The 71,265-nt window shown below is 33.9% G+C and overlaps 6 protein-coding genes across 10 annotated transcripts in view; 4 read left to right on the top strand and 2 right to left on the bottom strand.

Annotated features, from left to right (window-relative positions):
- Window positions 1-11,833: 11,833 nt before the first annotated feature.
- LOC144566310 (uncharacterized) lies at window positions 11,834-14,850 on the top strand. The gene is made up of 3 exons (XM_078316307.1): window positions 11,834-12,039; window positions 12,129-13,364; window positions 13,784-14,850. Exons 1-3 carry the CDS (start codon window positions 11,899-11,901, stop codon window positions 14,579-14,581), a joined length of 2,175 nt encoding a protein of 724 aa, XP_078172433.1. The 5' UTR covers window positions 11,834-11,898; the 3' UTR covers window positions 14,582-14,850.
- Window positions 14,851-27,532: 12,682 nt separating this feature from the next.
- D27 (beta-carotene isomerase D27-like protein) lies at window positions 27,533-31,614 on the bottom strand. The gene is made up of 7 exons (XM_078315792.1): window positions 31,337-31,614; window positions 30,934-31,073; window positions 30,402-30,494; window positions 30,009-30,070; window positions 29,495-29,601; window positions 27,836-27,925; window positions 27,533-27,731 (listed from the first exon to the last, which is right to left on the bottom strand). The coding sequence occupies exons 1-7, from the start codon at window positions 31,587-31,589 to the stop codon at window positions 27,706-27,708; spliced, it is 771 nt and encodes a 256-aa protein (XP_078171918.1). The 5' UTR covers window positions 31,590-31,614; the 3' UTR covers window positions 27,533-27,705.
- A 9,023-nt stretch (window positions 31,615-40,637) lies between these two features.
- On the top strand, window positions 40,638-45,125 carry LOC144566881 (protein LIKE EARLY STARVATION, chloroplastic). Its single transcript, XM_078316923.1, has 5 exons — window positions 40,638-41,266; window positions 42,168-42,260; window positions 42,871-43,457; window positions 43,611-43,807; window positions 44,605-45,125. The coding sequence occupies exons 1-5, from the start codon at window positions 40,819-40,821 to the stop codon at window positions 44,972-44,974; spliced, it is 1,695 nt and encodes a 564-aa protein (XP_078173049.1). The 5' UTR covers window positions 40,638-40,818; the 3' UTR covers window positions 44,975-45,125.
- A 6,473-nt stretch (window positions 45,126-51,598) lies between these two features.
- LOC144566882 (calmodulin-like) lies at window positions 51,599-54,559 on the top strand. The gene is made up of 4 exons (XM_078316924.1): window positions 51,599-51,767; window positions 52,954-53,111; window positions 53,320-53,400; window positions 54,238-54,559. Exons 1-4 carry the CDS (start codon window positions 51,695-51,697, stop codon window positions 54,370-54,372), a joined length of 447 nt encoding a protein of 148 aa, XP_078173050.1. The 5' UTR covers window positions 51,599-51,694; the 3' UTR covers window positions 54,373-54,559.
- A 1,611-nt stretch (window positions 54,560-56,170) lies between these two features.
- Window positions 56,171-59,907, top strand: DMC1 (DNA repair (Rad51) family protein). The gene is made up of 15 exons (XM_078316356.1): window positions 56,171-56,216; window positions 56,309-56,388; window positions 56,956-57,047; window positions 57,124-57,195; window positions 57,308-57,346; window positions 57,483-57,540; window positions 57,656-57,701; window positions 57,826-57,871; window positions 57,956-58,017; window positions 58,120-58,186; window positions 58,482-58,574; window positions 58,753-58,821; window positions 58,926-59,004; window positions 59,297-59,463; window positions 59,637-59,907. Exons 1-15 carry the CDS (start codon window positions 56,203-56,205, stop codon window positions 59,679-59,681), a joined length of 1,029 nt encoding a protein of 342 aa, XP_078172482.1. The 5' UTR covers window positions 56,171-56,202; the 3' UTR covers window positions 59,682-59,907.
- Window positions 59,908-60,079: 172 nt separating this feature from the next.
- Window positions 60,080-71,265, bottom strand: part of LOC144566879 (kinase superfamily protein) — an 11,672-nt gene continuing 486 nt past the window's right edge. Inside the window, exons 2-19 of one of the 5 annotated variants that reach the window (XM_078316920.1) lie at window positions 70,579-70,816; window positions 70,161-70,269; window positions 69,954-70,068; window positions 69,136-69,400; window positions 67,843-68,251; window positions 67,585-67,735; window positions 66,797-66,980; window positions 66,271-66,469; window positions 64,203-64,646; window positions 64,033-64,090; window positions 63,841-63,928; window positions 63,450-63,521; window positions 63,279-63,362; window positions 63,015-63,158; window positions 61,663-61,744; window positions 60,865-60,965; window positions 60,436-60,490; window positions 60,080-60,325 (exon numbers count right to left, since the gene is read on the bottom strand). In XM_078316920.1, coding sequence (XP_078173046.1) covers window positions 60,272-60,325; window positions 60,436-60,490; window positions 60,865-60,965; window positions 61,663-61,744; window positions 63,015-63,158; window positions 63,279-63,362; window positions 63,450-63,521; window positions 63,841-63,928; window positions 64,033-64,090; window positions 64,203-64,646; window positions 66,271-66,469; window positions 66,797-66,980; window positions 67,585-67,735; window positions 67,843-68,251; window positions 69,136-69,400; window positions 69,954-70,068; window positions 70,161-70,269; window positions 70,579-70,816 — 2,852 coding nt within the window. In that variant the 3' untranslated portion in view covers window positions 60,080-60,271. Of the gene's footprint in view, window positions 60,326-60,435; window positions 60,491-60,864; window positions 60,966-61,662; window positions 61,745-61,897; window positions 62,080-63,014; window positions 63,159-63,278; window positions 63,363-63,449; window positions 63,522-63,840; window positions 63,929-64,032; window positions 64,091-64,202; window positions 64,647-66,270; window positions 66,470-66,796; window positions 66,981-67,584; window positions 67,736-67,842; window positions 68,252-69,135; window positions 69,401-69,941; window positions 70,069-70,160; window positions 70,270-70,578; window positions 70,817-71,265 lie in introns of those variants that run through there. The other 4 variants (XM_078316919.1, XM_078316922.1, XM_078316921.1 and 1 more) reach the window with 4 other exon arrangements.

The raw sequence follows: 71,265 nt of genomic DNA on the forward strand, positions 1-71,265 counted from the left end.
AACACATTAATCTTTTGTGCATGATGCTATGTTCCAAAAGCTATGGAGTTATCCATATAATAATTTTACGGACATTAGTTTAGTGTATATTTTTGAAAGATAGTGGTGATACCACCGATTTCATTACGAAATCAAAATAATACTTGTATATGTATCCAAAATTGAGACCATTAACAAGCACTATCATGTTCTGTTCACATATTACAAATTAAACTATGAACTAAAAGAAGTAAACTTTCCATTCAATATAAAAGGATGCACTTGATGATTAATGAATGTCTTGATTGAATTATGAACAATAGAAGAATTGATTCAACAGAAAGAAATAATTAAGGGTTTGGTTCAACAATTGAGGTGTGTGACTCTCATTTTTTTCCTAAAAAGACCTTTAACTATAAATTAATTTATCCAACAACCGTAGCATTCCTGCAAATGTCTACAAGGATGCATGTGCCAACAGCAACACACACACTTTTCATTCAGTTAACAAAATCCAATATATTAAGAAAAGTTTGTAAGCATGTATCATTGGCATCAACTATTAAGATCCAAATCTCTCCATCTCTCCATCCAAAATCCCACCAAATCCTGAAACCAAATTAAAAGGGACGTGGCTCAATTTCCATTTCACATAAAAAGTTATCTTGTGGCGTATTTTTATTGTAATCGTCCTTTCATATCTAGACATAAAAAAAAAAAAATGCATGTACAGCTCATTTCTACAGAGTTGAAGCACACTAGCTAGCTCGGTCAAACCACGGAGCAAATTGCGATTGACATTCAAATGGTTTGTTGGTTTGGTTTGGTTTGGTTTGTTCGGTTTTCAACCTGATCGAATTTTTTTGGTCTAAATAGAATGGTTCGGTTGAATTTTTTAATTATTTTATTTAAATTAATCGGGTTGGATTTAGACTTTTCAAAACTTATTAAAATAAATCAACTGAATTACAATAGTTCGAGTATGATTTAATCATTACTTGTTTTTATTTTTATTTTATTTTGATTTAAATATTTAAAAACATCTATATATTTCGATCGAACAATTTGTATACGATGGTGTATACTTTTCGTTAATAATGATTAAAATTCCTTAAGCATGAGAGAGGGAGTCATGTGTAGGGCTGCTCATGAGCCTAGTTGAGTCTGAATTGAGGACAACTTGGATTCAACTCGCAAACTCATGAGCCGAGTTTAGTCCGAATTGCTAATCCGATTTCATTACGTTGATCTAGATCCAACAACATAGATTAAAAGGTCTATCAGTTAGGGGTGCAAACGGATCGGATACGTACGGATCAGATAATGGTAAAACCATATCAATATCTATTTTTATTTTCCGGATACGAATACGAATACGGATCATATACGGATAAAGATCGGATATTGATCGGATACAAATACGAATATTCGCTTTTTATAATAGTAGATAACATAAATTTTTTTCATAATATATATCAAACTATATAGTATATATATACTATTTGGATACGAATAATTCAAATTTAAAATCATATCCGTATCCGCACAAATATTCAGATATCAGATATCTTTATCATAAAACAATCATATTCCCATTTTATATTATCTGAACATCCAATTTACATTCAAATTGCACATAAATATTATTTATCGTCGAAATTGCTGCAAAGTACCTATTTTTTCTTAAAAATATTTTTTTTAACCATTTTTAGCTTCGCAGCATTAAAATAACGGTTATATATGAAAGTGGCAATGAAAATCAATTTAACCATACTAAATATAATTTAACGGCTATTTTATTGATTTCTTTTTTGTCATGTCATCGAAATGGCTATTAATAACATTCCATATCTACTGTTTTGCTCATCCAAAATTAGTAAAAAAAAAAAAAGTCAATTTTCTCAAGAAAACTAAGCTTTAAAAATCTGCCATATTTATATTGTCATATCTCAATCTCCCATTTTAATTTTCTAATACAAAAATTTATTCATAAAATTTTTTATTGGAGATATAAATTTCGGTTTTTTTCTTTGAGAATTTTGCTAGTTGGATCTCCAAATTTAGATCCCAACTCTATTTGTTGTTTATTACATGTTTGCAAATTTTTATGCCAATTTTTTGAACTTTTTGTTTAGTTGTTATTTTGACTTAATGGTAACAACAACAATAAAGTTGTAAATTTCTGTTAAAAAAAAACAGAATATAATGTCTAATTAGTATAAATATTTAGTAACAATGATGATAATAGTGATGGTGAACCAATGTATTGGTATAAATTTGTGGGTCCCTCTGCAGTATAATTAGAAGAACTTTTTTCTATCTAAAGTAAATAATCTTCACAAGTTATTAAAAATGAACATTAACTCTGTTTTGTTTGCACTTATCTTTATGTTTTTTTATATTTGAGCCTTTTCTTATGAAGTAAAAAAAAAATTGAGTAGCTTTTGATTTAGTGGTAAAAGTCAATGACTTTTATGTGAGAGATTGCATGTTTAAAATTCAGATTGAAAACTTTTTTATAAACCATCATTTTTCTTTTAAAAAAAATATAAAATAAGAATTTTATTTCTCACCTGCACTCCAACTATGTATAAATTAAGAAATTTATTGTTGTGTTCCGACATTTTATTTCCACTAGCTTGGTCTAGAATTAACGAGTTCAAGCTTGGGCCTAACTTGCTCGCTAGCTCGGTTAGGCATCAATTTGTGAATTTATATGCATTTTATACTGTTCAGCTCGGTCTAGCTCAGTATAGCTCGATCCAAAATGTTTGTATAATTTATTTTCTTCTTAAAATAAGATCTAGCCAGATCCAGTGAGTCAACTCATCAGCTCGCGAGCTAGCTCGGGCTGGCTTGTCACGAGTTCAAGCTTAGGTTTTAGCTCGGATGTCCTAGGTCCAACTTGCTCGGCTGTTGCTCGGTCCAGAATTAAGAAGCCGAGCTAAGGCCTAGTTTGGACTAAGCGAGCTCGTTGCTACCCCTACATGTTATACATAGTGACAAATTAATTATTTGGGTTTAGTTCGGTGAGATAAAAAATTCATAATTCGGTAGTCCTGCAAGAGAGAAAAAAAAATGTTATGGAAAAATTTGCGAATAATTAATTGTGAATTATTCGGATTTAATTTGGTAAAAGTTCGGTCAATCAAATAATTCAGCATTCAGTTCGAAATCATACAAAAACGAATTATTCAGATTTAATTCGCGAAATTTGTGAGTACTTATACTTACTGGGGCGCTAGAAAAATTATGCATGGGAATTATTTTAGAGGAGGGTTCAAATGCCTCCATGTTTTTGTACCTCCATCATGCCTCCATCTCTCTCCATCATTTTCAAAGTTCAAACAGTCGATCCGAACCGCTCAACCTAACCTCCATACTAAAATATGTTTGGAGCCCAAATTTTATATTTTTAGAAATTTTTTTACTATTTTTTTAGATATGTACAAAAATACTGTTTTTAGATGGTTCAGATTTACTGATTTTATACCTATCTAAAAAAATAGTAAAAAAATTCCTAAAAATATAAAATTTGGTCTCCAAACATATTTTAGTATGGAGGTTAGGTTGAGCGGTTCGGATCGACTGTTTGAACTTTGAAAATGATGGAAAGAGATGGAGGCATGATGGAGGCACAAAAACATGGAGGCATTTGATCCCTCCTCATTATTTTATTCATTGCCACAGAAAATCCGGAAAAAACATAATCATTCCTCTGCTGCCTAGGCTCCAATATTTAGGTAAGACCCGAGTCACATCGCTCGGATCTATATATTCTATAGCATGGAAATTGATCCATCGCACTATTGCTGACGCAACCAAAATTCGGTACCGGTGCTGTTCATGGATTTATTGATCACATTTTTCGTACAAAATTGGTGGTCAGACGGTGCCATCGTGATGTCATTTTTTTTACAAACTTAGTTTTATTTTACAAAGTTCGGTTAAAAAAGGTGGATTTATAAATTACCTGCTTGATAGAGTGAGAAAATGTGTAGTGTCTTGCTATGTGTGATTAATATATCATAATTTTAATTACGTATTGTGTTGTGATCAAGTTAATTATTTATGTGTTGTGTTGTGTTGTACTGTGAATCATACCAAAATTCTTTAAGGCTTGCTACTCATGCGGGAACGTAAATGAATTTGAATTTAGATCTAATTTAAATGGCCGAAACACTGCGCGTGGAAAAATAATTTACTCTTAGTAAAAAATTTATTTTTCACGGACACAATAACGGCTAAACAGACCCTTGATAGTGTTTTCACTTTTTGAATACTGTAGCATGTGTTCTACAGGTGGGATTCCTGCTCAAATGAGAACATATATTAAGACAAAGCACCTTTTTTTTTTAATAATAATTAACAGGAATGAATCACGGTACTTTGAAACCAGACAACGCATGAGACTGTTTAGTTAGCACAGATCTTTTGGTACAATTTAAGTGACTAATACAATCATTTATTTATTATCCTGTTATCCTTTTCCTGGCCGACATTCAGCAGTTGAACCCATCTGTGATGTCACTGCTATGTAGCCAAGAATGTAACGAATCATATTTACAATGGAAATTCACCTTATTCATGGTTTGCAACATGGAATGATACATTTAGGCTAGCCCTGAATCTAATACGGAATATTCCTTGAAAACCTCTCCGTTTGAAGGGAATATTCCGTGACAAGTTATTTTGATAAAATTGGTAAAGCCAAACATTGTATTTGGATCAATATTTAATATATATATATATATATATAGAGTTAGGCTGGGGTGCTATGGATAGCATAGTGGCCTCTATGCTACGGCTCAATATTCGAGTTTTCAAAATCCAAACGGTCGATCCGAACCGTTCATCTTATTCTCCATATTAATATCTGCTTGGAGACCAATTTTTATAATTTTCTGAATTTTTTTACTATTTATTAAGCCACTTTGAAAATCGCTAATCCAACGGTTTTACTGTTTTGTGCAGCCACCGTTGGATCAACAATTTTGTAAAATACTTAATAAATAGTAAACAAATTCAGAAAAATGTAAAATTTGGTCTCCAAGCAGATATTAATATGGAGAATAAGATGAACGGTTCGGATCGACCGTTTGAATTTTGAAAACTCAAATATTGAACCGTAGCATAGAGGCCACTATGCTATCCATAGCACCCCAGCCTAACTCTATATATATATATATATATATATAGAGTACGGCTAACGCGCTTCCTCTAGCATATGGGCCGAAATGCTTCCGGTGGAAAGTTGAAATTTCAAAATCCAAAAAGTCGATCTGAACCGTTCATCTTCTTCTCCATATTAATATCTGCTTGGAGATCAAATTTTACATTTTTCTGAAATTTTTTACTATTTATTAAGCCATTTTGAAAATCGCTGATCCAACGGTAGCTTCTGATTTTTACTGTTTGGTAAGCCACCGTTGGATCAGTGATTTTCAAAATGGCTTAATAAATAATAAAAAAATTCAGAAAAATATAAAATTTGGTCTCCAAGCAGATATTAATATGGAGAAGAAGATGAACGGTTCAGATCGACTTTTTGGATTTTGAAATTTCAAATTTCCACCGGAAGCATTTCGGCCCATATGCTGGAGGAAGCACGTTAGCCGTACTCTATATATATATATATATATATATATGAAAAATTTGAACGGTAAGAGAATTTTATCCAAAAATTGATAAAAATAATTAACTCTTGTTTTATAACATGAAAATTGTCCCTCTAGTTTATCTTTATCTTTTGGAAAAATAGGCATAAGCCCTTCCATTAGAATAATATGCAAAATACAAATATTCAAAAACATACAACCATTTGCAAGTAAAAAGTAAAGTCTAGCTCAAATAAACTTCAGGAACTAATCTGCTCTGCTCTCTTTATCTTCATGGTAGAATAATTGAATTTATTATTTATTGATGTTTTTTTGGGAATGAAATCTACAGTTATTCAACTCTCTGCTCTGCTCTCTCTCTCTTCCTCTTTGAAGAGAGATAGAGAGAAAAAGGAATAGTAGAGTCCTGTTATTCCGCTGAGAATAACAGTAGATTTTGATTCGATTTTGTTATCTTTGATAGTTGAAAAGAGTAAATTGGAGTAACTGTGAAAAATAATGTCTATTATAGCAGCGTAGTACGATAAAGCGCCACGATATAAAAAATAATAATAAGAAGAAGAAGAATAACCTTGAGAGCTTCTGCCAAGTTAAAAAAATATATATAAAAAAAAAAACTAAAAGGCATCAAAGTGTCTTTAAATACTAAGTTGAACATCTAAGATGATTTAATTTGAAAATAATTGGGTCTCTTAAATTTGTACAATGAAGCACATTTATAAATAATTTTAATTTACATATTATTTATATATTTAATTAAAAATAAACACAAAAGAGTAATTGTGTTTGCTTGCTATTGAAGGAGAGAACTCATTTTGAATACAAAAGGGAAAAGATATCTTATCAATTATAATGCTTCATTGTTATTATAAAAAATGTAAAATAACAAACACAAATTCAGCTCAAATAGTGCATTTCTGCTAATTCATACCTGTTAGTTTTATTTTCGAAATAGTATAATTATTTTCTTGCTTGTATAATTGAAACTCCGGCCATTTTTATTAATAACCCAAAAAAAAAAGTTTTTTACAAAAATAACCTCAAAATCTAATTTTTTTCAAATATAACCAAACCGCCAGGGTTGCTGGCGGTCCACTTCTATAGCGGACCGCCACTATTCCTGGCGGTCCACTTTTTTTTTTTTTTTTTTTTTTTTTTTTTTTTTTTTTTTTTTTTTTTTTAGAGATCTGATTTTTTTTCTTAATATTTTCATTTGTGAAGTTTTAGTTTTTTTTTTTGTTTAGGGTATTTGTCAAAAAATTAAAGACTTGGTCTTTATTAAAATTTTAAATTTCAAGTTCTGACAGCTTGTTGGTCTTTTTTTTTCGGTTTTTATAATATATGTATAATATATACATATATACAAACATACATACATACATACATATATACATACATACATATACACATACACATACACATACATATATACATATACAGTTTTTTTATGATGTATTTATTATGATTGCAGTTTTTTTATGATGTATTTTGGACTGTAGCTCTTTATTATGATTGCAGTTTTATTTTATATTTCATGTTGGTTTTTATGTTTTTTCTGCTTTACATCGAAATGGTCTTCTGAAATTACAACGTATCTTTCACGACGTCGGAATAATAAGTTCACAAATACAATTAAAGTTCAACGATACAACTGAAGTTCACAAATATTCATAACTTAGTTCACCTAAGCAAAATAATAAGTTCATCTTTCACGACGTCGGAATAGACCCAATAGACGAGAAGATTTTCTGGTGTCAGCTGCAGGAGCAGCAGTACTTGTAGACCCTTGGCTACTAGATGATTGGGTCGCAAGAGGTGGTTGTGTTCTACCAGTTGCTTCAGCAACAACTCTCGCATTTTCTCTTTCATTGTGTTCGTTTATGGCATCTGAACATAACAACAGAATTCAGTTATTAATATAATAAAATCATAAATTAATTCCGAAAAATGCTACATACCTGCCCTGCGCCTGTCAGAAACGGAACGGCGAGCCTGATTTCCCGATGGCCTCCTACCACCCATCTCGTCCATGGTCATTATAGCACGTTTGTGTCTCCTCCTCCCCTTCCTTATCCATCCTTCTGAAGGGAGTATTCTATCACCGACATACGCAGGCCACTCATGCTGGTTAGGATAAGAATGGAAAGATCCACCCCAAGTAGAAGCAAGGTAATCGGTACGATACATGTCAGCGACATAGTGATCCTCGCAGAAGTTTCTCACTCGGCATACCGCCATCACGTGACTACAAGGAATTCCAGTTAGTTGGGGTCCTTGGCATGTACATGTCACCTCTCTTGCCTCTCGGAATTGCACTACGTACTTGAAAGCCCTCTTCACAAACTCCATAGTGCCATCTGCTCTACGGCTGGAAGGAACGTACTCATTTGGATTGTGCACTTCGAATTCTGTACCATCATTACCCATCGGGATCACGGTCATAGTTGCACCTTTGTTCCTGTGTTTTCTTAGTTTCTCCTCCACCCTTATTGAAAATGACTGGTTCATCCTTATTAATTCTGCGGCCTTAGCACGCCGTTCCTGAAACCAGGTATTTAACTTGTAGAAAGTGTCTTCTACAACTGCAGCCACAGGCAACGTCCGGCTCTCCTTGAAGACTGCATTCAGCGATTCAGAACCGTTGGTGGTCATAATTCCCCAACGGTAACCTCCATCACGTGCTTGAAATATTTTCTCGTATGCTGGTGGCTCTTCGACATCTCTGGGGTTATTTTTGCCCACCTTCATTAAGTAGAGATTTGCTTTCGGCATATACTACATATAAATAAGGAAATAAAATAATATAAGTAAACAATTAAAATAAAAATATGTTAACAAAGTACAATAAGACATGTAAACAATCAACAAACACATACCTTTGCAAATTCTCTACTCATCTCTTCCACCCTTCTCGGCTTCTTCTTTTTGCAATTACGTCTGAATGTTTCTAGGACCCAGCTATCGTTTCCGGTTGCCTTGCTAAGGTTCTCCGCAACGTGTTGCATACACAACCTGTGCACACACTCGCCAGTATGTGTTGACCAACCGTATTCTTCACGATCAAAAACATATTTTATTCCTTTGTGCTGGTCTGATATTACAGAGAAAAACTTTGTTGGCCCAACCACCCGTCTTCTTAAAAACTGCATAAAGAATCCCCAGTTCTCACCATCCTCTTTCCGAACAATTGCAAACGCCAAAGGCAACAACTGGTTCTCAGCATCATATGCACATGCTATCAGTAGCCTCCCCTCGTAACGGCCAGACATGAAGCATGCATCAATGCTGATAACGGGTCTGATGAATGGCACAGCTTGGATACAAGGACCAAAAGCCCATGCTATGCCCTTGAATTGTTGAACTCCCTCTATTAGTACTCCATTCTTGTCATAAATGGGGCCATGCCACCGCTGAAATACGGTGCCAGGATTTGTACTTGCCATAGCCTGGAGCAATGGTGTCAGATAGTTGTATGAATCCTTCCAACTACCGAATACTCTGCAAATCGCAAGTTCACGACCTCTCCACAACCTGTTATATTTTGGGATTACATGTATGTATTTGTGTCTGACGGCCATAGCCACCGCCTTGATGCTCATCGATGGATCCAACTTAATGTCTGCCTCAATTGCATCGGCAATTAGTGATGCTGTCAGGTTTGAATGGTCTGTCCTTGTGGACGCAGACTTGCATGTATGAGGTGGTTCACACTTTTTAATTATCCATGCTTCCCCCGAACCCGCAGGGGTTGCATAAAGGCGAAACTCGCAACAAGGGGCATTTTTGCATATCACAACCAATCTTTTTGATTCCCTTTTTTCTAATATACATTCCCAGTTGCCGTGAACGTGAGTCTCGTGAATTTTCTTTACAAGTTCATCTATGTTGGTATAGACTTGCCCTGGGGCAAGTTCACGATTGTATACAACACGAGGACCAAAGAAACTAATGTCAGCCTCTTCAAAAGCTGTGGTATCGTTGAATGTGGCGACAGGATGCCTATTCCCCCGACCCCTGATTGGGAATTTTTCTTCCCTGGACAAACCTGGTACATTTGCATCACCATCTGATAAGTCATCAGATTCCCAAATTCCTTGGTATTCATCTCCAGTTTCCATTTCTCTTTCCGGTATGGCATCAATAGCATCAACATCAATATTAGTATCATTTCGATTAACGGATAACTGTATCGGTACTGACTCTGGTATAGCTGGAAATGTAGGGATTATGGGTGCCTGTCTGGGTGGTGGTGGTGGTGGTACAACTTCAGTAAACTCACAGGAGTTTTGGTACCCCGGGTTGTCATAACAGGGACTGTGGTACCCCTGGTTGTCATGAGGGGAGTGGTGGTACCCCTGGCTGTCATGAGGGGAGTGGTGGTACCCCTGGCTGTCATAAGCCGAATTGTCATAACCTGAAGGTCCAACAGGGGGAGCCCTAGAAGGTCCAGCCCCAGCCGCACTAAAAGGTCTAGCCCCGGCCTGGGGAACCCTCCTGGAATATAAGTCTATCATCGCGACCCCCCTAGACTCAAATTGTTGGTACACAGCCTTCCACAACTCCTCATCTGTTATAGGAAAACTCACAAAGTAAGGTTTACCCGCCCCAGCCCGTTGTGTGTCAATTCGGGTAGCCAATTCTAAGTCATACCGGTTGGGGTTTACACCAGTCTTTTCGTATACTAGTTGCTTAAGTTCAATAAATGTGGTTCTTTCATTAACCTGCAAGCCGAATGAGGCATCTTTCGAGTAATACACGCCCTCTACACCCTTAGTTAGCTTACCGCCCACGTACAGTGCAACCAGCATTTTTTCCTTAACAAACTACATTTAAAAAAAAAATTCATAAGAATTACAGTATAATAGATTCATTATTTTTTGCAATTTAAAAGTTAATTATAATATTAATTAAAGACTAATTTATAGTATTTACATACTGCGGGTATAATAATTATTAATTAAAAATTAAACAGAAAATAATTAAATAAAAAATAAAATACCTGTAGCAATCGCCTCTAAATCGCCTAAAATCGCTTCAAAATCGCCAAAATCGTTCTCTCTTTCTTCTCTGTGGTTTAACAAATGAGACTGTGTGATGGAGAGAGAGAGAAAACGTGCTTATAAGACAGCTAGCGGACCGCCAGGGATACTGGCGGTCTGGTCCCTAGTGAACCGCCCAAGCTGTCAGAACTTGAAATTTAAAATTTTAATAAATGCCAAGTCCTTAATTTTTTGACAAATACCCTAAACAAAAAAAAACTAAAATTTCACAAATGAAAATATTAAGAAAAAAAATCAGATCTCTAAAATTTCACAAACTAAAATTTCACAAATGACAAATACCCTTAAGTTTAGGTCATATATTAAACGAACTAATATTTCTAAAACTAGTTAGTAGACCTTTATCCATATTTGCTAAGATTAAACTAAAATAGAAATATTACATAGACTTAGAGCATCTACATCCCTAAAACTCAAAAGGATTTCTAAATAACTGTTAACTATTTTTTAGAAATTATGGTCTTTAAAGTTTATAACTCTCACATCCCTGAAACTCATTTTAGAGTTTCTATTAAGCCACGTCAGTAACAAATTAAAAAGAAAAACAATTTGAGCCAATCATTTGGCCAACATAGAGTTTATAAACAGTTTCTTAATAAGAAATTTTCGTGCATAGTTTCTAAATAAGAAACTCTCCCACATCACTGAAACTGAATTAGAAACTACCACGTCAGATTAAAAACTCTAATAGTTTCAGAGATATAGATGCTCTTACATTGCTTATCGAACAATAAAACATTATCTTACTACTAGAAATTACAATAAAATTTAAGTGGGACTCTCCAGTTCAAAAAAACTGGAGAAAATATAAGTCAGAGGGATCTTACAGCGTCCCTATCTGGTCAAACTGCGCCATGGCTCGGAGGCCGTGTGGGTCTTCTGACTCGCCTCTCACAAAAGCGCGCGATCTCAGATTTTACCTCTCCCGCGCACAGAGCCCAAGAGCTTGTCAAATAATTAAATTTCAGAGGGTACATCTGAAAAAGGCCAAAACTTCAAAAAGATATGCAATTATGCTTCGTCCATCGGGCAGCGTAAAAAAGATGGTACGTCACGGACTCTCCATCTTGCGCAATAAACAAAACTTGGAGGCTGTTTCCGTAAATTTCCCCACCCCACCGCCGCTTTAAAAGCCTCCAAAGCGGGATTCCTCGAGCGAAAACTCAAGTCCCCTTGCTCGCATAAAAGCAAATCTCACCAAAAAAACACTAAAAAGGAAATAGATAGATCTTGCTTCTGAGATGAGAGAATTGAACGAAGAAGACGAAGAGAGGCAGTTCGCCAAGCAAATGGGATGTATGGCGACTCTGTTCCATTTCTTCGACCGACCTCACATCGTCTCTAATTCTCGTCGGGAGAAGTTCTCTTCCTCCTCATCACAGGTTAGTAATTAGTATCAGTATCCCCCACATTGTCTTCAATCTTAGCTCGATGCGTTTTGTTAATCTTTCTTATATTTCTATTAATTTAGATCACAGAATCAGTGTCTCCATCTGAGCGATCGGAGCAATCTGGACCATTGGTTTTACCTGAAAAAGATAATATGACGGAGAGACCACCTTCTCCTGAGCCAACACGTGCATCGTTATCAGCATTCAAAACCACCACCACGTGGAAGCTGAGGGAGGCGCCGCGCCTCTCCCTTGACAGCAGGCTCCGTCCCCGTCAGATCCGAACTACCGTGGACAAGGTCCAGGACTCCGATGACAATGACTATAACCGCCGGTCCCCGAGCGTGGTGGCCCGGTTAATGGGAGTTGATACTCTCCCTACTGAATCGGGTTTGGGTCCAGGTTCACCGGCTCAGCTCTGCCGATCTGCTTCTGAGTCCCGTGTCCCACGTGAGCCATCATATTACCGTTTCATTGACTCATCTATTTTTAACAACAACATAGATTACAACAACACTAACAAAAAGAGGGTAGTACCAGAGCCGAAGCCGGATCTGTGTGTGAGGGTCACAAACCCAAACCCAAACCTTAGCGCTCATCCGCCTTTCCAAAGGAGGAGTTGCTTCGAGCCTGTCGATTGCTACCCCGAACCGAAGCGATTGAACAGTGGAGAGATAACATTATACGGTGAGATTGAGCGCCGGCTTAGAAAACGCGGCATTGATGAGCCGTGCAAGGATCTAGAAACTCTGAAACAAATACTCGAGGCATTACAACTTAAAGGTTTATTACATTCACAGCCACCAGATCACCAATCGGATGGGCGTCGTAGCTTTTCTGATGACCACATATCAAAACCCCAACCGCCAATTGTTTTAATGAAGCCTAGTCCAAGGCCACCTCGGTCTCCCAAGAATGAACGGGTACTTGGCCGGGGTGGCAGTCATGGGTCCCAGCATTGTGGGGTCCATCCGAGAAGGGAACAGGTAGAGTTAGATCGAATGGTGAGGCGATCACGGTCTCCTGATCGGAGTGGGGTGGTGAAAAGCCCCAGTTCACCGACCAGGAGGCGTCCTGAGTGCAATGTGATGTCCCCTAAAAGGGTTGGGCAATATGGTAGCAATGTGGAGTCACCTAGGAGCCCTCAGATGCAAAAACAGAGTATCTCAGCCATACGATGTGGTAAGCTGAGGCCGGAGCCCGTGACTGTTCGATCGGGGAAGGGACGCAGGGAGGTGAGATCATCAGTGATGGATGATACCTCACCTTCTGTGTCTGATAGCAGTGTCAGCACCTCTTCTGTCCTTGATTTTGAGGTATTATCTCATGCTTTCTTTTGTATTGTTTTATATTCTCGAATTTGAATACCGATGTTACTGGTGTATTCCATATTTGTTTACTGGCATTTTGTTTTACATTACTAATATAAATTTCTTGTGTTGTAAACTGTCCCCATTTTGTACGAACCAAAATCATTTAAGTTGTGAGGATTTGTAAGGTACTATGTACAGTTATGATTTTAATTTATTTTGTACTACACTGGACACTGGTACTCTTGCGTTTGCCCCTTCCTAATTGCCACGTGGCCTGTTCACAGGGCTACTCTGCTTTTACTAGTTAATGCTAGGTAAATCTTTTCAAGTGGACTTTGATTTAAAAATAATAGACTGGATGCACACCAATATAATTTATTGGAGAGTTGAGTTACTAAAATTAATCTTGTGTTTTAATGCAGAGATCAAAATTAGAAGAAGAGAATAGTAAATCAGGACGCCACCTCCTGGAGCGCTGTGACAAATTACTGAGCAGCATTGCGGCTTTTACTTCGACTGATATGGGAGACTCACAACCCAGTCCGGTATCTGTACTGGATGCCTCCTTTTTGAATGATGAGAGCTCTCCTTCTCCCTCAGGCAAGCGCCTGGTAATGGCTCCCGATAACACCAATGCTAACATGTGGCATATAGAACCCAGCGCGGCCCATTTCTTTGACTCAGATTCTGATGAACCATGCACAGTTGGATCAGAACTAGATGATCAGGATTATCTCTACCTATGTGAGTTTTTACGTGCGTCCAGTCGTCCATGTGATTTATCTAAGGCGAGTGATTTGTTAAAGAAACGGTACCAATCTTCTGATGCCACATGGCAACAACAAAGTCTTGTTTATGATGCCGTGAAGGAAATTGTGGAGAATAGTCGGCAAGTGTCGACATGGGAGGCATTCACAGGACATTTGGGGCCAGCACCGCACACGCTTAAACAACATGTATGGAGTGAGTTACAGAAGATCCGAGAACCTGCTGTGAATTTTGGCGAGCTAGTCGACTTGAATGAAGCTACGTGTCGGGCCATAGAGAAGGATTTCTCAGCTGATCATAGGTGGAACAAACCATCAATAGAAATTTCTGATGCTGTGTTGCAGATTGAACGGTTAATATTCAAGGATCTCGTTGCCGATACAATCAAAGAACTTGCTGATGTTGGCCCCACAGATCACTACATGGTTCCTCGCCGCAAGCTTGTGTTTTGACTCCCGAGCTTGCACAACTTCTAGTGAAGAAGAATTAGTTGTGTTGTCTAATTTTGATTATGGTGTGTTAATATTTTTGTTTTTGTTTAGTATAAAGTTATTTTCCTAGTTAATGTATTTCTATTAGCTGTTAACAGAGTCCTAGCATGAAGCCTTGAATTCATTGGGCTAGAATATAACCTACTTATTTTTGCCAATGTATTGTATGGAAGGGATTGGCTACATTTGCAAATTTGATAGTTTCACAAAATATTAGACTTCTTTCTGTGTACGGTGTACCATTGTAAATTGTAAAACCAGGTAGATTTTTGTTGTTAGGTGGCATGCATGTGAAATCCTGATCTGCTCTGATTTCTGAACGGTGAGAGACTATAAAAGTGAAATGCTCTAAATTTGGTGCGCCAGTCAAAAACTAAACAGGGAGTTGGTCAATCGATGACATGCTCCAGAGTCCAGAGACAGTGGCAGCAAGCAATGGTGACGGTTATTATGTAATAAGAGAAGTCTCTCTGTAATAAGAAAAGAGTCAGAAGTAGTCACGGGAAAGAGATCAGGTTGAATTAAGTTAATGGGGTCCACTTGGCAGATGTTGTGTGTGCGTGGGACCCGTAATCCTATGATTGGGGGTCTCTGTCTGAAGTCATTGGAAGAGACTAGAGAGTTACAGTAGGATCTACTATCTACTGTAGATACTAACTAGTACATACATGATTGTTGACAACAGCGAGATCAGAAAATGATGGATGGATACTTGGATAGGTATTTGAATGAATGGGGTTTTGAGTCAGGTACTGAGGTGGGCTCGCCGTACTTTGAAAGGGAACATGAGGGACACCTTGCATCTGCATAGATTGTGCTCTCTTCTCTTCATCTCTTGGTGGGGTATTCAGTAGAGTAGGTGTATGCCAAGTTCGGAATCTGGATTATCTGTTCCATTTTTTTATTCATGGAATATGTTTTCTTAGCCACTGATTCACCAGCTTAATTTTATTTATTCGGAGAGCACTATTAATCACCATATCTTTCACGCTAAACTTTCATTAAGGACCATTTGTACGGGGTAAAACTTCATTAGAAATGTAATTAGTACAACAAGATCCTAAAGCTATACAAACAACAACACAATTGCTATCCCTTACAAGTATACATCAATTATGTGTTGCCACCCTCCCCCTCATAGCACATCTCAACCATAGCTCGGTTTCCTCCCTGATCGGATGTATGGTAGAGGTATCCAGGAGCCGACCCAAGATTTTTATTAAGGAGGCAAAAAAATATCGAATCGGATTTAAATAGCTTATGGGTATTTCAATCTATTAACTAATTGAATACTCGATAAAAAAATAATATTTTAACTTATATTATCTAATGCCCTGACTTATAATTTATGATTCTTAAACTTATAATTCTAATTACCAATCATAATTTAAAAAAAATATTTTGATTTTAACACTATATTTAACCAGAATTACAAATCAAACATTCATAGTGGGGCAAAAAAAATTTCAGGGAGGAGCAAAATCAATCGGTACCGATAAATCACTACTAAAACTCGAAATTCATGAGAAACGGCTGCCCCGTAGTCTACTCTGAGTCTGCCCCTGAAAATATCCTCTGATTTATTAGGATTTTTATTTGTAGGTGGCTTCGCATTGGAGAAAGGTTGGGATATGTATAGCCATCGTTGATGTTTGTGAATCAAAACATATTATTAAAAAACTAGGTTTTAACAATATAGGAATTAACGGATTTTAAAACTTTTTAAATATATTCTGACTTTATTCGGCAAATTCGAACAGGTCCAATTACAAAAATAGTAAAAATATATGTAATTTCATCCACTTGATTTTTATACAATGATTCAATTCTACCACTGACAACAACTGCCAAGATTCCTCAAAAAAGATTCAGTTCCACCACCACATATAATATGATTTTGAATATTTGGTTATTGTCTTTTATTTTATCCCACACTATTTTATGTTATTTCAATTTTTTTATAAAATCATATTATTTTATTTTTTTCATTATATTCCACAATGCCTAACGTTACAAGTGAATAGTTTGCCTATATAATAAAATTTAATCCCTTATCCTCTAGAAATTGTACAAGATCCAATATTTCATCGGGCAGCATCCGAAAATTTTATTTATATCATATTTAAAAAAAATAAACCAAAAAACTACATTTTATGTAGAATGTCAAAAATACCAGGGCCGTCAATTCAATCTGCGGCTCCATTATTGGAGTCCGCATATTGAATTAAAAGTCTCCACAAAAATAAAAAATGCACTATAATATACTGATATTTAGATTTTTTTTTTCTTTGGGGGGGAGCTCCAATTCGATCTGTACCTCCCCAAGAATGGGGTTGCAAATTGAATTGGAGGCCCTGGTATTTTTCAAATTTTCCAATTTCAGAGGTGTTTTGGTTTATTTTTTTTTTAAATGATACTAATAAGAATTTCGGGGGCAGCATTGAAGTATGCAATTTGAAGACAAAACGTAATTTTATTTTTTTATGGGTATACCTAAAACTCATTTACCACCTGAGTGTTAAGTTTGGAATTTTCTACGTTAACTTTTGGAAGTTTTAAATATTGTTGTGTTATTGATTTTTTTTTTTCGTCCAAGAAAATAACAATGTAAATGCCATTATTTAAGCCACCGAAAAAGTGGAAAAATTACTCTACTAATATTTATAATAATTTTAACAGAATAAATTGAGTGAGAAATATTTTTATTCCCACTTCTTGCCTACGCGCTTTATTGTGAATTTTTTTTAACACTTGTACCGACCGGGGTCTTTTGTTTGGAGACGCGAGTTAATTCCTCAAACAGGCGTACAGTGCGACAATTGGAGGCAGCCACCTTTAGCAGGAACTGAATCTCCTGCCACCAGAGTCACTACAGGTGAAACCAGTTACTGTTAAAGAGTTTAATTACTATTACTGTTTTTAAATTTGGACCCACCTGCAGTGACTCTGGGGCAGGAATTTCCTGCCCCCAGGGGGGCAGACGATTCGGTCCCCCTTTAGCAGGCTAATAACAGGTAACAGAAATAAAAGGACCGCTTGGTATGATTATCAAAACAGAGAAAATTATAATGGAGAAATGGACCATATATCTCTTAGAAATGATTGTGTTTGGATGGTCTCACAATAGTGTTATTCTTAGAATAACATTGCTATTTTAAATTAGAGTCATTCAAACAATTTTAGTTGCTATTTGGAATAAGTAGAATAGCGCAATTTTATTGTTCCAACAAAAAATAGGAAAAATTTCAAATCCTCTACTTTATTCATTTTCTCCAAACTCTATTACAAAAAGTACATTCCAACAACTTTTTTCACTATTCCGAATAACTTGGAGTTAGCACTATTATCTTATCATCAAGGTTAGTCTTATTAATTATTATCTACTATTCTCAAATGGTAGCTATTCTAATTATTCTAGAGTGCATCCTAATGTACTTTAGAATATGTTTGGTTGAAAAGTAAGAATAGCTAGAATAGCTAAAATAGCTAAATCTCAAAACTCTTAGGAATAACTTATTCTAATAAGATAAAAAAATTGAATTCACTGTTCTAATTATTTTAACCCAACCAAATACCGAATAAGCTATTCCGAATAGCTTAATTTAAAAAATTACCTATTCTCAATCCAACCAAATATATCCTTATTTTGCTGTTGTGTATGGAAAACAGGCAACAACCAGCTGCAAATAGTGCCATTTTTAGAAAATTATGCTCTCTACACAGAAGTGCTTACTGAAATTTTTTTTTTTTCAATAATAAAAATCTTAATTTAGTTGAAACTTTTAGCAAAAATATTAATGTCACCAGGTATATTTCTGTGTGCTATTCAATAGTTAGGACCACTCACATGATTTGAGTGCTCATCTTGTTAAAAAAATTTCTATCAACTATTTTAATTAATGATTGTATAACAAAAGATGTAGTCACCTAAGTTGGTAAATAATTAATTATACTAATACATAATAGAAAGTGAAAAACAATTTGAACGGTAACATGCATGTTTACATCTTTTAAGAGGAATTAAAGGGAAACAACTACCCATTTTTATTGTAGTACTATGTGGGACATAATTCTTAATTTTGAATAGGTGCAGACAATTGTGTCAGTAAAGTAGAAAAAAGTAGCTTTACTATTTTGCTAAGAAAGGAAAAAATCACATTACTCACCACCTTTTTCTTATTTTGCTTTTGATCAGATTTATTTCCCCTTAGACAACTTATTTGGTTACAACTCGGAAGAAACAACGAGATGTGAAACTTCGAAAATTAATGTTTGTCTTGTTATAATTGCACACTTTAAAAACATTGAAATGTCAGTCAATTTTTTATTTGTTGTTTCGGTCGCTTCTCTCAAAAAAATTTCCTTTCTTAGAAAAATAGAGGGAAGATGAATAGACAGTCGAAAGAGTGAGCCTATGGTACTATGTGTATCACTATTTGGTCCGTAATATGAATAAATATTTACGTTTTTAAAATTCTAATGGTCGATCCAAACCGTTTAGAATGATTTTTGTATGAATATGTACTTGCAGATTGAATTTCATATTTTTAGAATTCTTTTACTATTTTTGAAGATAGATAGAAAATCACTATTTTTGGACGGTCCAGAATTTTCAAATCAAGTGATTTTCTACCAATCTTAAAAAATATTACAAAAATTCTAAAAATAATATAAAATTCAGTTAACAAGTACATATTCATATAGAGATCATGTTAAACAGTTCGGATCGACAATTAGAATTTTGAAAACGGAAATATTGATCCGTATTACGGACCAACCCGTGATATGCATAGTGCCATAGACTCACTCTCGTCATAATATAAAATGTTGAAAAATTCATTGCAAACCATCAATTCTATCATCACGATGGCAACACATTACCAATCGCAACATATAAGTCTACATTTTTGTTAAATTTATTCAATTAGTTGATAAAAAAGAAGAGCATTTGCGTCAATTGTATCATTCATTCATTCACCAGGTTACTATTAAGAGGAGGGTTCAAATGCCTCCATGTTTTTGTGCCTCCATCATGCCTCCATCTCTCTTCATCATTTTCAAAGTTCAAACAGTCGATCTGAACCGCTCAACCTAACCTCCATACTAAAATATGTTTGGAGACCAAATTTTATATTTTTAGGAATTTTTTTACTATTTTCTTAGATAGGTACAAAATCAGTAAATCTGAACCATCTAAAAATAGTATTTTTTTACCCATCTAAAAAATAGTAAAAAAATTCCTAAAAATATAATATTTGGTCTCCAAACATATTTTAGTATGGAGGTTAGGTTAAGCGGTTCGGATCGACTGTTTGAAATTTAAAAATGATGAAGAGAGATGGAGACATGACGGAGGCACAAAAACATGGAGGCATTTGAACCCTCCTCTACTATTAAAATCAGAAAGTACCTGCTATAACATACATTTTATATTATATTCTTACAAAACCACGAACCCTTCACAAATCATTGGGTTTAAGTCTAACAAATTAAAAAAAGATGGATATCTTTTGACTGAATCTCTCTAAGTCTAATCTAACATTTGCATATTTATTTGGGTCTATCATGTTGAATTAGGGATAAAAGTTATTCTCTGTTTTCTTTTTCTTTTGAGATTCGTACTATTCACCTTTCATTAGTAGAGACCAGAGAATCTCACCTAAACGGAAATAAATCTGCTGTGATTCTCAAAAGAATCACAGGACCCTGCCTTTTAAAATCCATCCCTCTATTTGTTCAAATGCACACATCTCAAAATCTATTATTTTATATGCACAAATCTCAAAACAAATTAATGGATAGATTTGGAAAAGCAGGATCCTGTTATTCTCAAGAATCACAGCAGATTTGTTTCCCACCTAAACAAGTCATTGGCGCTAGAATTTAAAATCCACTAAGGATTGGAGCAGGAGATCTGAACTTTTATCAGAGTGGCACAGAAATCAAGGTGGATAATTATTTAACCATGATATCAGCATTGCATCACTGATGGTTAAAAAATTATCAGGCATCCAGTCTGACAAACTTCGAGCTATATCCTTCCTCCAGTAAAAACAAAACTGGAGATATCCTTATCAAATCAAATCGAACTTTTGAGTTTGAATAAGATTCGAACCGAATTGGTTTGATTTATTTAAGAACGAACTAATTTCAAATTGAATTAATTGCGAACTATAGATTTTTGGAATCAAAGTTAATTGAATTACGAACTACAATTTTTTTGGTAGCCCTAGTAATACCGGTAGATTATGCATTAGTTTTCTTCTCGCAGAACAAAATTCACACGGTTTTCTTTTATCTTTCACGAAATCACATTAATGGATTATGAACCAGCTCAAGATTTTCTTACCTTTTATGCTGAAACATTTTCTTATTATAAGTTACTATTGAATTAACAATTTTGAGCTCTGATATAAGTTTGGTTCCTGCATTATTAAAGATTGATGGTTGAATCCACTAGTTATATTATTTGAGATTCGAACCTAAATAGTATGCGAATCAATTTCGAACGAACTATATCCAGTTTGAGTTTGAGATTGAATAAGATTTGAACCGAACTATTTTGATTTGTTTCAGAATGAACTAATTTCGAATCAAATTAATTGTAAACTTTTTTTAAATCAAACTCAAATCAAATCGAACTATAAACTTTTTGTCCAACCCTATCTCTGTATCAATTTATTTATATTTTCATATTTACTTATTATAGGGCAAAAATGGAGGGAAGTGATCTCACTCAGGCCCTGTTCGGCTGCACAGTGGGAATGGGAATAGGAACGGAAATAGAAAAAGTTTGAACTAAAATTTACTGTTCACGTGAAAAAAAAAAAATTCAATCTGAGTGAATTTTTATTTTCCCACTTGAACAGTAAACTTTAGTTTGCAGCCGAACAGGCCCTCATTCTGAGACTCTGAGTCTCTGAGATGAGATGAAGTTTATTAAAAATGGATGAGAGAGAGAGAGAGAGAGGGAATTTTTTGATAAATCATAATTAAGAAAATCATTTTTACTAATCCAGCATGATTGCTTTTTTTTTTTTTCAAAAACCAGAAGGACCGGAGGAGCCCTCAGGTCTCAATTTTTTCCTTTCCTCAAGACCGGAGGAGCCATCTGGTCTCAATATTTTTTTTTCAAAATTTAACGGAAGCCACAGAAAAGCCACAGAAGATCCCATGCATATATGCCAACAAAATTTTTCAAGACCAGACCAAGGCTCCGGTCCCTTTTTTTTTTTTTTTACTTTTTTCACTTTTTTCTGTGCGGCTATCTGTGTAGCATCTCTTATTTTATGTATATATAATATATGTATATGTGTATGTATAATATATGTATATATAATATATGTATAATGAGTAGGGTTTTAATGCCTCATCTTTTTTATACCTCATATTTTATATCTTCGCTTTCAAAGTTCAAATTGTCGATCCGAACCGTTCAACATAATATTTATGTTAAAATATGCATATAGATAAAATTTTATATTTTTTGAAATTTTGTTTACTATTTTTTAAGATGAGTACAAAATTCAACAATCTGGATATAGCGATTTTGATATATACACACATATATTATATATACATATATACATATATACTTATATACTTATATACTTATATACTTATATACTTATATACTTATATACTTATATACTTATATACTTATATACTTATATACATATATTGAGTCCGGCTAATTTGCTGCCGACAACATTTTAGCCGAAGGTGCTGCCGCCATTTTTTATTTTTGTGATGTCCAAACAACAAATTCAAACCGTTAGATGTTTAATCTATATTATAATCTACTTGAAGACCAAATTTTACATTTTTTGGAATTTTTTTACTATTTATTAAGCTGGTTTGAAAACCGCTGATTTCAGTAAATTTCTGCAGCATTGAAATCAGCGGTTTTCAAACCAGCTTAATAAATAGTAAAAAAATTTCCAAAAAATGTAAAATTTGGTCTCCAAGTAGATTATAATATAGATTAAACATTTAACGGTTTGGATTTGTTGTTTGGACATCACAAAAATAAAAAATGGCGGTAGCACCACCGGCAGAAAATTAGCCACAGCCTACATATATTATATTATATTATATTATATATACATATATATATACACACATACACATACACATACACATACACATACACATACACATACACATACACATACACATACACATACACATATAGATATATTATACATACACATATACATATATTATATATACATAAAAAATAGAGATGCTACACAGATCGCCGCACGGGAAAAAGTGGAAAAAGTTAAAAAAAAAAAAAAATTGAGACCGGATGGCTCCTCCGGTTTTGAGGAAAGGAAAAAACTGAGACCGGAGGGCTCCTCCGGTCCTTCTGGTTTTTGAAAAAAAAAAAAGCAATCATGCTGAATCGGTAAAAATGATTTTCTTAATTATGGTTTATCAAAAAATTCCGAGAGAGAGCACAGAAATTTAAACCTCAACAGAGTGAGCGGACAATCTGCCGGGAGGTGATTTAGCTGTGAAGTCACAAACAGCAGCCCACACAAAAACAGCCAATACATTGTTGAAACGTTGAGAAATACAATACAATTATCTTAACGACATAATTAAATTATAATCTATGGATGAGGAGGCAGGATCCCATCTCTGGGTCCACCCACACAAAACCAACATATACAAACGAAACCCTCGTATGGGTCTTGTATTTGGGACATGCGACAAAGTCGACATCGATAACTATAAATTGGTCCAATCAAATTCCAACCGTTTTTTTCAAATCAGATGGATCGGATCTGTCCAATAAGATTTGTTCAATTGGTTGATTAAGATTAATGGTAAGAGATGAAATAGACAGGTTCAACTTTTTTGGGACCCACTTGATGTAGTCTACGTACCCAAATGGTAGAGTTGCATTGATGGGTACATGGTAGGGTGACAACGGGCTGGCTCATTACGAGTCACAAATCAGCTGATATTAGAGCTTCAAGTTAAAATCTCAGTTTGAAATCGTCATGAATTGGACTGAACTAGTTTGCGAGCTGGTTTGTTGGATTTGGCTGGATCTTGTTTTAAGAAGAAAAAAATTTCTATAAATTTTTTGAACCGAGTTAGACAATATAAAATGCACACAAATTGATGCCTAGCCGAGCTAGCTCGCGAGCAATCTAGGCCCCAGCTTGAACTCGTTAATTTTGGATCGAGCTAGTGGCGAGCTGGCTCGTTAACAGTTCAGTCCAATAACGAACAAACTGTTAGCGATCAAGTTAGATGCCAGTCATGATCGAGCCATGAACTACGAGATTTTACATAGTATTGGCCAAAAAAAAAAAAATTAAATAAAAGATAAATATGAAACGGAATATAATAAACAAACGAACACATGTATAAGCATACAAAAGGAGAAGGGTGCATTACATGAGAGGGACAACTGGTAGCGATGCTAATTTCCAAGCAAATAACTGATGTTGTTTGGGCCCACACAGGCCTGGACCAGTTGTGCCAGTGTGGGGCCAGACCTCACTACTAAATGGATATGTATTGCACAAAGCAATGCATTTTATAGTTTTATTTTCTTTTATCCAATGCATTTGTATACTTTTCTTTTTATTTTTTTACCTGAGCAATGCATATCTTATATTATCTATAACAAGTTGTTTAATTTTTTTTTTTTTACCATTTCTGTAAGTTGGTTACAGGCATAAAATTTGATCCCGAAACAACATAAAAATTTGAGAATGTTTTAATTGCATATAACATTGGTGGTGGTTCTCAAAAACTGAAAATAACTTGGAGCTATGCAATACCAACATTAAAATAAGGGACACCTTCATTCAACAATAAGGCCCAAACTACATGGGCCGTTATATGTGAATTGACAGGGGTATTTTAGGCCCATAGCAGCTCTAGCCCAATAAATTATCAGTTTCTTCTAGCAATTAGCTCCATAGAACTGGTAACTGGGCCTCCGCTTTCCTTGCATTGTTATTCAAAATGTTTTGCCCACCTTTTCGTAAGCTCAGCCCGGTTTTCATTCCATTTTTTTTTGTTCTGTTTTTCTTCATTTCCATTATTTTTGTTTGTTGTGTGTGTGTGTCTAGAAATGTTGGTATTTCTCTGAAAAGAATCCATGTCATTTGTGATAGCCTGAAATGTAATAAATACAGATTCATACAAAAAGAACCTTTTTATATATGTTTCATTCTTTCATTTTAATTTTCTTCGTAGTAACAGGTACGATCTACAGTTGTATGCAGAAGTTGAGAAACTATGATATTTGTAAAAGTAACTTGAGGCGAGTATTGCACATAGGGGTGTAAATTCAGAGCGGATAATGTTGATATTATATCCGTATCCACATTTTAATGAGCAGATACGAATACAGTTAGTAAACGGATATTAAAATTCAATACCAAATTCTCCTTAAACGGATATGGATACATAGTAGATAATTCACGAATACGGATATGAAATGAATAATTGTCAAATTATTGAGTCATATGAACTTTAAAATAAAAAATACTAATTATTAGATATGAGATATGTAATTTGTAAATAAAAAATGGATGAAGTGTGATAGTTATATTTTTTTAATTAAATATAGAATGTTTAATTTGTAAAAAAAGTATGGATATGTATAAAAGTTTATAAAAATATGGGTATTTATAAAATTCCCTCCCTATAGGAATAATTTGTTTTGAGATAAAAGCCAGTTCAAATACGGATAATTAAAGATGGATTATGGTAAGCGGATATAGCGGATATCATCCGTATCCGGTTGTTTTCTTCATATCATATCAGATAATTATCCGTATCTGCTCAAAAGTTTTATTCTACTACAATTTGAACGATATTTTCATTGTATATAGATATAGTCATATAGATGTAGCCTTACATACTATTAATCATCATTACTTGGACGATTTACTTCATGCATCTTGACAGCGCTAGCTAAGCTAAGCTAATAGCAATTAATTACTTTGCTTGTCATTTGCTTTGCTATTGGTCGTAGTCTTCTAGGCTACTGGATAAGTACAATGTAATATTACAATCAGATTCTTATTTTGAGATGCATATTAAGCCACTTGTTTAGCTGAGTTTGCTCTGCGATCACATTATATTAATCTCTTCTGTATCACTTTTTCAGATTTTCACATTGACTAATTTCAAAAAACAGAAACGACAATCATGTTTGTATGAGATGAGGGTTCAAATGCCTCCATTTTTAAAAACTTTAATAACTCAAAATTTAAATCTTAAAATTGAAAATAAAACCGTTGGATATGAAATACATCATTTTATCTATGTACGTGTAAAAAATTATGATATTTCAACTTTGTTTTGGTTGTCATCTTAAACTTGTAAAAATGTATGCTAATATGGATAATTTCTAGACGTTGATTTTTCAATTTATTGATTCATATAAAAGCAAAATCAAAATGTGATAATTTTTAGAGAAAATAACATAGATCACATCTAACGGTTTTATTTTGACGTTTAAGTTTTAAATTTAAAGTTATTAAAAATTTAAAAAATAGAGACATGATGGAGGCATTTGATAATAATTAAAAAGAAATTATGTTGTTTCGACAGCTCAATGGTTGTGTGTGGAAGTTACTGGAAAAGAATCGTGTAATTAAATAAGTACTGATTTCATGCAAATCCATAGTTTGGCATATATGCAAATTTTATTTTCAATTGGAGTGTCTGTGCGGGACCTATGGGAGCATAGTATCTTATACTAGCTAGAATTGTATTTGAATCCGCGTGGAACTATTGAATGGAATCTAAAAAAGAAAAGTTTCTATGGATGTCGGTGCTTAGTGGATGATGCAAATATGCCTTTAATATTTTATTTTTATTAGCCTTTGACATGACAGGTGCCAGTGTAAAATTAAATGAACCATACACAAAGGAAAAATGAAAAGCAGGAATGTTGAAATATAGAAACAGATTCAAATTTATTTTGTATTGTACAAAGATAACGGTTAATTTGTAAGAAATAGTGTCATCGTTAATAAAATAAGAAATAATGCTTTGTAAATAAGTAAGATAGAAAATAATGTAACATTTAATTTGTTTATAGTCTTATACTATTAATAGGACACTTGTAATAAGAAAAACAAGATTGTAATCTAATTTGTTTTCTTAATCTCTTTTTTCTTGCCTTACAAAAATTAACATGGTATCAGAACCATAGAGTTCTGTGACCAAAAGAAAAACACAACAAAGTTCAGCAAAAAGAAAAATAGCTCAAGAAGGGCAACTAGAGACAACAAATTCCTCCAAGCTAACAAATACTTTGCTCAATGGCAAAAATTACTTGTCATGGGCAAGAGCAGTGTCGAGGGCCCTGAGTGGCCGTGAGATGTTAGAATACATCACTAGTGAAAACAACACATGAGTACTAGAAGACGCAGATCCAAATAAACTATCTGCTGATGAAAATAAGGCAACAAAACTGTGGAGAACCACAAACGATAGAATTATCACCTCACTTATGAACTCAATGGAGCCGGTTGAAAAGAAAAATAATTTCTCACATATTTATCAAGTTATGTAGGAACTTCAACAAGAAAAACAAGGGTCAATAAGCAATACTGAGTACCTTGGTGCTCTTGAAAAGAAACACAATGAGCTTCGATCCTACCAGTCAATAACAACAGATCTGGCCACACTCCAAAAGCAGGCTGAAGAGGATGATATTTTTCAATATCTTGCAGGACTAAACCCGAATTATGAAGCAGTAAGATATCAAATCATGTCCACAGTACCTCTTCCTTCTTATTCTCAAATTAAAAATTTAATTCAATAAGAGGAGAGTAGAAGACTTGTCATGAATGGTCCACAGATTACAAGTCACAAGGGACATGAGATCCATGGCTTAGCCGTAAAAAATTCAAATTTAAAAATAAATAAATAAAGACACTTGTAATAAGAAAAATAAGATTGTAATATAGTTTGTTTTCTTAAGATCCTCTCTCTTATCTTACAAAAATTAACAAGGAACAATCTACACCATGTTTTCTTAATGGCATAAAAGTAGCATTCCTTATATCATATCATATTTCTCATCGGCTTAGAACAATCTACACTATGCCTTGCTTTTTAATACCTGAAACATAGAAAAATATCAGAAGGCGTTACAAATATTCCCGTAAATAATTAAGTTTTGAATGTATAGGTGTTAAATTTGGAACTGTTGTAAACAAAACTTACATCGAGTGGCATAGCAAGGTTGGTTAAGTGTTGGGTCCTCCAGAGGAGGTTTCTCTCCAAATATAATCTCACAGCTCATATCTTCAAAATCTGAACAAAAGGAGGGTTAAAATAAAAATTGTAGAGCTATTGTTCTAGGAGAAATTAAGGACATTATTATTGTAGAGCTAGTTGTCCTTAATTTTTGTGCCATAAGACTTGATTATGTTCTAGGAGAAATTAAGCAACAAATCAATGACTAACACTGAATCTGATCACTTAAGTATGTTATATGTTGCACCAGAAGATTGGATCTAGAAAGTCTACAAATGATGTAAACTGAGGAAACATTCATTCCTTATTTTTCTTTTGAGTGAGGATATGGTACTATTACTATGCATATTGCGGATTGGTCCGTACTATGGATTAATATTTCCATTTTCAAACTCCAAAAAGTCGATTAGAACCGTTCAACATGATCTCCATATGAAAATATACTTATTGATCAAATATTATATTTTTTACAATTTTTACAATTTTTTTTTGTTATTGTTTAGATAGATAGAAAATCACTTGATTTAAAATTTTATACCATTTAATTTGCAAGTGATTTTCTACCTGTCTAAAATATGTAAAATTTAGTCTGCATACATTTTCATATGGACATGTTGAATGGTTCATATAGACTATTTGAACTTTTAAAAAAAAAATTCATCCATAGTCCAGGGCGGATCTACATTCACCTATACGGATGCTAAGCCACCCTATGATTTTAAAATTTTAGTTATGTATATTGAATTTAATTAAAATTTATTTTTTAAGAACTTTTTATATAATCTAGCTCTCCGCATAAACTATCACATATCTACTTGTAGCCTAGTGGTTGTGGAGAGTTTGGATTCAATTTTCAGCAACAACATATTGTTCATTTTAATTTTAGCACCCTCTATCATGAATGAATTTTTAGTTTCGCCTCTGTCCATATATAGTACGGGCCAATCTGTGCTATGCATAGTGCATAACATAACTCTTTTCTTTTCATATTTTTTTTCTTTTACATTTGAACTGCTTGTGTCAGATAAATAAGTAGGGACGGAATGATTGTTCATCCTTTCTATTTTTCAAAATTTAGCTTTCATTTCCTATTTAATTTCAAAACTAACTGTGATAATTATTTTAATTTTTTTGGGTATATATATAAGTGTATCTGTATGTGTATGTGTGAATCTAGCTATGAGCTATTGATGCCTTGCACTAACAATGGTTGGCAAAGTTTTGAGAAGTTCTCTGAATTTCATATGCATTCAGTCATGTCATAAGCAATGTATTGGGGCTTTTCATTTTCTCTCACATCCTGTCTCCTGTCTCAGTGCTTTATCTCGTCATCCACCATTTTTATTGCCTTAACATTTTTGTTTATTTAGGATTCTTGGTACTATTTTAGGAAATTTTGTCTTTTTTTATTTTGACAAGAAGGGAATATTACCTAGCAATTAGCATGAAACAAAAAGAGATAAAGCATTGGCAAGGTAATCAAACAGAGAACAAAAAACAAATTGCACTGGTACCAAACTGGCAACATAATGCATGCACTGATAACATGCTTCATGGTAGTGCAAAACATTTATTTAGTATATACTACAAGTGATAATTATTTGTCAAAATTCACAAATAGCTTACTGGGGAGCATGTAGACAGGCATGCCAAGAGAGTCATATATGAATTTCTGACAAGGTATCTTGCACAAGTTGGTGCACATCCCTACACACTGAGTGTTCTCCAGAAACCTACCATCACCACAGACAAAAGGTATTGTTCAACCATGCACTGTACCAGATTCCAAATAAAGAAATGAAAACCAAAGATACTATATTCTATTGGAAGCAATTTTAGTGTGAACAGTTGGTCTCTTTATCATGGTCAAGAAGCTAGTGTAGCTATCAATTATCAGTTGCCAGAATAAGCAGTTCATCTAGGTTCCTAGTTATCGTGCTAATCCAGCGTCACATCTACTGTAACAGGTGGCAAATAATAAGCGCTTTTTTTTAATTTTTTTCGAATACGTGATCATTATTGAATAGTATTGCCAACTATATGCCTTTGAATTATTTTAGTAATTGCTTAGGTTGCCTATGGACAACTGGAATATATAGCAGAGGTATAATTATCTAATTTTCTGATTACTGAAAGTTACCTGCATTTAGGGATGTAGACCACATTTTTCTCTCTCCTGCCTTCAATTTCTGATTCCCTCACCTTCAACCACAACAAAATTGTTTAGGAAAAAAAATAATCACCTTTTTGTACTTGTCTTTTTTTTTTTAGAAGCCTATTTAGAATCTAAGATCCTACGCATGCATATGAAATTTTATTAGAAAGAAAAATCAACTGAATCTCAGATTTCAGATCATTCTGAGTAGTTAATTTTTCCATTTTTGTTTTTGTAATTTTGATTTCTGTGAGAACTATTTTCTGAAAGAGTCCTTTATATATATATATATTTTTTTTTTATTTTACTGTTTAACAAAAGTTATATGCATCTTCAAATTTTGAAAGAATAAACATGATATAAGGTAGGTGTGATTACCTCAGATGGTCCCACCAGCCAAGCAAAAAACAGAACGGTGAACAGCGCAGACAATTCCCTCATGAACTTTGAAGGTGGAAACAACCCCTTGATCTGTCAAATTAATTGCAGAATTAGGTACTTAGTTAATTAGTGCTCATGATCCACTTTGTTAACATCTTAATTAACAGTGTCTTTAATTGCGAATTGCATATATTACATATACAAATGTTAAGTTCGATGTTAACGAAAGAAATGCTGACAAAAAAAAAGAATGTATACTATAACACATGTGCTTCACTATAGCTGTCAATATTAAGGGTTCATAATCAATGCATAAATCATTTAGTTTCATAATATGAATAAAAAAGATTAAATATATTTACTGAAAAGAATCTTTATGTTTGGTCAATAAAATATAAGTTACCATCAGTATGGTGACGGTTCATTAATTTTACAATTTATAAAATTTTCCGCGAACTGTTACCAGTCTCTGAAGAAAAGTATATGTATGTCATAGTTTAAACTGCAAGCAAAAGAATATATAGCTTACCATTTTAAGGAGAAGTTTTGGACACGTCTTCTCAAGCGACTTGATTACCAATTCCCGTTGCATTGCTGCACCGAAGGTTCTCGAAACCATTGTTGCCACTTCTGTTAAGCTTTCATAACCTTGTTTTTCATTCCTGAACCCTGTGGAATAAATATAGTTAATAATTGGTTTTTTTCTCAATATTTCGCGTACTATATATGCTTGCTTTCGTATTGAACAGAGGTACCAACTCGAAGTTATGTGCAAACAATATATTGTTGTGCTTGTTTTTTCTCTTTATTTTTTTATTTTTAATTTTCATGCATTTTGGCATGGCTGAACTGAGTTTTGGTGTATCATGTGAAGGAATCTATAACGAACACATGTTAGTTAAAAATTAATTTTATTTGATCGATAATCATACCGGTAGTATGTTGGAGGCTTTGAGAGAGATAATGAATAGCTAGGTGATCAAACCAGCTATCTTTGTAAACAGTCTTCTCTTTGCAAATGACTCCAAAAGTCTCTTTAAGAGGCAGCATGGATGTAACCACCTCAGAATTATAGCCTCGGTTACTAATTCGAGTTGTATTACCGAACTTTGAACAATGCGGTAATCGTTTGGTTTGAAGTGAATTTGTTTGGCTTACATGGAGTAGACTAAGAGAGGTATTCATGTGTTTAGAGAGAGAGAGAGAGGTGGGGGGGGGGGGGGGTGCCTGTGGTTGTGTGTCTCTTATTAATTGCAAACGAATGGTGTGTGTGCTTTGCCTTGGATGGTATATTAATAGGGAAATGGCAGCGCTACGATGTCAGGTCAGAGTCATCCTATCCACATCAAGATTCACGCGAACAACTTTAGGATTCATGCGAATCAAGTGAACACACATCTTGATGCTGATCAGAGGTTATAATGAGTGTAATTAAGCATCTTACCGTCATTAATTTTTGAATTTTCTGGCATTTTGTGAGATGCATAGTACAAATTTGCGCCAGCTAGAATCCTTGAAAGATCATACCCAAAAAGACATTTTATAAGTGTGATGTTTTGTATTCTATCAAATAAATTGTATTCCATAATTGAAATAATAGTTTTTCAAATCAACACAAAAAAATATCGAAATTGTGATCAAGTGATTTTCTACCTATCTAAAAAATAGTAATTTTTTTCTAAAAAATGTAAAATTTGGTTTACAAGTACATATTCATATGGAGATCATGTTGAACGGTTCGGATTTTAAAAACACAAATATTGAGCCATTGCACGGAGGTCCTCTATAGCATATTAACATTTTCCTGTATATATATAGAGGAGGGATCAAGTTACAACAATTTTTTGAGTTATAACAAGTTATCACAACCATTTTCTACATTTTCAAAGTTCAAATCGTCAATCCAAACCGTTAGATGTGATCTCTACAATAAAATGTGTTTGGAGACCAAATTTTACATTTTTTGGAATTTTTTTACTATTTATTAAGATGGGTACAAAAACTAGTCAAATTCAGACCATTGAATTATGTACCCATCTTAATAAATAGTAAAAAAATTCCAAAAAATATAAAATTTGGTCTCCAAGCACATTTTATCATAGATATCACATCTAACGGTTTGGATCGACGATTTAGACTTTGAAAATGTAAAAAATGATTGTGGTAACTTGCTGTAACTCGACGATCGAGGATTTGAACTTTGACTATATATATATATATATTGTGATTCTTTTAGAAAGAATTTCAAAGTTCAAATCGGACGGCTCGACTACAATTATAATACTGTTGCAATTATAACAGCGTTACAGCGGAGAGGTGAACTCTGAGAAAGTTCATAAATTTGATTATTTTAAATAAAAAATGCTTAAATCCGATTAATCGTGATTTTGCCAAACCAGGATCCGGCCCATCTACCCACAAATCGGCCCAACCTCAGACCTTAAGGGGCCTTTTTTTTACCTGCACTAATGTTTCGTTTTTTTTTTTCTTTTTTCTAAAATCTGCCAGCCCACAAATTTTAATAAATAAGAAATAATAGAAAAAAAAATTGGTAAGAAAAGATAAAGTGGTCCTTTTATTTTGTTACCTTGGTTTTAAACAATTCGATTTTTTAGCACTTTGGATACTGCAATATGAGCTTCGTATCCGTATGGGATACGTATCAGATACCAGTACGCATCCGATATGACACATATACTTGTCTAGTTAGTACGCTAAGATACGCCTCTGACACATCTAATCAATACGGATCGACTCGCTGGGACCGCACCAAAACCAAATTATTTTAACACTGAGGAGAATCAAACCCAGTTACTGTGGCTTCATATCCATATATACTGCATTATCACTACGCCAGATCGCTTTTGTTGCTAGAAGACAGGATCTTTTTTATATAATGTATTCTTAGCTATAGTTTTGTATTTTAATATTTAATCGATATAATACGAATTAATAATATAATTAAATAATAAAATATATATATATGATAGATGTATCATATTCTTAATTTTTAAAAATTACTGTATTATCGTATTCGTATTATATCTGATACGATATTCGTATCCATATCCATACAACATATGACATAATTATATTCGATACGATACCCGTATCCATATCCATGCAACATATGACATAATACAGATGAGACTTATCAGATGTAATTCATAATATAGATGAGACCATCTCTCTAAAAAGTAAAAAACAAATTAAAGAATTACATCAGACTAAATTTTGTCAAGCTAATTACGCTCCTTCTAACCTTCCTATCTATTTTTAAATAATCTGCTTATGTAAAAACCAATGGTTTAAATAGCGTTTATCGCGAAATAGCGTACGGGTTAAAAAAATCGCGCTATGCTCAAATAGCGGCGCTATAGCGCGGAATAGCGCGCTATAGCGGCGCTATTTGGGCATAGCGCCATAGCTTTTTTGGTCGGAAAACGCTATAGCGGCGCTATAGCGCGCTATTTAAAACACTGGTAAAAACAAACCATTACCTCAATTGTTTGTGGAATTTATTTAGAGCTTTGCATACAGGGGCGGACCCACATTGGTGGGGGATGGATTCCATTCTATTCTGCACCCCTGGAAATAAGTTTGTTTCTCTTTGGACTCACTGCGACGGGGTGGAGAAGAGAAAGGAAGAAAAAAACACAAATAAAAGAAGAAGAAGCGTCTGAAAGGTGAGGGTCAGAAGTTTAGACACAAAGAAACTATTGTTTTAACTCTTTTATTTTCACTTTATTTTGTTTTAATATTTTGGCTAGGCTTGAGCCATATGTTTGTAATTAAGAAACTTAGAATTATAGTAACAACCGTACAAATAGTCCCAAGCTTACGTCAGTAAAAAGAGACATAAAGAGAGGTAGAAACACAATTGAATATGATAAGCTATTTATATAGTACCAATTAGTTAATGGATTTGAATCTGATTTTTGTCCCTCCTGACAGAAATCTTACATTCGCCGCTATTTGCATATTCATATTTTTAATCAATTTAGGGTGTATTTCACATTTTTAAAATCGCCACAATATATGTGAAGAATGTGAAACATGAGTTGTCACGTTTCTACGATGCTACGGTCAATTACAATTAATTTCTACAATTTCGATGGATTTGTTTCATATTTGCATGACAAATTATTTAAAAATTTATTGACTAATAGTATTGACATATATCTTTCATTATGAAAACTTAATAACTCGATACTCAAGTCCACTAAAATTTTAATTTTAATTTTTTTTTTTAGAAGACAACAACATTCTATCTAAGAGTGTAAACAGATCTGAATTATCCGATTCGTATCCGCTTTGAATTCGTGAATTATCCGATTGGTATCCACTCATTAAAAAAAGGATACGTATCAAGTATCAGCATTATCTGCTCCAAATTTGCTCCGTTTACACCTAGTTCTATCCCTCATTTATATTAACACTAAAGTTTTAATTTGAAGATTATGGATATAATGTCGGTAACTGCGAGTTTGTACTTGAACAAAAATCATTCGAATAAATTATCATACTTGTTGGCTCTGCACAATTTTTGACCCGCAATAGAGAAGTTGACATCAAAGGGCTACATATCAACTCGTCTCCTCTCTGGGTAACATGAAAAGTAGAGTTAGTCCTCTCTCCGAGATTTTTATTTTTACTCAAAAAATAAATAATTTTATTATAAATAACCACGTTTTTCAAAAATATTTATTTCTACCCAAACCACATATATTTTGTGCGGCCCGAATTAAAAATTCGGACCATATAGAATATATGCGGTCCCAAATTTTTTTTTTTGGATTTAAAAATTCGGACCGCATAGAATATTTGCGGTCCGAATTTTTTTTTTTTTTTTTCAAATGGCCTAAGCAATTTTTGAGTGATAATATCTCACGATCTGTTTAGAGATTTTGGATGAAACTTCACAGTCTTGTTCTACGATGTCAAGACTACATGTCGGTCAATTTTCATGAATTTTGAAGATGTTTTCCTATGTTAACCAGGGATGCAAAGTTGGACTCAGAAGCACTCCTTTAGCAGTTCGGGCAATTTTTGAGTGATGATATCTCACGATCTGTTCAGAGATTTTAAATAAAACTTTACAGACTTGTTCTACGATGTCAAGACTAGATTTCGGTCAATTTTCATGAATTTTGAAGATGGTTTCCTATGTTAACCAGGGATGCAAAGTTGGACTCAGAAGCACTCCTTTAGCAGTTTGGGCAATTTTTGAGTGATGATATCTCACGATCTGTTCAGAGATTTTAAATAAAACTTCATAGACTTATTCTACGATGTCAAGAATACATGTCTGTCAATTTTCATGAATTTTGAAGATGGTTTCCTATGTTAACCAGGGATGCAAATTTGGACTCAGAAGCACTCCTTTAGCAGTTTAGGTAATTTTTGAGTGATGATATCTCACGATCTGTTCAGAGATTTTAAATAAAACTTCACATACTTGTTCTAAGATGTCAAGACTACATGTCGGTCAATTTTCATGAATTTTGAAGATGGTTTCCTATGTTAACCAGGGATGCAAATTTGGATTTAGAAACATTTCTTTAGCAGTTCGGGCAATTTTTGAGTGATGATATCTCACGATCTATTCAGAGATTTTAAATAAAACTTTATAGACTTGTTCTACGATGTCAAGACTGACAGGAAAGCAACTAGGAAAAACAATCCAAAAATATTTTGTTATTCAAATTTCACCAAATACATAAAAACAAGACCCGGTATATCTAATACTTGCAACAAATAAACCAACATTTGTTCTATATATATTTCCAAACAACAAAGATTTTGAGTAGCCCACAATGAAGATCTGTATCCAATTGAATTCTGACAGCTTTGCCACACCGTGATAACTGATAAGATATTCCAAAAATCAATTGAATAAAAAGGTATTAGCTTGCTTAATTAAAAATGTTTATGTGCAATTCACAGACACATTAACCAAATGAAAAAAAACTCTAGTGAATCAATTGAGAAAACCCAGAAACAAACTGGAGTTTTGTTGAAAGTACAAAATGCAGGGTTTAGTTTGCAATTACAAAATACCATGAAATTTTATAACTGCACATATGAAAGGAGAATAAATTAAGAACTTGGAGATCTTCGGGAAGGTACTCATGCTTCCATGTAGTCTTGACATCCTAGAACAAGTCTGTGAAGTTTTATTTAAAATCTCTGAACAGATCGTGAGATATCATCTCTCAAAAATTGCCCGAACTGCTAAAAGAGTGCTTCTGAGTCCAACTTTGCATCTGTAGTTAACATAGAAAAATATCTTCAAAATTCATGAAAATTGACCGACATGTAGTCTTGATATTGTAGAACAAGACTGTGAAGTTTCATCCAAAATCTCTAAACAGATCGTGAGATATTATCACTCAAAAATTGCCTAGGCCATTTGATAAAAAAGCAAAAAAAAAAAAAAAAATTCGGACCGCAAATATTCTAGGCGGTCCGAATTTTTAAATCCCAAAAAAAAAAAATTCGAACCGCATATATTCTATACGGTCCGAATTTTTAATTCGGGCTGCACAGAATATATGCGGTTTGGGTAGAAATAATTTTTTTTTGAAAAATGTGGTTATTTATAATAAAATTATTTATTTTTTGGATAAAAATAAAAATCTCGGGTCCTCTCTTTGTACTCTGGAGAGTTTCAGGGACGTATTTAGGATTCTGATCAAAAGTAGACAAAAATATTTACTGGTATAACTAATAGGTTGGGGACTATTATGAATTAACTGATTTAAACTATGGTTTTGGAGAAACAAAATTTTGTTCAAAAATAGATAACAATCCGATAGGTAATAATAAAAGTTGAGGGATACACAAATTGTCTATCCCTGATTAAATGTGGCTCTATCACTGGAGAGTCTGTATCATCTCAGATGCCGTACTCTCTTGTATGAAAAAGACCAGTATAAAGTTAATTCCAACCATATCAAAAGAAATTCAATATTATCTATTGTAGATGAGGAGGGTTCAAATGTCTCCATTTTTTGTGCCTCCACCATACCTCCATTTTTTAAAACTTTAATAACTCAAGATTTAAAACTTAAAAGTCAAAATAAAACCGTTAGATGTGATCTATGTTATTTTCTCTATGTTCTCATAAAAAATTATGACATTTCAATTTTGTTTTTATGTGAATCAATAAGTTCAAAAATCAACGTCTAGAAATTATCTAAATTAATGCATTTTTTACTAGCTCTTGATGACAATCAAAATAAAATTGAAATGTCATAATTTTTTACATGTTCATAGATAAAATGATGTAGATCATATCCAACGGTTTTATTTTAACTTTTAAGTTTTAAATTTTAAATTATTAAATTTTTAAAAAATGAAGGTATGGTAAATGCACAAAAAATGAAGGCATTTGAACCCTCCTCATCGTAGATATAGGGGTATGTTTTGAAATTCATGTCAGAGTTAAAAACAATCTGGATTTAATAATTATACCCTCCGGTATCTGGAGGGATCCGAATATGTGTTCTGAATCCTATGTTTTATCTCACTGTTTGAGTTTGAATTCAAATCCGATCAGAATTTAAACCAATTTAAGTATAATATACGGAGCTCCTTTAAATTTTGTGCTAATATATAACGAACGAATGGTGAGGTATCTTACTTGATATGAATTCCTCTCGTTGTCGGGTTATTCCCTTTAATTAATTAAGATGGTATTTTTTTCGGACTAGGGAATACATCATACATGACAGAGATACATATCTCTCCCGGGACGGGTCTAAAGCCATTCAAAATATGACTAAGTCACTCCTATAATTTTAAAATTTTAGTTATATATACTATTATTTAATTAAATTTTTTTTTTTGAAACATTTCATATAGTCCAGTTCCCCTCATAAATTAACACATGTTCACAATTTGTGTATTTTAATTTTTAGCCCCCTATCAAAATTTTCTATTTCCGCCCCTGCCTGTCTCGGATACTTACGAGTTGATAAGGGACCATTTTTAAGTTTTACAGAGAGATTGATTTAGATTTTGCTCCTTGGATATTTTCAAAACTATTAAATTGTTCTTCAAATTTTCATTTGTTTCACATTGGTGTTTAAAGTTCTGCAAAATTCTAAATTAGTTATGAACTTTTGTTTGCGCCAAATCATGATTCATCCAAAAAAAAAAAAAAGAGGTTTTGAACTTGTTCTTCTAAAAAAAGATTGATTTAGTACAAATAAATATTCAGAACCAACCAACTTTTAATAATAGTTCAAGAATCAACTCGACTATTTTTATTTTTTTTGAAAAAAAAAATTACTTAAAGGAGAAATGCAGTGCTTTAAATGTTAAAAGATGTTAGTGTTTATCGGAAAGTATTAAAATAACATTATCCTATATGTAGATGGAGACTTAATTATATATATATATATTTAATGCCATAGGCTATCAAACAACAGTAGACTTGATTTTGATTTCTCAATCATGTATGATTGAGTTCAGACAATTTTTGGGAACATCTACTGTCTTTGTTTTGGAGTTTAATTAGTAGCAGCACAGAAGAGTGATTAAGACGTCATGTGACAATAATTCCTTTTTCATATTAGGTGTGATTAAAATAAGACAAAAATAATTACATCATGTGGGTCACGATGTGATAAATTTTTTAATTATCTAATTAAGGTTTTAATTTTGACTCATAAAAGATAAAATTGAAATATACAAAAAAAAAAAACAGTACAATTTTTTATAGGACAAATTGAACCTCCGTTTTTTGGAGAATTAAACTAGTTATTCTTGAAAATTGAATCTGCGTCTCTTCTCGGTTGTGTTTGGATCAACTAAGAATAGAGCTAATCTTGGGTTAGCTCCACTATTCTCAATTCTTGTTGATCCAAACATAAATGATCAAATTGGATTAGCTCAAGAATAGCTCTATTCTACTAACTCATAGAAATGGTGAATTAGCAAGAATAGAGCTTGTGGGATTAATGATATTAATAAAATATTAGATTTCTCTCAATTAGAGTTAGTTTAAATATAAAATTAGTATTAAATATAATATTATTTTAAAATGTAGATTAGTATTAAATAAATATGATATTAAATTAGATTAATATTAAATAAAATGTTAGATTAAATGTAATATAATATTAGTTTAAATGTTAAATGTAATATAATGTTAATTTAAATATTAAATGAAATATAATATTTATTTAAATATTAGATTAGTATTAAATAACTATAATATAAAATTAGATTAATATTAAATATAATATAATATTAATTTAAATGTTAAATGTAATATAATATTAGTTCAAATATTAGATTAGTATTAAATAAAATATTAAATTAGCATTAAATAAATATAATATCATATTTAATTAGATTAGTATTAAAAATATTAGTTTAAATGTAATGTAATATTAGTCTAAATATTAAATGAAATAAAATATTAGTTTAGATATTAAATATAATATAACATTAGTTTAAATATTAGATTAGATTAATTATTATTTTATTTATTCTCTTCATCACTATTCCAAACATATAATCTAAATGGTATTTTTTTCTAATCCGAATAGTTCAAAGTTAGTGTTATTCTCAAATCATTCGAGTTAGCACTATTCTCAACAACTAACCCAAAAATCACAATTCTTGCACTAATTCTTGTCCGATCCAAACGTACAAAAGAACTTGCACCACTGCATTAATTTTGTCGGTGCCTATTTGAAGCTAGTATTTAATCGCTTTGAGATTCGTGTATAGAGGATTTTAATTAGAGGATTTTAATGGTCCAGATTTTGCACAGATCCACTCAAATTTTGAGAAGTCCAAAAAGTAACTTGAACGGCGTGGGCCCTGGAGTCTAGAGAAAACGAAAGGAAAACAAAAAATGAAAGGCTGATAGTTGACGGGCCACTGATTTATCTGTCAGAACGGAATAGCATTCAATACACGTGTCTAAGGTTCAAATATTAAAGCGGACAATCTTCTGTTATTCAAAGGGGATCACAGGACCCTGTTATTACTATCACAACCGTTCAAAAAAATTTCATGCGCTAATCTGAAAACAAAAAGTTGTTGTATCCGAATCTCGACAAAAATCAATAGCTGAGATCTGAATAACAGGGTCCTGTGATCCCTTTTGAATAACAGAAGATTTATTTCCAATTAAAATTGCTTCCAGTAACCTTCCATCCTTCTGCCACGTCAACACCACCTCAATTTCATCAGCCATCATCACTCGTGTCTCCGGCGACACGCTCTCCTCCACTGAGTCCATTTTCACATGGTAATGCTTTTTCCAAAAAAAGACGACAAGTAAAAAAGGCAAAAAATAGAATGAACAAACAAAAACCTTGTTTAGTACCTCGTTCAATCTGAAGCCGTACTCGCATAGCTTCTCGACCTTTCCTGTCTCTATTCTTCTTCCCAAATGTTATCGGCGCAAGCTAGCATCTTCGTCTCTCCTATCTCTAACCTGCGCCTCCTTCTGTACGCTCCGCCTCATACCAATGTTCCTTCCTCTACTGGCAGAAAAGGAAAAGGTAAATTATATCTCCACACGTGGAAGAATGCCATTGGCCGCGATGAACGGCGGTTCCAGCTCCTTCAGGTCAGGGTGGTTAGCGATCAGAGCGCTGACATTGATGGAGGCGAGCCGTTAGATCTGAAGACGGAGAAGTTCAATCGGCTCCAGGATGTTCCTAGGGAGGAGCGTGACCGTATCCAGAGGCAGCAGCTCATTGATCGTGCGGCTGCCGCGATTGCAGCCGCTCGTGCGTTGCTCAGTGAGACCAGGCCTGAGCAGTTCGTTGGAGCCAGAAGATCGGATGGGTTGGATGCTCAGGAGCAAGTTGCTGCCTTTGTGGCACAGGAGAAGGGTATTTTTTGTAAACATTTTTGTTAAATAAGTGCTTATTTTGTTCATCAGATTACTAAACCTTAAAGAATATCTGAGGTAGATAGAGATGTCTTACCCTTATGTGGTACAAATGCTACTGATGAAATACCATCGATTTCATTACCTCAATTTTTCTTGTCTTTTTTGTTTGTTTCTATAATTAGGGATTGATCGAGGTTTATTGGCCTTATATTTGATTATTGTAAAGGTATAAAAGTCAAATTTTAGGTAGTTTGTTATGCCATTTTGGTACATGTTTATTGTCAGGTTTGGTGATAAGCTTTGAATGAAATTATGAAGCGAAAGCTAGCTTTGATAATTAAAGGGGAAAGATATACTGGGTAGATTGTAGAATATAATCAGACCTTGGTGTTTTGGGTGAATTAGTTCAGCTGATTTCATGCAATTTCACATCCTAGAAATTCCAAAACTGAACTATATTTACTTGTGAACTGAATGTGAAAGGAGGGATGTATGTCATCAGACTATTTTTGTGAATGTATATCCAAGAACTGGCTGGCAAGAAGATGTACAATTTCTATCAGCATTGCACTCTGGCAACATAGAATGTAGCTAAAAGAGATTGAGAACCAACTAAATGAGTTGGTCCTTTTGCTTTTCTCTTCTTTGTATAATTGGTACAAGGTTTAATATACCAATCAATTTCTAGATTTCCTACTTTATTTTTGTAACCAGGATTAAAGTTTATGGTTAAATGAAGTTTGGAGTGGACACTAAAGTAAGTATGAAATATGTACCTAAAGATTTTGAATCAATGCAATCCTCTATTGGGCCTGACTGGTATCGGTCAGCAAATTTCCATCCTATATTGGTATTTTTATTTTTGAATAAGTTTTTAAATGATATTTTGCTATCTGCAGCTGAAGTTTCACCAACCAAGAAACCAGCAGCATTGGATCCTGCATTTGAGAACACTGACAGCTCCGGTACTCCTGCTGAAATAATTGTGGAAGGTAGGACATGCGCTATCTTAATTTTAAACTATGTATAGTTGAACATGCAGAGTACATGTTAAAATATAAAAGGGGCAAGAAAATCATGACTGGTACATGCTGGTTTTCTGCTGCAGTGCTAATAGCAGGTACAGTTTACTCGAAAACCCAGCTTCTATATGTACTTTAACCTAACCTGTGAACAATTGGGGCTTGGTCTCTTGGACATGGAGGTACACAAAACCCATCACTTTGATTGAATGGGTGTTTTCGCTGATCAACATATCCTTTCAAAAGTGATGCTTGGTTGCATTTACCAAATTTGAGCACCTAGTAATACTAGGCTAGTATTTCATAATTTTCCACTGTTGATTCCCTTATTTCAAAGACTTGTTACGAATAGAAAATGAAGCAACTTATTTTACTTCCCCCTCCCCTCCAAAAAAAAAAAATTCTGGCTTGCTTAAAGCATGTAAGGAAGCCCTAACTGGACATGACGGTACAAACTGAATTGTTCTAACAGATTAGGCGGTACATGTGCGTCCAACTGCTGAAATTTAAACATTTTCAATAGCATTATTTTGTTATACTAGATTAATCACTAAATTTTTTTTTTTCTGTCATCATTTAGGCAGCGATTCCCTCCAATCTAGTGCTACATTGAAGGAAACCCCCGGCCCAAATTTCTGGTCATGGACTCCACCAACTCAGGAGGAAAACACTACAAATCTGAAATCAACAGAAGACACCCCTGCTCTGAAACCCATTAAGGAATCAGGTACCTATCCACATCCACAACCTGCATACCTACTACTCGAGAAGGAGTCCCCTCCTGACACATTCCTCCCAATCCCATTTGAGACATCCACATCTCTTCCTCCTCTTCAGTCGTACCTTGAACTTGATACACGCTTCTCGAATCATGCAGCAGAGGTTGCTTCTGCATTGGACCGCTCTAGTGGGGAGTTTGCTCAGGAGGGGATTGGGCTTGATGAGTCAAAGTGGTGGAGGGAGACGGGGATTGAGGAGAGGTCAAATGGGGTGGTGGTTAAGTGGACCCTGACGCGTGGGGTCACCTCTGATGGGACTGTCGAGTGGGAGGAGAAATACTGGGAGGCATCCGACAGGTATGACTATAAGGAGCTTGGGTCAGAAAAGTCAGGCCGGGATGCTAGAGGAAATGTCTGGCGGGAATTCTGGAAGGAGTGTATGTGGCAGGTTTGTTATTTCGTATATATGGTTTGTTAATTAATTATGGTACTACGATACTTGTTTTTCAGTGCAATACTTGTATAACACCAGGAAATAAGATTGAAAGATTTTATCTATGTTGTATTTCATAATTTATTTTTAACTTCAGAATTTAATTAGGATATAGTAACTGGGTTAACGCACATAGAGAAGACCGCAGACAAATGGGCGAAGAATGGGAAGGAAGAGGAATGGCAGGAGAAATGGTGGGAGCACTATGATGCATCTGGCAAGGCTGACAAGTGGGCCCACAAGTGGTGCTCGATTGACCCCTCTACTCCATTAGATGCTGGCCATGCACATGTTTGGCACGAAAGGTACCTCTCACTCTCTCTTCTCTAGGTAGGTTTTTCTGGTCGAGTAGATTGAATTAGGCAAGCCTTTCATACAAGCCTTTTTTGGATGACTTCTACAATTTGTTGGTGAGGTTAAACTTCATATTATGAAAAAAGATATGGCCAAATACATAAAAATCATATGTGTTAGGTTGTTTACCTTTTATCTTTTCTAATTTGAGACTTGTGTCTTAGGCTATTTTCTTTTCTGGGTTTTTTCTTGATTAAATGGAGAATACTAGATGTATCCATAAATATGCCTAGTTTTCAAATTTAATTTGATCTGATCAGCTTAAACCCCTAAATCAAAATCTTGTGCTAGGATGTATCTAGTGTATGTAGGGTTTAGGGTTTAGCAATGGTACCAGAATTGCTAGAGGAGGAGACCTACCTAACTCAAGCTCAGGTCTAGGGAGGAATTTTGCGAGATTATTTTGTTCTTTGTTGGTTGTTCTCTTCACTTTATAATGAGATTGTATTGCACAGCTTAATTATAAACTTTTCCCTTTGTTAATGAAAATTATTAGTGGGCATTTCGCCCACTGACCTTCAAAAATAAATAACTTGGCAAGAAATATAGAAAGCGTACAGACTTGCACCTGCAGAAGTGTAAATTAATAGGCTACTTTTGTCTTATAAACTGTATAATAAGAGCACCCCTTTGCAATTGGACCACCTTGTGAAAATTTGGGTGTGTGTGCATGTGTTTGCGGGCTATATTGGGTCTCCAATGAGGTGTTTACTTTCAGCAAATAATGGGACTATTATGTTGTTAACAGGTGGGGAGAGAGCTATGATGGCCAAGGTGGGGCAACAAAGTACACTGACAAGTGGGCCGAGAGGAATGACCCAGGCAGTGGTTGGTCCAAGTGGGGTGACAAATGGGATGAACATTTCAACTCAATTGGCTCAGGGCTGAAACAAGGTGAGACTTGGTGGGAGGGGCAAAATGGTCATAAGTGGAACCGTACCTGGGGCGAGGAGCATGATGGCACTGGCTGGGTGCATAAATATGGGAAGAGCAGTGCTGGAGAGCACTGGGACACGCATGTCAGAGAGGAGACCTGGTACGAGGGCTACCCGCATTATGGGTTTCAAAATTGTTATGAGAACTCAGTGCAGCTGAGGGCTGTGAAGAGGCAGTTGTAGAGGTAGTTAGAGCTGTTGTGCTTCTTCCCATGATTATGTTTGTTTTTTGTTCCATTGTTTATTGTTTTTTGTTTTTGAGGCATTTCTACTGCGAGCTCCATAACTGTCTTTTGATTAATGCTAGTACTGCATTATTGATACTCTTCTTTCATCCTTTACTGCCTTGGCCTTGGTCTTTTTTTTGCTGATTGAAGAAAGTTCTAGAGGCGCATGCAGTGCCTATGCCCCCCCCCCCCCATTTTTTTTTTGTTTTTTTGAGCAAAGGACCGTGGGCTTGAATTTCATTACTTAAAAGAGTTCGTTACAAAAAGGCCTAGTCATAGAAATTGCCTAAGAAACAGTAAAAGACTGAAATAAAAACTAACAACAGGACAGTACAGACTACAGACAAATACCAGTGAAGGTCTTTATTTTTATTACAAAGAAGTCCATTAGCATATATTACATAAATTTTACTCTTCTTTTCTAAAAATTAATTTGTAAATCTAATTCCCTTAAAACTTCTCCGATTGTAACTTAATTAATAATAATGATCAAATTCAATTTCATAAAATCAAAATAATAATCTACAAGATTACTATCTGAATTACAGAACACGCTTAAGATTGTTGGGATAAAAATTTCAGAATAATTCATATAGTTAAATAAATTAAGTTGAAAAGATAGTATCCAGATTGTGTACGAGACACTTTTCTTAAGCACATTATGTCTCTATCGTGCAAGATGGAACCGCAACCAAGATAATTCCGAGTTGTCGCTCCTTAGAGCACTACCATAGAAGAGATTGACAATAACTCTGAAATATTCAGCAGTTGAGTAGTTGATCAGAATTTGATTAATTGATATAAAATGGGAAAATTTTTGAATGGAAGCATAATGGATTATTATCCTGATTTCTTCTCGGATTCAAAACAGAGATAAGAAAGAGATTAATCTTGTCAGAAATTCAATTCTAAGAAAGAGTGTTTTCCTTATTTTTTTTTCCACTGACTCGGGAGAGAGAGAGAGAGAGAGAGTGATAGTAGTATATATATATAGCAATTCATATATGAGATAATAATCAAATAAGAAACGGATTACAGAAAGGGAAAAACGCATCAGAGAGACGATCAAGTGATGCAACGGTAGAAGGGGTATTAATGAATAATTAATGATTATTAGCAAAATAATAGACTATAAAGAAAATATAATTTCAATTTAATCCTTAAAATTTAGAATATCACCAATGGAGATTTTAAACAAATATATTAAAATACAAATTTTGAGTTTTTTCTGAATTTAAATTTCAATTAAATTTCCATAAATTAATTTTCCTTCACTTTTTTTTTGTTTTGTTAACAAAACGTACGTATTTTATTAATCAGAACAAACTAATTATACGCATAGTTTGTACTAATACAGGTATCAATACATAGGAGTACATAAACCAGCTATACCAGTACATCAAATATTAACTGAATTCCTTTGTACAAAACTAGACAAGAAAAAACATAATTGTACTCTGGTTACAAGAGATAAGCATTCGGATAGTCGTGCTCAGATTAGTAGATAGTGAGTCTGCATTGTTTTTTGTACTCGTGTTTAAATTGGTATATATTGAGCCACAGTATAATTTTTTGTCAGTAATACAAACAATGTTGTTTTTGGAATCAGAGTTAAATAAGAAATACGGACTCTCTATTTGCAATAAATCCACTTAACAAATCACTGGTCATATTTTAGTAAAACTTGGTCATTCAAATATTTTATTATGGAAATATGGTGTGTGTGTGTGTGTGTGTGGGGGGGGCGGGGGGGGGGGGGGGGGGGGGGGGGGAATTGATAATCAACACGAAGTGCACTCTTTTTATTACAGTCTAGTTAGTGATTACCAATCGACAATATCCATTAAATATATTAAGAGTTCAACCAGTACAATTAAGATAAAAAAAAAACATTAAAATTTATAACAGTATTATTTCCATGTAGTGAACAACACGCCAACCACTAAATCTAAAACTGCCTCATCATTCATCAACAATAATTATGATATGTTCCTCCAATACTCACTCATGGCGTCAGAACAAATTTGGGGGCCAAACAACAAAGAGATCTGCCAACTGTCAAAAAAAAATTAACAGCTTTTAAACGGTTGAATTTTTTTTACTGTCTCAAACGATTTGAATTTTTAAACAGTACCATAAGTATGCATTAGATACGGTTGAATTTTTTTCTACTCCATTTTTACTGTCTCAAACGATTTGAATTTTTTTTATTGATATAAAATTAACAGCTTTTAATGCATCACCAAAAAAATACTCAACACGTTATCAAGTGATCTGTCTTCAATAACTAACATCGAATGTTTTGGGTTAATTTGCCTAATCGATTTAAGATTGATAGTCAACGCTTCTCATAACTTTAGGGGTGTAAACGGATCGGATATTATCCGATTTCGTCCGGATCCGTATCCAAAAAATTACTTAAATTATATGATCCGTATTCGTATCTATATCCGAAAAATTATAACAGATAAGAATACGGTAAGAATTTTAACTATCTGTATCCGACCGTTTACACCCCTACATAGCTTAACACGAATATATCTTATGGATATGGTTTGTGAGTTTTTTCTATTTATCAAGGTTTTAAATAGCGATTATAGCACTAACTTTTAAGGTCTGAAAAAACTATAGCACAATTATAGTTAGTTATTTTGAATCATTAAAAGAAAAACGGTTAATAGCATTATAGCTTTTGAAGTCTGAAAAAGCTATAGCTAGATATTTAGAACCCTACTATTTATTAAAATAAATATCCAAGTTAGTTGTTTGTCAAGTAGATACATTCTTTTGTAATTAATGACGCATGCCCTGCATAAGTATGGACTTATTTAAAAGTATTTTATCAAACTCAACATAAAAATACTAAGTTTTATCAAATGATTTAGTAAATTTAATAAATTTTGACTTCGTTTTAATATACTTGACAAATGATAAATTTTTATCATGTTTATATTCCATAATTAAATCTAAATATCGGTCAAGGCTTATCCATGCCTGAATCTGCATTTGTTGTCGAACAAATTACTTAAAAGATAACATATTTTTTTTAATATTAATGGAAATTTCACATGGTTATAAATAGTGATTATCGCATTATTGCATTACGAATAGCATAGTAATAATGGAAGCTATCGTAAATAATATTTTTTTTTTTCAAAAATTATATTTTTATATTTCTACTAATTATGAACATTATCAATATTAGAATATTAGAGTAACAATCAAATGACAACTAATCTAAGTCTATACTTTTTTTAATTATACAAATAAGAAGAAAAAAAGAAGAATTACAAGGTAACATTCTTTAATAATTCATACATTATAGTATTACATATTATAATAGACGAAGATCAATTAATTTTACAAGTGAAATGAAACCAATACCTATTTGTTTATTTTACATATTATAATAATTGGAATCAACTTTCAATTGAAACGAATGACAATAATTTTATAATTTGAATACTAGACAAAGAGCAAACAAAAGGAAGAATTAATATTTTAATATTTTCTGATATAGAAGGAGAGACTAAATCACAAATAGGTTCTAAGCATAGAGTTCGGTTTAGCATATATTGTCTAGCGGACTATGCAACATCACAAATAGAAACAAAATCACAAAACCCCATGTAAATTGCAAAAAAAAAGAAAAATAATCCCATGTAGCATAGCGGTCAACAATAGCACTATGCGCATAATGGTAATAGCGGTAAGATATTACATCTATAGCAGTCGTAGCAGAATTAATGCGTTTTTATCTCATAACTTAGCTTTTATGGTCCAAAAAAGCTATAGTGTAACTATTTAGAACCCTATTCCTTGTTGGACTACTGGACAGGTACAAAAAAGAGGGCTATCATTTTTTTTTTGATAAAAATATAAGCCTACTGGTGATGAGGATGCTGCCCCAGCCCCAGCCCCATCTATTGCTTAAGTGCTTTCAAGACATTTATAATCTATCTAAAATGTCTACATTAGTTAGCCTTGCTAAGACATCTCTTTTGCAATTATTTTGTTGGTTAGCTACGTTTTTTGCTTGTTTAAAATCTAAGAACTGGGATGAATGTGTTTGTATTTTGTTTCTTTAATGAAACGGGCAAAGAACCCTATTCCTTGTTGGACTACTGGACAGGTACAAAAAAGAGGGCTATCATGCATCTCACTCTATTCTGGACTCTTGAGACCCCGCCCCCCCCCCCCCCCCCCCCCCCCCCCCCCCCCCCCCCCCGCCCCGCCCTCCCAATTCCTTTCCCCTTTGCCTACTCTTGACATGCCTCTTGATACCAATTCACCTTTGGTGCAGTCTATCGTGGTTATCTGATACCTCCCTTGGCATACATACCTTACTACATGCTTTATTGGTTCTTATGTAATAAAGGGGTGTTTCCCTCTTTTGCTGGCACACCTGTTAGTGCTATTATGGTACTTAGCTTGATAGAGTGGCACATAGATGTTCTTGCCATATTTGCTTTGCTTAGCATAATTTCAGTTTTTTTGTTGTAGGTTTTAGGCTAGATGTACTTGTGTTTTGCCATGGTAAATGATGTGAATAAATATAGATGAAATCTTGATACTGCTCTTTTTAAGAGTTCAGTGTCTAGTTAAAGATGCCGGGTGTGCTACTGAGATCTTTCCTGGCACTAGTTTTCACTTGGATAGATTTACTTTCTGTCCATTTTACATTTGAACCTTTATATGCTGCATTTTTATTCTAAGGGCTCATGCCTATTTTTTCAAAAAAAAAAATTTAGAACCCTGTTAATTTCATAATAGGAATGACCTTTGGACGAGCAATTGCTCTCAAGAAAAGCGGATACAAATTATGTTTTCTCCGGGGGCTATGTGGAAAAGTTGCTACCTTTTTCTTTGTTGAACTGGGACAATAACAATACTGGAAGCGGAACATTTCTAGTAATTTTCTATTGAGGTCTCTTTCGTTATGGTGTAATGGACGCGCAGAATGAAATTAGTGCATTGCACAATCAATCAATCAAAAAGCTAAAAGAATGTTACAATTGCACACAAGTACCTACACTTACAACAATTTGTGAGAACATAGATAAATTGACTATGTCAAAAAATGAGTGTTCAAGATTTTTATTGAGGAAATGAAAAGTACTCTAGGTTATTCTAGTGAATGTAAAACTTGCCTTTCATGAATAAAAAAAACTTTTGTGCCACAGTTTTGTATTTGTATTGGTTCGAAATATGAACTTTATTTATTTCATGTGTATGCATGCAAATACAAGCAATTGTTGGCATTTGATGAAGTAAATTTGTACATTTCACCTGAATCAAATTATCCAAACGGCCCCTCATCTATCCTATTTTTTTGTCCTCCTCAAATCTCCGAAATGACCATTTTAACATACTTGAAATTAAGCACATTCAAGCTTAATTATTCTTAGAGGTGGATCCCTCGAATGAATCTCAACTAGATTCTGTGTGCTAATGTGCCAGATTAACAGCATGCATCATCTGTTAATATTTTTTATGCAAGTGTTACTAACTATTAGAACTCACTATATATCGTGTTTTTGCCGAAATTTTTAAATATAACATTTCTTGAAGAAAAAAAAAACCTCGTTCCTAGAGAATTATAATTCTACCATAGCAGCATTATTGGGATGCAGACTCTTTTACTGGAAACCGCACTACAGCGATGCAGTCCCAGATATGAGTCCGCAATATATTGAGGTAAAAAAAAATGGGCCGCATCGCTGTACTGCAGATCCATATCTGAGGCCGCATCTCTATAGTGCGGTCTCCAACAAAAGAGTCTGCATCCCTATAGTGCGGCCGTGGTAGAATTATAATTCTCCAAGAACGGGAGTTTTTTTTTCAAGAAATATTATATTTAAAAATTTCGGGTGTTTTTGTGCAGATATTGATAGATATATTTATCATGTATGATCAAAATATTGCAAATACTATAGTGAAAATTTTTAATATCTGAAAAAAGAATATTGATACAGATGTTGTCAGTATATTATTTTAAAATTGTATTTGTTATATTATTTTTACTAGTGTTACTAATTATAAATGATCTGAATATGTATCTCTGTATGTATTGATATCAATATAATACAAATACATACATGTTCTACATTTTGTTTAATTTTCACCCTAACTATATGAAAAATCTACAATATATTTAACTTCAAACCAAATGAAAATTTTGCTTCACATGTGGAGTTTTCACTCGATATCTGTTTGAAGTCAGATTATTACCGGACAGGCTAAATTCTATTTTATGTGAATATATCGTGAAGATTAGCAAATGACTCAAATTTGACAAAATTAAAATTTTGAATACATAAAAAAAAAACTTGATCTACTTCTTGCAATGAGCTGAGCCAGCACGAGCCGAGCTAGATCAAGCTCAAACTCGTTAATAACGAGCTAGAATCGGGCAATCTAATTACGAGGTTTTCCAATTTTTTTGCCAGCCCTTACTATGAAACACTATTTCAAAATTTATAGGGATAAAATTGTAAAATAATAAAATATACAAAATATACAAAAGTCTGTTGTACAATTGTACTTGGTCTATAAAGTCCAGCCGTCTTGGTTGGTCTTTACCTTCCATTCTCTGATTCCCTCCTACTTCACAAAGGCTCATAACAAATCTTTCCCCATTTCCTCTAAATCTTTCTTTCGCAAAATAAAATTTTAAATGGAAACGCTAACACAAGAACAGATCGCTGAATACAAGGAGGCTTTCTCGCTCTTTGACAAGGATAATGATGGTATGTTGTTTTGCTTCTCTAATTATAAGTTCATTTCTTTTCATATTTTTACAAAAAAAAATACCTCAAAAAACAGCATACATAGAAGATATTGTGCTTGGAGAAATAGAGTGAATTAAGGTTGCCAATAGTGATAAGGTTTAGGAATAAAAGAGAAAAATGATATACAAAACAAAATAAAAGAAACAAAACATGCAATATAATGAAAATAGAAGGTTATTTTGCAAATACTTGCTGGAACTGTGTTTTCTTTCCCTGTGTGTATGCTGCAATATAAGAATTTATAATTTTAGATAACAAATGACAAACCCATGAACCAGAGATATATAACTCCTCTTGCCACTTTCCATCAAACTTAACCCATCTTTATAAAGCTCCACAAAACTTGTTAAATAAAACAAATATACATCTAACATAAATAATATTCGAAGGTACAAGTTTTATGAGATGAAGTAGTCTAAAATAATTACAAGTTCTTATAATAAATATTAGAATAAAACTGATGTATAAGTGTGAGATGGGTGGTGGGGGGGTTCCTTCTCTCCTTTATTGGCAATTTGCCAATAAGAACTAAATTATGGGTCCCAGCGCTTATTTCCTTTGGAAAATAATACTTTTTAGTTGATAAGTGATAGGCACAATGAATATGGACCAGTATTGACTCTGTCCAAGTCTTGGATACAATTCCATTGACCGACCCGGAAAACCAGGACGCGTTTGGCTGTTTTAAAATGTATTTTTTCGAAAAAAATAATATTAGAATTGAATCACGGTTAAAATAAAGTAATCCATGTTGTTCTTTTAACCTAACCTACTTAGTCGTTCTGATTTTAATTATGTTGTTCTTTTAAACTCTTTAATGAATCATTGACTTGAATACCATCTCTATATATGAATTAAATTAAATTTTTGATTCCACATATTTACCCAGTTTCTCTTGTTTTATTCAGGCGTCGTTAAGGACTAACAACAAATTACAGAATTGCAAACAAGCCTTTTTATCTTTCAAGTCGATGATTTTAATTATGATGCTCAGTTTAGATTGTACAACCTTTAAAATTACTAATATGTAAGAAGTTTGTCATATTATATTGTAGATGAGGTAAGTAAAAGCAAATTAAATTGAAAACAACAAAAATAAATGTATAGATAATTGTGAAGTGATAAAACAACAAATTATTTGTAGGATGCATCACAATGCACGAACTCAGGACGGTAATAAAACAACTTGGACAGAATCCAACCGAAGAAGATGTGCAAGAAATGATAAGAGAGGTCGATGCAGATGGAAACGGGACCGTTGAGTTCAACGAGTTCCTAGCTCTCATGGAAAGGAAACTCAAGGTTCATACTTACAAAATTATCAGTATATAGATTTACCAGTATATATTGCATTGGGTTGGGTATCTCAAATCAATCAATAGAGAAAACCCAAATTACAAGACAACATTCAAATTTTTAAATAATTTAGAGGTTTTGTCAGGAATTCCAAATATATAAAGGGGTTTTCTATAACAAAAAAAGTAATGTTTTAGTACTTTTGTGTTTGCAGGAAACTGACTCAGACGATGAGCTGAGAGAAGCATTCAGGGTGTTCGACAAGGATAACGATGGCTTCATTTCTTCTAGTGAGGTAAATAAATTTTGTAATTTTGCACAATCTTTCATGAATGGCAATTGACAAAATTAATTTATCATAATATTCTAACATTGATATTTTGAAAATCAGAAATACAGCGTCTTATTTTGATTGTTGACAGCTTACTATAACACTTTTTCATCTTGTAAATGTCAAAAGGAGAAAAAAGAAAAGAAAAGAGAGACAAGTTTAACCCAATGAAGGTTCAAATACATATATTGGAATCATGCCTTTAGTTTTTGTTTTCATCATACTGTTATTCTTAGGCGAGTCTTCGTATACCAGAATACAGATGATCATTAATTCATTATTGATTTGATCATACGGTTGTTATTTGTTAAGAATCAAGATTAACTAAACAGAGAAAACACTTGCTTCTCTCATTTTATTTAAAGTTTGTTATACATTTTTTTTAACCCATTATATTTAGTTTTCTAATATCATCATTAGGATGGTCAAAATCAAATTAGAATTTTCTTCATTAAAATGAGGAAAGAGTAGATTGGATAATAAAAGGGGGTACCATTTAGGTGGTTTGATTATTCTCACTTCTCATATGTACATTTAATTTAATCATCCAACAATTGATATACATGTGTTGCATCCAGGGACGGAGCCAGACTTTCAAGCTATGAGGGTCAAACTTGAATGGGGTTCCAATCATATAGAATTTTCATGCTATGTATGGGGGTCAATTTTACAATACCAATAATATTTTACTCTGAACTACGTAGAAAGCCATGTATAATTACAAAAATGTTGAAAATGAATGGGGGTCAATTAACCCCATTCACTTAACCTGTATTTGCCTCTGATTGCATCCTTTTATAGTTGAGGAGTGTCTTGATGAATTTGGGAGAGAACATAACAGATGAAGACGTGGATGAGATGATAAAGGAAGCCGATGTGAATGGCGATGGCCAAGTCGACTATGCCGAGTTCGTCAAAATGATGTCATATAGCTAATTAAGCTTCTCTCAAGCAAACTATCTTAATTTTTCTGTATTTTGTAAAATTCATTGTTTGATTATGTTTAATATGATTTCTCTGTTTTGGAATTGTAATCATTATCATTGATAGACTTCTGTATCAATTCATTACCATGATGATTTTTTTTTGTTACATTAAACTTCAATGGGACAGTTTGCTTAAACACGATTTATTTATTAAGACAGAATTTTGAAGATTGAAAAAAAAAATCGAATTGATATGATTCAGATGTTAATATTAGGTGAAATTTAGTTTTTGTTTATGTTAATCTCCTTGCTTTAAATTAAATTGTGCTATTCTGAGAAGTCATGATATGAAATAGATTTCAGGGATGTAAACGTAAAACAAAAGCATGGGTTAAACATTTTAACAGATCAGTTTTGGTTTGATGCAGCGCTGCATATGATTTGTGCGCTCCATGAAAGTCAAAACTGGTCTGTTAAGATCTTTACCCCCAAAAGCATTGCGATGGCACTGATGAGGAGTGTTGTATATGCGGTCGGACAGACGGGGTATCGCTAAACGGTTAATCGGTATGAGGTCAATCAATGAGAATTATGCGAACAATTTAACGTTTTTATTAAACTTATGTATATATATCATAATTTATTAAAACTAATTCATGTAACTCATTAAACTTATCAAATAAACTTAATTTAACTTAGTTCCACTATTATAACATGATACTACGTTAAGTATCTTCGTAACGGTTTGGCCACCGTTAAAACCGTTTTTTACAATACTGCTTATGAGTAATTTCCGAGTGTTACGTCAAATGCACCAAAATTGCACTTCTCGGAGCCTTGAGTGCGAACAAAGTAATATGTAGCTATGCCATCTAAATATTAAAATCTAATTCGAGAAATAAATTTGATTTTTTTTTTAAATAATTAGCTTTTCTAAAAGTATTTAATTAGCAACTTTTTAGAAAGCTACTTTGATCTGTTTGGACATCGTATTTCACCGGCATGTTGCTTAAATTCAGAACCCCATGCTCAATTGATCCTTATTATTTATTAGTTATGATACTATGTAACTAGTTTAATTTACCTCCATTCTTTTATAAGAAAAAAAAAAGAAAAATATATCTTGGTTTTATATCGAATGTCGATGCAATATAGTCATCACACCGAAAGCATGAAATTTCAATTATAAAAATTAACAATGGAATGATACAAATACTTTTACGAAAGTTAAATATTTTTTTATATTATCTGTATAACAACAAAGTATCACAAAATGTACTTCATTAGAAAATAAAAAGTAAATAACATTGATCCTCGTTATTTATACTTAAATCCGTCCATGCATAACAATATAATTCACCCCGAATAATTTAGAGTTGACAAGTATTAGGAATTAAAAATGGGATTTTTTTTTTTTTTTTGTAAATGAGGTATTAGCGTTCAAACTATCCTCTCCAGTTAATGAGTTGCGTGGACAGATAACTGTTGTCTGTGTTTCATCGTCATTTGTCAGTTGTCAGGTCCATCTCTGCGCCAAATGAAGCCGCGAAAGCAGAAATTAAAAACTTAAAATTGTCCATATCAGATTTCACAACGTAGTCTGCGCAGGGACCCATTAGTCAGTAGGTTACAAGTACGTACACCAAGCTCAACTAAAGATATCCGGATCTCTGGAAGCTGTTAATTCCGATTAAATTATCTCCTGGCGTCCGGTGCTATATATTAACCTCTCCGTCCCTCTCAATCTCAAATTCAAATCTGGTTTCTCTCTCTTATATCAAGAGCTCTCTAGTCTCTAGTCTCTACCACTCTATAAACGAATCTGTGAAGTCGTGTAGTCATGGTGAAACCGCAGTGAGTTCCTTCACTTCCCTCAATTGAGAAAATTGAGTCTCTGAACTTTGAAATTGAGTGTAACCTTTGCTCTGTTGCCTGCTTATGTCCAGATATGAAGATCAGGGACAGCTTCAGCTGGTGGATCCAGATGATATGGAGGAGGAAGATTCCTTCGAATCTATTGATAAATGTAAGATCGAGTCTCTTGTTTTCCTAATTAATCTACATTCTTTGTTATTTGTGGAATTTTAGCCTTCCCTATTGTTTTTCTTACCAGGCCATTGGATCTAAAGCATAGATCGCATTTTACTGATAGAACCTACTTTTTTAATCATATCATCAATTTTATCATATTTCACTTTCTTCTTATGGTTTCAGAATTTTTCACTGTGCTAACTTTGCTTTATGATAACACGATCATATCTCCATTACAGATATCAAGTTCTTCTATATTATACTTCGTTTAACCCTGTTTATTTTACCTCAACAATAGATCTTGCACTATTAATATACTATTCACTTGAATAAATTGCACATGTGAAGATTCTAGGTCATATAACTTGAATCTTTTTAAGAATTTCTCGTATCATTTCAATTAGATTATCACTTTTTATATAAAAGCTGCCATAAGTTTCCTTCTGCTATTGGAGACTAGTGTACGTAGAAGTCTTCATTCTATTGTAAGCTTATTATAGACAATGCAATTTGCAAATCTTGCATCTGATACGTCTTTACTCTTTAATTCTAATTTATACAGTGATCTCTCAAGGGATCAATGCTGGAGACGTTAAAAAGCTTCAGGATGCAGGGATCTACACTTGCAATGGCCTCATGATGCATACAAAGAAGGTATATACTGGAGTTCAATATATTTTGTTTTAGTGACTTTTGACTCAGTTTCCATTTTTTTTCTTCTCTTTTTTAGAGTTTGACAGGTATAAAGGGTCTATCAGAAGCTAAAGTTGATAAGATCTGCGAAGCAGCAGATAAAGTCGTGGTATAAACTTATTTACCTTAATTTGCCTTAATTTACAATAGCAACAGATTTCGTGTGATTCAATTTTAGCTTGATAATTTTCATCAACTTTTTTTGTTATGGCTCTTGGAAGAGTATGGGATATGTCACTGGAAGCGATCTACTTCAGAAGGTCAGCTTGATCTGTTCCACTGCCCAATGTGTTTTTTTTCTCATGTTTTCATTCATCTCCTTTACTTATCACAATGTTATATGAGTTGATCTAGTGATGCACCTTACTAAATGTTTTTTTTTTTTATTTACTGCAGAGAAAACAAATTGTTAAGATAACAACTGGAAGCCAAGCCTTGGATGAGTTGCTCGGAGGTAAATTTCTTCATTTAAACCAAAGTTTTTGTTTTCAATTTTAGTATTATCTATTTGCAACACACTGAAATGTTTGTATTGTTTCTATTATGATGCCAACTTGTGCCTTTGAAAGGTGGAATTGAGACGGCATCACTAACAGAGGCATATGGTGAATTTAGGTCAGAACCCTTTCTTCCAACTATTGATCTGGTTGCTCGAAAAGTTGTAAAGCCTTCATTAATATAAATCTAATACTCATTTCTTCATATCCATTGAATGCATTCTGTTTTGTACTTATATCAGATCAGGGAAAACTCAACTGGCACACACTCTATGTGTCTCCACTCAGGTTTGTCTGTTTCAAGCCCTTTTTAAATTCAAACATCAAAATTAAGCCAATGTATTAATAGGACAAGATTTTTTTTTTATTTAGCTTCCAACCAGCATGCATGGGGGCAATGGCAAGGTGGCCTACATTGACACTGAGGGAACATTGTATCCTTCTTAAAAGAGTTTTGATATAGCACTGCAGTATACATACAACATTTTATCTTTCCAAATCTTGGTTTTGTTGCATTCCTTAATGATGTAACTAAGTCGACCTGACCGGATTGTGCCAATTGCTGAGAGATTTGGTATGGATGCTGGAGCAGTGCTGGACAATGTAAGTACATCAGAACCAGATTTGATCTTACTTAATTCTATTTCTTCTTTTGGGAGTTCATTGAGAGGTAAATTGGTACACTACATATAGCAGATCAAAGTGAAAAAGAAAAAGGAGTGAAAATTAGAGTGACTTTGTTATATGGAACTCGTGATGTAATAGAGAACTAGGGTCTTTATGTCAATTATTTCAATATAGGACTGAATTTTTTTAATCACAATTTTAAAGATTAATGTCTTTATATTCTTTTAAAATCTTTTTGTTCTTCTCAATTTCCTCTGAAAAAAAAAAACAGATTATATATGCCAGAGCATACACCTATGAGCATCAACACAACTTGCTTCTTGGCCTTGCTGCCAAGATGGCTGAAGAACCTTTCCGTCTATTGGTGCGTATTCTACCTTTTATTTTGGATTTAAGTTTCATTATATACCAGACATTATAAGAGCCATACTTTTTCAGGACAGTCTGAATCTAAATTTTGGCCATCTTCTCTCTTCAGCAGTACTGGCTGTGGTAGTAGTTATGCAAAACAAGTGATGCTTTCGTTTGATTTTCAAATGCAGATTTTGGATTCGATAATTGCATTGTTCCGTGTAGATTTCACTGGTAGAGGAGAGCTGGCAGAGCGTCAGGTAATCATAATGTCATTTGCTCTTGCTCTCCATAACAGCAAAGAGTATTCTGTAATTAGGTTACCTTTTGGGTTAATTGGCTGTATTTTCTTTATATATTTCAGCAAAAGCTGGCTCAGATGTTGTCACGCATCACAAAGATTGCTGAGGAGTTCAATGTTGCGGTTTACATGACAAACCAAGGTAACAGCTGGATCTGAGTACTGCTATTTAAAATTTCGAATACACCCTTCTGAAATTTATAAATTTTAATCATCTAAAGAAAGCAAAGCCATAGTAATGAAGAGCTTCTAGAAAAGATTTCTACTGTTTCGACTTGTCTGTACCTTCTGGGTGGAAAATTTAAAAGAAGTTGGTAAATTTCATGAGACAAACCATTACTTGCATCTTTATGGAAATAAAAAGAGTGAAATTTATGAATACGTGTGTTCCATGTAATGGCTTGCCTTGATGATTTTTTTTTTTTTTTGAGCAGTTATTGCTGATCCTGGAGGAGGTATGTTCATAACTGACCCGAAGAAGCCAGCTGGTGGGCATGTGCTGGCTCATGCATCAACGGTTAGGATGATGCTAAGGAAAGGCAAAGGGGAGCAACGTGTGGCCAAGATCATTGATGCTCCCAACCTTGCTGAGGGCGAAGCTATATCCTTTTTTCAATCATTAACTTCTTAAATTGATGTAAAAGTGGAAAAAGGAAAGAAAAGCACCTAAAAAATTGATGTCTTAACATAATAACACGTAGGGTACCATGCTGACCTGATTTTGTATTGTAAGGTCTGGTAAAAGCCAGTTTTTCCTTGACAAAGTGAGTTTACATTTTTCAGATAACACCAGGTGGGGTCACAGATGCTAAAGATTGATCAGAATTTTTATCTCTTCACACTACTTAAGCTTACAGGAAATTTCCTAGTACACGTTGCCTGTCAATACAGATATACTTTCACAAAATATAGGACTAATGCACTAGATAGCAACTACTGATGCACGCGTTTTGGTTGTTAGTGACGGTAGTGAAAGCTCTCTATTTTTTTTCCTGTGTAATTTTCAAATTTGTTTAAATTCAATAGAAAAAAATTTGCAAGGGCCTGAGAATTTTCTCACGCGCAACTTTTGATTTAGTGATGTATATGGCTTGATTCATTGTTTCTTACCACTGAGAGTACTTGCGAGGCCGAAGAACCTCATTTTTTCTGAAACATAGTTCATGTACCTTTGCTTCGAGCCCAAAATACATAATGGGCCTTTTGGCTGCTATGACTAATTAAAAAAAATATATGAAAAATCCATGAAGTTGTATTAAAATGCTTACAAATTGGGGCTTAAAAAAAAAAAAGAAAAAAAAAAAGAATAAACAAATACGCACTATACACTAGCAACTAACAATTGATCTAGCAATTAGTCCTAAAATGTACAGCTATTTGTTAGCATTTGCTTTATCTTGGTGTCTACCTTAGCTCTTAAAGTATGGGTGATTTAATGCTTCATCTACAGTTAAACGGTCCTCCTACAAAAATTTACATTGAAAAGAAAATTGCAATAGTTAGCATGTGGAACTACTATGAAATAATGTTATAAGAACCATATAAAAAAAACTGGAAATGTATAAATGCTTACAGGATGCCAAACTAACAGCTGACGAGCCAACCTTAACGCCCAAATATTAGGAAAGCTGCGTAATTTTCAGATATCTTAATATTATCATCAAAATAATTGTCAAGGGAGGGTATAGGTTTTATGACAAGCATCCCAGAGAGAAAATTAAGCTTGGTTGATTTGCCAAAGAAATCTTCATTACTACATATGTATTTCCAAATTCAAAAAACTATGCAAATATGTGATAACTACAGTAACATGCTTAGAATATTAAATTCAATTTTTAAATATATAAATTTAACACTGGTGAGTGGTGACTACATTGAGTGTGGCTCACAAGTCATCACAATTGGTATACCAAACAGTTATGAAGATTTCTTTGGAAAATACAGTAAGTAAAATTAAAGTATTGGCACATAAAAATTGAAAGATACAAAGTTATATACAGACCCGAGTTTAAGGGGATCTCTCATCTTTACTTGTTGTGAAAATGACTCTTCAGAGCATTTCCAAGAAGCAGGAGAAGCGTCATCCTTATCAAAATTGAAAACCTTATTTTTAGTAAGGACTTGGCAACAGTTCAGGATTCTTACCATTTACAAGTTATAGTAACACGGATACTAGAAAACAAGTAACCCAGACCCCACTATAAGTGGTAAGAAATTGATGCTACCAGGTGATTATTAGGATTCTTATCAATAAAGGGCAGTTTCTCGGTACTTCCAAATGAAACCCAACAGGTGATTATATTTGCTACCAGGTCCCCACCACCCGCATGTTTAACATAAACAATGCATTAAAAATTGATTATGAACCTAAGGTTCATTATCTTTGTTTCTTTTTTAAAAGGACTCACTTCTGAAGATTTTTCATTTTTGCAACTAGTATATACTGGTTTTGAAACATCTTCAAAAGCTCGATATAACTTCATACTAATTAATGTGAGTTGCCTAATAAATTGATGCATCATTTACCATGGTTTTTTTCCTAGTTTATATGCAATTATTATAAATAAATTTGATTAATATCACAAGATTCACAGGCTTTACACAAGACTCTTACTAATGGACCCGAATTTCTTTGCAAATAACTAAAAATCCATAGCTAGTGCCTAGGGCCCACAAATTGCAAACATGAGAAACAGGGGGTCCTTTTTGAGAAACAGTCACTTTGTCGGCGTAAATTGCAAAAAAAAAAAAAACATCCATGAAATTGTTTTAGAAAAAATAGTGATAAGATTACACTCACATGCTCAAATGTGTGGCTCCCCTGATGATGATGTGAGGAAAGCCCAGGGATCAAAATACATAATTCCATATACGATCTCAGCCTAACATCATCAAAAGTAAATCCCATCTATCAGCACTCAATAATGTATTTTACCATAAAATAAAAAGAATAATAAAATAAAGTAAGTTAATCTAAACTTATCAATGCAAATTAAAACCAAAAGGTTACAATAAATGTCCTTTAAATAAAGTACCATCCATTTAGATGATAGCAAAGCAGTGTGAATTATGGGATCTTATCCAGGATTTCAGATCACTAAGTTCAACAATGGTACAGTAGCAGTGTGCACCACCACAACTATATAGCTGCAACTTTTCTCTTCTATTTTCCTATCTTTTCTTTTCTTTTGGGTTTTTCTCTAAGCTTATTTACTACCTGATAAAGCCACTGAGGCAATTGATTAGATACTCAACCCCAAATATTAAAGTGATCCATGGTATCTCTAACAAAAGGCAGACATAACCAGGAGGTGGAGAGTAACAAAGTTGTCCAAATTAACATGATGTCCTTTTGCTTTTCTCAAGTGGTCCTATAACTACTTTCTATTATATGAGATTGGATCTTACGAAACTTCATTACATAGCAAGGCATACCTATATCCTACATGATCAGATATTTTGAACATTCTAATCTGAGTCAATCATTGTTTGTTCGATAATGTTTGCAGTAGCACTCTTTTTTTGAAAATTTGGCGGTGGCTGCCAAGGGTTTACAGCATATTACACAAAACCTAAACAGGACATCATGTTATAGTTTGGACAGCATATTAAAAATGAAATCAATGCCGCATGTTGAAATTCAAATTTTTTATTTTGGTCTTTGACTAAAAGAAGGCCAGAAGCCCAGTATCTTTGATGATCACCAGTGAACTCAACCTCTCTAGGTTTGAATTTAGGACCTCACTATAGTGAGAATTTGCTAATCTACAGCTACACTGGTTGGAGCAAAAGAAATACAGAAATGATCCCATGTGTAACACATTTTATGCTTGGTCCCTGGAGTTTCAAAGTCTCGAGTCCCAAAAATTTGGTTCTTTATTGTATTATTTTGGTCTCAGCCTCCATTTTTCTAGTCAAAAGCATGTGAAAAAAGATTAGGTATAGCAATAGTGCAAAATTCAGTCATTCGGTGGATATTTTTCAGGAGAAAAAATATGCCCCGCACTCCATATATGTAACTAGCTCGGTGGAAGATTGCAGAAGAATACCCAATGTCACAAATTGGCAAGTTTAGGGGCAGGAATGGGGGCAAAACAGGAAATGGTGATATCTAGGAATAATTTGTGTAATTTACTTAAAAGAAAGCCTCACTTGCAGGCCAATTCACGTGTGCTCTCACCCCAGCCTTCAAGCTGCTGATCTAAGAGAGCTTGTGTACGGGCACTTAATTCAAATACATGAGGTGAACCCATTATCAGCTCTAACATCACAACTCCTATGCTCCACAAATCATACCTGTTCATCCATAATAAGTAAATTAAGTTAAGATGCTGTTTTGAAACAAAACAAAGAGCAGCATGAAGTCAAATAAACAATAAGATATATGTCTATGCATGAATGAATGAAATGACATACTTCATTCGCACATCATTTGGCACATGATACCAGGTAGTGTTGAGGAGTGCTTCGGGAGGTGTGTACTCAAATGTCTGTTCAGATCTGTTTAATCATACAATAAAATAATGATCTCTTACAGAAATATGTTGATATTCTTTTATCATACTAAATGTAGGAAAATGATCATACCTGGTTGGTCCATTACCATAAAGATGCTTCATGGTGAAATCATCTATGGCACTTCCAAAATCAATGAGGCGCCTAAACAGGTAAAGAAAGAAGTCACAAAACATTGCCCTTTAGCAAAAACACATGAACTTCCAACAAATCTAATGTAAAATTAAACTTAGCACTGTTAATTTTACAGTGACAACAATTTTGTGATATTCTATGCAAATCCGAATTTAACTAATGTTATAAACTTATAATGAAGTCCCAACTTTTACAAAATAAAAAATAGCAATATTCACGAGCATGAGAAGCTGAATATATGAACACTCAAAATGTCAAATATGCTATTTTAAATCAAAAGGCAAACAAGAAGAAAATAATAGAAAAGTAAAGTATGTCAAAAAGGTACATATGCAAGTTCTTTTTCTTTTCTTCATCTGGTATTTCTCTGGAACACTTGCCAGTCTTGAGATCTTCAAAACAGATGATCATGTTCTCTTCAGAGAAACAAAAAAGTGTATGTCATGAGATTTTATCTTCAAGTTTAGAAAAAAAGGACAACAAAAATACAACATTGTACTCAGCACAATTCGTAGATTACCTGGTTTGATGTCTCTATGAGTGATGTTCCGGTCATGGCATGCCTTGACAGCCATTAGCTACTCAAGTGGAAAAAGAAATCAGAAATACCAAATACAAAATGTGAGTTGAAAAGGTTGAAAAGAAAACGAAGAAAGAAAAATTAACAATAATATATATATATATATATACCAACTGATATAACAGATCTCGCATCTGTTTCTGACCTTCATTGGTGGTCCTCAGCCAATACCACCACTTAGATGGCCGTACCACCTTCACATACTTGGCCTTCTCTTCCCTTTTATCATCACCTGTGATATCCCTCATTTCCTCAGCTGTATACACCATTTTCGAGAGAGAGATCCCCTCGTTCTGAAACACAAGCCAGATTTCATTTGATTTTGAAACAAATGATTCCACAAACCGAGCTATGTGTTTCAGACCTTCTTCCCCTTCATTTACTTTTTTACTATAGTTAACCGCAAAATTGTAGGATGGATTATAGATATTATTATATCCTGAATATTGCTCATCAACTAACAAGCAATCAAGAGATTTAGAGGCATTTGAGAAGAGCTCGCCAAAATACTTCTCACGGATTCCGCTGATATAAGCTGCATTTCCTCTCTCAACCTAATCACAGAAATGATTAAAATATAAAGTTAGAATTGGCTTTTAAAAATATGCAAAGATAAGTAATCTTTGACATCCATGGTAGCACTTTGAAGTGAGCAAACATTCAGCAGTAGCTATTCAACAGGCTAGTTGCAGAGCCAAAATACAACTAAATTTTTTAATAACCATTGCTTTTGGAAGTATTACTTTATCTAGCAAGGTATTAGTTTTCAGCCAAAATACGACTCTTAACCACCAAAGGGGCTGATATTTTTTGCACCAGCCTGGCTTAGAGCACCTAGTTGATTAAGAAATCAATCAGCTTAGAGCCTGTTCGATTTTGGTGTTTTAAGAAAAGCTTTGATAGTTTTCCAAGATCGTAGTTTTAATTAACTCAGAGCTGCTCAATGCACATCTTGCAAAATCATGGTTTGCTGTCGCAATCTAGAGAAAACCAAGCAAAAGCAGGAAAAGTGAGGTTCTTTTTTACCAGTTCGATTGGATTTTCGCTGGCTTTGGCTTGGCTTCAATAGATATACACATTTCTCTATTATAAGTATCACAGAAACAACATGGTACCGCTGGAAGGAAATGAACAAGAGAATTTTTCACATGCTAACTACACCTCCCATTGCCCAAGCAAAGATAGCCAGGGACAAGGAAGAATGGATGATTAATAATGCATAACGACAGATTAGTATGTTGTATTTTTTTACACTGATGTACATAAATTTTTGTTTTACTTCTTTAATTAAATTTAATCAGTAGACGATTGCCGGCTAGAAAGGTACCATAGAATGTTATACAATTTTCCTTGAAAGTGTTATTTTATCTTCTACAGCACTGCCGCTCTCTCTCTCAGCCAAAAAGGACATTTGCACAATAAACAAAGGAGGGCCCCGACATGATCTTCTTCTCCTTTGATAAAACACTTTTTTTACTCTTCCTATTCTTTTGTTTCTGAGGGTTTTTAAATCTTGGTTTGCCATAGGTATATTTTATATGGTTTTGCAAAATTATGGGACTGAATGGGCCCTTGCTATTGGAATCTTTTTTCACCCAGCTAGTTAGGTCATCCAGGTCAGTACTCATGTGCCAACCATCCCCATTATAGACTTGAAAGTTTTGTCATATAAAAGTTTAAAGTCCTTATTAATCTATGTCATTCAATTAAAATAATTGAAAAAAATATAAAATCCCAATTAATTGCAAGGTATCTATGCATAATGTATTTTTTTTATAAAAAAATAGTGGCCCTTGGTTTACCACCGATTATGTTGAAATCGTTAACTTAATATACAAAAAATGGTTCAGTTAATAACAACTGTCCGAAGCAAAAACAAAGAAACTCCCCTTCTGTCCAATACAGCCTAAGTAAAAAAAAAAAAAAGTTTGCTAGGTTATATCCAGAGAGAAATAGGATGGAATGCCACCATAACTTTGGAGTTTGGACCATCCCAACCAGATAATAGGTTATATCTAGATGACCACTTCTGACACAAGGTTGCTAGGTTGGCCTGACCAACTAATCTTTTCAAATATAAAAGTTTGGCAACTATATAAAACCAATCAAACTTCTTCGTCACTCTTAACCTCAGAATCCAAAGATGTTATTTTTTTCATCAAAGCAATTAGAACGTACCATTATGCGCTTTAGTATGAATAAATCTCCTTCCGTGAGATTGGTAAAACAAATTCCACTAGATATATTATTGTTTGAGCTGTGCGAATAATGCTGGGACGAGTTACTTAGCTCGTCCATATCTTGTGAGCAGCTCCAATGAAAGGCTAACCAAACTTCACCATAGGACCCACGATCGAATTTTCTCTTCAATTTATACCTTAAATTAAACAAAAACAGTTGTTTACTCTTTTTATACAGTTCCATCCATGAACCTTCAAAATAGTACCATGTAGTATCAATATCAATAATGCACAATCATGAATTCTCTCTCTGGTGGAACTAGGTAGGAAAAAAAATTGGTACATGAGGGAGAATATTACTTTGAAAAATATTATAACAAGGAAAGCAAACAACCACACACAGCATAAAAAAAATATAATACACTAGCAAAAGAAAGCACAAGGCTGGTTGTACAGTATACCAATCCCAGCAATTTTAGGCTAGAAATTTTTGTTCATTTAATTTTTACTGACAACGTGAATACCTGAAGTCAGGTGTATCATAATCAAACTCTGATGAAGCATTGGATTTGGTGTCTGCGTCTGGAACAGAATCGAGAAGACCAATGAACTTTCTAAATGCCTCTGGATTCCTGCAGTGGTCTTTTGTTTCATCTTGAAGGTAAAAGAACCAGCAAAAGTCATTATCCTTGTATACCTCTAGGGGATCTGATCTCAGCCATCAAAACAAAAAAGAAAATTATACATCGATGCCAGAGTATCAGAACCGAGGGGTCCAGGCAGGACAGTTCAGAGTTTTGATTGATTTAAGGACAGGTTGCCTCATGTCAGCTAAACAATTTGGATCAGGTCATCTCTGGTTTCAGGTTGACATAAGTTTATTTTTCAGGCTGTTGAGGCATTTCTCGTGGTTGCAGGAAAAATAAATCTGGGTTTCCATACATTTCTGCCTGGTGAGGTTTGGGTTTAGATAAGTTTGGTTGAGTCACTCAGCCTTTGGGCTCTGGAAGTATGAGCCATAACATAGCAATTAAATATCAAACCAGACTGTAACATCTCACCAGTAATACCTCACAAAATCAATAGTAAAAACTTTGTGTAATATTTTTAATAATTTTTATGTACTACATCTAATTTTTTGGGGTAGTCCCCAAAAATTCCATTCTTTGTCTCTTTCTTTCTCTTTCATCTTAATTGTGGGAGAGGTTGGATTCAGCTCAAATACCCCAAAAACATAAGATTAGCAATTTTAAATTCAAGCCTACTCAGAACTTTAAACCTACAAACAGAGAAAAAGCAAAGAAACACCTACTATTGTTGACAAAAGCAGACTCAGATCTGAGAAATGAGTCATGAATGACAACACTGTTATAATCCTCTGGGTCACGAAATATGTAGTCAGAGTACTCATCAAGACTCTCAGATAAGTAGAAGCAACCCAACCCTTTATTTTTTGCTTCAATCTGCAAATACCAGAATCTTTGCTTCAACTCCAACACAAATTTTGTAGAAATATGACAGTAATTAGTTCATTGAGCCAATTTACTACATATGAGATTTAGCATCATACCAATGAACGGTGAAACCTAGCAGTCATAAGGTCATAGTAATCCTTTTCAAATATACTTCCATAGTTGGCATCATTTCCCTGAGTTGCCTGTAATTTAATAGCTGGATTGTCAATTACTTCTTCAACACGATACCTGTATCCACTGACCGGCAACAGAGGCACAACCACAGCCGCAACATTGTCCATGGTACCTCTCTCAAGGGCATGAGTCAATAGCAACTCAGCCAGATTGGTCGATGAAATGCCCTCTTGTATCATATCCAGTCTAACTTTCTCTTGAAATAATATATCACATGCATCTTGTGTTGTCAATTTTTCAACGACTCCATCAGAGGTAGCTACCAAAAAAGTATCATTTCTTGAAATAGATCGCCAACCTGCCACCTCAGGTGTTGATATCACACCATACCTAGAAAAACAATACAAATTATCACAAGCAATTAAAGATTCACTTATAAAGCCCCAAGTAGAAAAATACAAATGTGCTAAGAAGGCTGAAATGTTAAATTCACTTGATGTTCAGCTGGACCACACAGTATGTAGTACAGCTGGCAGATGTTTCCCAATAAAATTAGAAATAGCAAAGAAAATGACCGCAGAATCTGAGTGTGGGTCCTCCATTAAAAATACTTCAGTACAGTACTGCAGGTGCTGGTACAAAGAGCACCTTAACAGTCGAGGGTGTTTATTAACATTATATATTCTGTACAAAATGTTTTTTATATGAAATAAATGCAACATAGCATATTGCTCTATTTGGGTTGATGATGAAAAATTTTAAAATGTTACCGTGAAATGATCACAGGATAATATAAGGTTCATATACAACACCAAATACTTCGTCACATTAGCAAATAGTGTCAAATAATTCTTGGTTCACAGCTACCGTTGAGGAGTTAACTCCAAGTCGCTGAATAACATGATTTAAGATATTTGCATCTAGCTCTTGATCATTCGAACAGGTAATAGTCTAGCTAATTCCCATTAAATATTAACAACTTTTGTCTTGACACTACTAAATTTTATGTTCTTTATTCCACTGAGTACAAGTTGGGAACTAAATTTATATTGAACTAATTTTAGATGTAGGGTTCCAATAGTCATCAATTAGATTTGGCTAAGAAAATCAAAATGCTAGGACAACTAACTAATTCCTTTATCAGGAGTTTTGCAAAAACTATAAAATAGTGAATGTCAATTGAAAATATTGAAATGTTGCAGTACTGAGAAAGATTGATATAATTGCAAAAAAAAAAAAAAGCAAATTAAATAAAGTTAATTAAGAAGTCTAACTGCTTATGATACACATCACCAATAGCTCTGGAGACCGCCAGCTGGTCATTGATCCGGACCACACCAGCCCACTCAGTGACATTCCCACCGGCAGCCTCAACCCGTCTTCTTTCGTCCTCTCTGTCAGGATGGTGGTCAAAGGTCAACTCTTTGACATGACATCTTGATTCTATCTCACCGCCATTGGATGCAATCTCACTATTTGAAGTTCGAAACTGTCGTCTCTTAATTCTGTTTCTCCTATCCAATGCCAGCCGTCCTTCAGCTGTATAGATAATGATTAAATGAGATTTCTTTTCCATATTAAACATAAACATTGCCTCATTGGAGAAAACTCCACAAAAAATAAAAATAAATACTAATCAACTTGCAGATAACTGATTCCGTATGAGAACAAGATAAGATGGCAGATATAAGTCATGAAAAATCTCTAGTGGAGAAAAGAAAAAAATGATAATAGTTTCTAATTCCTGAGATATTGTATTAGGAGTTTTGGCAGGAGAAAGGATAAAATCACCCTTGTTCACATGTGTACACCAGAAACCAGCTTTGATTTTGGGAATAAGCACGAAATTATGGTTCCCCTGGAACTAGCTTTATATTACAGATAGATAGATAGATAGATACAGAGAGAGAGAGGAGAATCTACTTCTTCGTTTGAAGTTTTACTCGCAACTTGATCTTGAGAACCAACGAAACAAGGGTTGACAGTGTAAAAGTTTCTATGGAATTAAGCCCTCTATTCCATTTAACAAATGTTTTTTTCTTAAGTAGTGCGTAAAGCCGTAAAGTCAATAAAGTGAGACCTTTATCATAACCTTCTGAGCACATAAATGCCTTCGAGTCACCTACATTGGCAGCTAGATACTGACCATCAGCTACAAGGACTACAGCAGCCGTGGAACCAGACTTAATACCATTCAACAGAGCCTCCTGCACAAATTAAAAACAATGGCATATTTATAAATTTGGATAGCATACAAAGAAGGCTCTAAATTATTTTAAGAACCACAACAAGCACTTACCTTGGAGAAAGTTGAGTCAATATCATGAATTGCTTTCACCAAAGATTCCTTTAGAATCTCCATGTGAAATGAATCCTCAAAAACATTCGTTAACAAAAGTCCATCCAACCTGCAATTCGTTATCAATACTTCAAAAAAAAAAGATGGAGGACTGTCATTTATAAACGTTTAAGGATGCATGCAATCATATGGATCCTCTTATTTTCTTCTGTCTTGTGAAATTTGCAATGGAACCTGACATTGAATTCATTTTTCTGCATGTCTTTTTATTTTTCATATAGCAGCTTTTCTATTTGGTTATGATTATTTCTCGCTTTTCTTTTTCTAAAAGCACCAAAACAAAGCTAGAGAACAAATGCTACAGATACAAAACATTTATCATAGATACTTTGTACTATGAGCAGAATGAAATATGCACCTTTCTTTGTCTATACATCCATAGGGCTGCAACTGATTGAGAAGCTCCGCATCTTTAAATGTCAACCTTCCATTCAATTTTTCAAGTGTGACAGAATATAGGCCATCCAGTTGAAAATATACATGCAATAAAAAATATTCCATTAATAGCTTAGATGCCATTTCACTCGCCTCAGCTCCATTATGCCCGTCAAATATTGCTATTATTCCAACATCAACCTCCTTGATTATCATTTTTCCTGCCAATTGAATTATGGCATGAGATGACACTAAATTATCTAGATGACATCATTTAAAATGATAGTTTCAGCTTTGCATTCTTTTGGAAAAGATTTTACAAATATGGGAAGTACTTTCGATTTCAAAGAAGGAAGGCATTCAAATCCAAGAGAAATTAATGTCTTTAGGGGGGATTATTTCCAACATACAGTACATAGAAAGAATAAGCCTAGATTAATATATCATTGCACATCATACAGTACAGATGTGTAGAACTGGTACAAAACAGGTACCACACAGTTTCTTAAGAGCAACAATTATGGCGATAATGTATTGATGCACGTATAAGTTTGAAACACTGATTGGTGCCCTACTAGCAGTGAAATTCAGATCATTTATTATTCAATCAATTAGAAATAACTTACAATCATTTCATCCAAAAAGTACTGTTAAGCATAAAAAACAGTTT

This window comes from Carex rostrata, chromosome 15 (assembly GCF_964058835.1).
Source record: "Carex rostrata chromosome 15, lpCarRost1.2, whole genome shotgun sequence".
NCBI lineage: Eukaryota > Viridiplantae > Streptophyta > Magnoliopsida > Poales > Cyperaceae > Carex > Carex rostrata.

What these genes read in the sequence shown, in the direction of transcription:
- LOC144566310 (XM_078316307.1), top strand. Translation starts at nt 11,899, where the DNA reads ATGAGAGAATTGAACGAAGAAGACGAAGAGAGGCAGTTCGCCAAGCAA. An exon ending in TCTCTTCCTCCTCATCACAG is followed by an intron (nt 12,040 to 12,128) that starts GTTAGTAATTAG and finishes CTATTAATTTAG; the next exon opens with ATCACAGAATCAGTGTCTCC. An exon ending in CTTCTGTCCTTGATTTTGAG is followed by an intron (nt 13,365 to 13,783) that starts GTATTATCTCAT and finishes GTTTTAATGCAG; the next exon opens with AGATCAAAATTAGAAGAAGA.
- D27 (XM_078315792.1), bottom strand. Translation starts at nt 31,589, where the DNA reads ATGAATACCTCTCTTAGTCTACTCCATGTAAGCCAAACAAATTCACTT. An exon ending in GTCTACATCCCTAAATGCAG is followed by an intron (nt 29,602 to 30,008) that starts GTAACTTTCAGT and finishes TGGTGATGGTAG; the next exon opens with GTTTCTGGAGAACACTCAGT. An exon ending in ACCTTGCTATGCCACTCGAT is followed by an intron (nt 27,732 to 27,835) that starts GTAAGTTTTGTT and finishes TCTATGTTTCAG; the next exon opens with GTATTAAAAAGCAAGGCATA.
- LOC144566881 (XM_078316923.1), top strand. Translation starts at nt 40,819, where the DNA reads ATGTTATCGGCGCAAGCTAGCATCTTCGTCTCTCCTATCTCTAACCTG. An exon ending in TGCTGAAATAATTGTGGAAG is followed by an intron (nt 42,261 to 42,870) that starts GTAGGACATGCG and finishes GTCATCATTTAG; the next exon opens with GCAGCGATTCCCTCCAATCT. An exon ending in GCACATGTTTGGCACGAAAG is followed by an intron (nt 43,808 to 44,604) that starts GTACCTCTCACT and finishes TGTTGTTAACAG; the next exon opens with GTGGGGAGAGAGCTATGATG.
- LOC144566882 (XM_078316924.1), top strand. Translation starts at nt 51,695, where the DNA reads ATGGAAACGCTAACACAAGAACAGATCGCTGAATACAAGGAGGCTTTC. An exon ending in CTTTGACAAGGATAATGATG is followed by an intron (nt 51,768 to 52,953) that starts GTATGTTGTTTT and finishes AATTATTTGTAG; the next exon opens with GATGCATCACAATGCACGAA. An exon ending in TCATGGAAAGGAAACTCAAG is followed by an intron (nt 53,112 to 53,319) that starts GTTCATACTTAC and finishes TTGTGTTTGCAG; the next exon opens with GAAACTGACTCAGACGATGA.
- DMC1 (XM_078316356.1), top strand. An exon ending in TCATGATGCATACAAAGAAG is followed by an intron (nt 57,048 to 57,123) that starts GTATATACTGGA and finishes TCTCTTTTTTAG; the next exon opens with AGTTTGACAGGTATAAAGGG. An exon ending in GAGGCATATGGTGAATTTAG is followed by an intron (nt 57,702 to 57,825) that starts GTCAGAACCCTT and finishes TACTTATATCAG; the next exon opens with ATCAGGGAAAACTCAACTGG.